This window comes from Oncorhynchus clarkii, chromosome 18 (genome assembly GCF_045791955.1).
Source record: "Oncorhynchus clarkii lewisi isolate Uvic-CL-2024 chromosome 18, UVic_Ocla_1.0, whole genome shotgun sequence".
Taxonomy (NCBI): domain Eukaryota; kingdom Metazoa; phylum Chordata; class Actinopteri; order Salmoniformes; family Salmonidae; genus Oncorhynchus; species Oncorhynchus clarkii.
Window position 1 is genome coordinate 43,862,064 of NC_092164.1, and position 72,089 is coordinate 43,934,152.

General features: G+C 40.8%; 4 protein-coding genes across 4 annotated transcripts in view; 3 read left to right on the forward strand and 1 right to left on the reverse strand.

Annotated features, from left to right (window-relative positions):
- Window positions 1–4,955: 4,955 nt before the first annotated feature.
- Window positions 4,956–8,405, reverse strand: LOC139373551 (type-4 ice-structuring protein-like). Its single transcript, XM_071114197.1, has 4 exons — window positions 8,307–8,405; window positions 6,769–6,835; window positions 5,778–5,889; window positions 4,956–5,521 (listed from the first exon to the last, which is right to left on the reverse strand). The coding sequence occupies exons 2-4, from the start codon at window positions 6,815–6,817 to the stop codon at window positions 5,320–5,322; spliced, it is 363 nt and encodes a 120-aa protein (XP_070970298.1). The 5' UTR covers window positions 6,818–6,835; window positions 8,307–8,405; the 3' UTR covers window positions 4,956–5,319.
- A 16,044-nt stretch (window positions 8,406–24,449) lies between these two features.
- Window positions 24,450–41,627, forward strand: LOC139372654 (LIX1-like protein). The gene is made up of 7 exons (XM_071112431.1): window positions 24,450–24,915; window positions 25,972–26,135; window positions 30,391–30,531; window positions 30,727–30,822; window positions 31,762–31,839; window positions 39,118–39,372; window positions 39,931–41,627. The coding sequence occupies exons 1-6, from the start codon at window positions 24,594–24,596 to the stop codon at window positions 39,370–39,372; spliced, it is 1,056 nt and encodes a 351-aa protein (XP_070968532.1). The 5' UTR covers window positions 24,450–24,593; the 3' UTR covers window positions 39,931–41,627.
- Window positions 41,628–48,417: 6,790 nt separating this feature from the next.
- LOC139373552 (splicing factor 3B subunit 4-like) lies at window positions 48,418–59,541 on the forward strand. Its single transcript, XM_071114198.1, has 6 exons — window positions 48,418–48,485; window positions 52,177–52,305; window positions 57,384–57,926; window positions 58,229–58,390; window positions 58,694–58,855; window positions 59,215–59,541. Exons 1-6 carry the CDS (start codon window positions 48,452–48,454, stop codon window positions 59,385–59,387), a joined length of 1,203 nt encoding a protein of 400 aa, XP_070970299.1. The 5' UTR covers window positions 48,418–48,451; the 3' UTR covers window positions 59,388–59,541.
- Window positions 59,542–62,075: 2,534 nt separating this feature from the next.
- Window positions 62,076–72,089, forward strand: part of LOC139372655 (synaptic vesicle glycoprotein 2A-like) — a 24,487-nt gene continuing 14,473 nt past the window's right edge. Inside the window, exons 1-2 of the mRNA XM_071112432.1 lie at window positions 62,076–62,162; window positions 71,810–72,089. The exon at window positions 71,810–72,089 is cut by the window's right edge and continues 494 nt beyond it. Coding sequence (XP_070968533.1) covers window positions 71,983–72,089 — 107 coding nt within the window. The 5' untranslated portion in view covers window positions 62,076–62,162; window positions 71,810–71,982. The remainder of the gene's footprint in view (window positions 62,163–71,809) is intronic.

Sequence of the window (72,089 nt, forward strand, 5' to 3'; positions counted from 1 at the left end):
CCTGATGGGGACGACTAGCACACAGATGATTTTCCTGATGTCTGACAGTTTGTGCAGAAATTCTTTGGTTGTGCAAACCCACAGTTTCATCAGCTGTCTGGGTGATTGGTTTTAGACAATCCCGCAGGTGAAAAAGCCGAATGTGGAGGTCCTGGGCTGGTGTGGTTACACGTGGTCTGCGGTTGTGAGGCCGGTTTGACATACTGCCAAATTCTCTAAAATGACTTTTGAGACAGCTTATGGTAGAGAAATGAAGATTAAATTTTCTGGCTACAGCTCTTGTGGACAGTCCTGCGGTCAGCATGCCAATTGCATGCTCCCTCAAAACTTGAGACATCTGTGGCATTGTGTTGTGTGTCATTTTATTTTCCCCAGCACAAGGTGCACCTGTGTAATGATCATGCCGTTTAATCAGCTTCTTGATATGCCACACCTGTCAGGTGGATGAATTATTTTGGCAAAGGAAAAATGCTCACTAACAGGGATGTAAACAAATTTGTACACAAACTTTGAGCAAAATAACCTTTTTGTGGGTATGGAACATTTCTGGGATATTTTATTTCAGCTCATGAAACATGGGACCAACACTTTACACTTCATCCATTTAAGAATGATGGAGGCCATTGTGTTCTTGGGACCTTCAATGCTGCAGAAGTGTTTTGCTACCCTTCCCCAGATCTGTGTCTCGATACAACCCTGTATCGGAGCTCTACGCACAATTCCTTCGACCTCATTGCTTGGTTTTTGCTCTGACATGTACTGTCAACTGTGGGACCTTATATAGATAGGTGTGTGCCTTTCCAAATCATGTCCAATCAGTAGACTTTTGAATTTACCAGTGGTCGACTCCAAGTTGTAGAAACATCTCAAGGATGATCAGTGGAAATAGGATGCACCTGAGCTTAATTTCGAGTCTCATAGCAAAGGGTCTGAATACTTATGTAAATAAGGAATTTCTGTTTTTCATTTTGAATACATTTACAGTCATTTCTAAAAACGTATTTCGCTTTATCATTATGGGTAGTGTGTAGATTTCTGAGGATTGTTGTTTATTTAATACTTCTCCCTGCTTCTTGGTCCTAGGCTTTGGGATAGTTAAAAGGCCAGTGCCAAAGGACCTGAAGGACCTACTGGAACATTAATAATTTAGCTGTTTGAAAACCAATTTCTCCAGAATAGAGTTGTGTAACATTATTATCCAACAGGTTTGTAGTCATAAGCTTGATGTCATCATTGCATGCTAGGAATATGGGACGAAATACTAAACATTTAACTTATTTCATACACTATAAGTACATTTGTTCAAATACTTAACTTCTTAAAATCGGGGCTAGATACATAAAGTGGGGAAGAACTGGGATGAAAGGTACACGATTTTCTTACATACTCATAGATTGATAGAGCTAGAGCCACCATATTTTACTCAACCATTAGCAACTGTAATTTCATTTCTAGGTTAAAGGAGTTCAAATGAAATAGACAGAGAACAGAACTACCACAATGTTACTTTTGTACCTACTGCGGGCCGAAATAACACAGGCTTTGTCAGAAGGGCTTGCGAGAAGTGCACAATATCTGTGTCATGACTGTCCACGAGAATCCAAATAGGTCAGATCAGGTCCCCTCTCACCCGTAGAGGGGGAAGAAAATACCTAGTGGGGATTAACAACTCACATACTGTTGTAAATCAAGGGAGAAGATCCAGGCCTGTGCTCTCCAAATCCACCAAAGGAATGTGCTTTGTCTCAACAAACATTTTTCCCGCTGAAACTCGTAACACTTTCAAAAGCAAATACTGGAACAACATTTCTAATGTAGAACATGGGGAACGGTCAGAGGCGATCTATAGAACACTAATGTCATTTTGTTTGTTATTTTGTGTTGTCATTAAAAATGTTATAAAGGAAATACTGTTACTTGGAAAGTATACCCACTACAGTACATATATGAAGTTTCCATACTATGCGTTGTGCATGTAGTATGAAAAATGATTAAAGTGTTTTTGTTAATAGAGGGATGTGAGAAGCTGTAAGAAATAATTGTTTTCTATAACTTTGCACTGTGACTAGTAACCGCCCTGAAGTGAGACCGGAAAAAGCGTGAAGCGGCAGCTGCACGTTTAAAATGTTTTGAACTTTGAATCTCAACACGAGGTGGACACAATAAACTTACCTCCCCAGGCAATATCTGGTACAGCTGATTAGCTGTTGTAAGTAAAGTATCTTCGAAAGCGAATTTAAGTAGGACCATCCTGTTACTCTGCTCAAACCATCATTACGCTACTCTCATCACCCCACTGGGGAACCATCGATATAGCTGGCTAGGATATCTTCAAAGAAGCCTCTTCAAGAGTGAATGTAAGGAAAGTCAACTCTGTAGTTCTTTTCAGGACTACACAGCAAGTCACAGGATACCGGACAACTACAAAGAAGGACAACAGTAGAAGACTTGTTGGAACCATTTCGGACAATCAGAGCCTTACAAGCGTGCCGCGAAAAGGCCCAATCCCTTTTCCAAGGCTGTCCTATTCACAGAGAGATCCCCGGTGAACCCAGGCATTTCACAAAAATACATTTATGATTTCTTACTTAAAGTGGGCACTCGGGGTGTGGTGTCAGGAAAACAAAGTCTTGCTCAACGTCAACAAAACAAAGGAGTTGATTGTGGACTTCAGGAAACAGTAGAGGGAGCACCCCCCTATCCACATCGAAGGGACAGCAGTAAGGACGGTGGAAAGTTTTAAGTTCCTGGGCGTACACATCACAGACAAACTGAAAAGTTTCACCCACACAGACAGTGTAGTGAAGTTGCGCCTCTTCAACCTCAGGAGGCTGAAGAAATTTGGCCTGTCTTCCAAATCCCTGACTAACTTTTACAGAACCACAATCGAGAGCATCCTGTCGGGCTGTATCACAGCCTGGTACGGCAACTGCACCGACCTCAACTGCAAGGCTCTCCAGAGGGTGGTGCGGTCTGCAAAATGCATCACCGGGTCCAAACTACCTGGCCTCCATGGCACCTACAACACCCGATGTCACAGGTCAAAAAGATCATCAAGGACAACAACCACCCGAGCCACTGCCTGTTCACACCGCTATCATCCAGAAGGTGAGGTCAGTACAGGTGCATCAAAGCTGGGACTGAGAGATTGAAAAACAGCTTCTATCTCAAAGCCATCAGACTGTTAAATAGCCATCACTAACTCAGAGAGGCTGCTGCCAACACTGAGACCCAATCACTGGACACTTTAATAAATGCATCACTAGTCACTTTAAACAATGCCACTTTAAATAATTCCACTTTAATAATGTTTACATGTCTTACTTTACTCATATCACATGTATATACTGTATTTTATACCATCTATTGCACCTTGACTATGCCACTTTGCCATCGCTCATCCATATATTCACCACTTTAGATTTGTGTGTATTAGGTAGCTGATTGGGAATTGTTAGATAACTTGTTAGATTTGTGTGTAGTAGGTAGTTTTTGGGAATTGTTAGATATTACTGCACTGTTGGAATTAGAAGCACAAGCATTTCGCTACACTCACATTAACATCTGCTAACCATGTGTATGTGACCAATAAAATTTGATTTGATGTCTGGAACCGTAAAAAAATAAAATAAACACAACTCTACACAACTCTTTTTTTTAACTTTCCCTCGCTCAAAACAACTTTTGTATATAACTGGTTGAAATGTTGTTGCAAGCGTACCGATTTTTTGCTGGGAGGTTGTCTTCCTCATTAGGTACATGCGTGTGTCATTACGTTATTCTGGCTTCTGTGTTATTTGAGAAAATGGGCGTGTTACTTCCACACCGTGTTACTTTCGTCATGGTTTTGCGGTGAGGACTAGATGGTATACCGCTACGAACAGAATTTACTTTTCATAGGTTAGGAGAACTTACACAGCAGGTTATGATAATTAACATAGCAGGTTAAAATAATTAGGTAAAGGTTAGGACACTGCTTAGGTTTATGCTTAATTAAAATGCAAATATTCTGCCCGAAACAACAACAAAAAAAGACGATTTATGCAATGTTGGTGTCACTTCCATCTGTAGTGTCACACACTTATCTGTTTCACCTGTGCTTGTCTCCACCCCCCTCCAGGTGTCGCCCCTCTTTCCAATTATCCCCTGTGTATTTATACCTGTGGTCCTTGTCTGTTTGTTGCCAGTTCGTCTTGTTCGTTCAAGCTAACCAGCGGTTTCCTGTCAGCGCCTATCGTTTCCCAGCCTCTCTTTCCTCATCTTCCTGGTTTTTGACCTCTGCATATCCTCACCCTGTACTGCCCGCCTGACCTCTCTGCCTGTCCCTGACCCTGAGTCTGCCTGCCGTCCTGTACCGTTGCTCCACCTTTGGATTACTAAACTCTGCCTGTCCCTGAGTCCGCCTGCCATCCTGTACCTTTGCTTTACCCTGGATCTTCGACCCCTGCCTGCCTTGATCTGTCTTTGCCCTCCCCTGTTGCAACAATAAACATTGTTACCTCGACAGTCTGCACCTGGGTCTTACCTTGATTCCTGATTATGTAGCTGTATACCATGTAGCGACAACCCGGTTCTCCACTGCTTTATTTCAAAGCGGTAAAAACGATATATATGAAAATTCCCTCAGATGAAAGGTGACATTTTGTACTGACACCTCATATTTAACATTTGCTCGAAAATACAAAATGCTGGAGAAGAGCCAAAAGTATACATTTTTGTTTCACTGTCCAAATAATTACGGAGGGAGTGTATTGATGTTTTAATCGAGGGAATGGGTTGGTAGTGTATGACCTGTGATGGAGTAAAATGGGTTATTGAAACTAGAATTCCTAAATTGAGGAATTAAAGAGATTTTCAATAATCGTACACCAAACAAATATGTGAATTGATGTATGACTGGAAACTAATTTCAGTGAAAATTAATATACTACAAATTACAATAGATACCACAGAACCAGTTTCCAAGTTTTAATGATGTTCTGGATTACTACTGTCTGTCTTTGCATGTCAACAACATTCGTCTTGGCACATTCTTCTTGGCACAAAAATACTTTCTAGGGAGTTTTTGCTAGCCACAATGCTTCTACACATGCATTGCTTGCTGTTTGGGGTTTTAGGCTGGGTTTCTGTACAGCACTTTGTGACATCAGCTGATGTTAGAGGGGCTTTACAAATACATTTGATTGATTGATTGATTGATTGACTTAAGCAGAGGGTTGGAAGCTTGTCGGGTTCTTGTTGGATTGGTTTTGACTGATTGTAAGCCCATGGAGCTGTTGATTCGGTCCGAGGTGATAAGGTTATTGAAAAATAACTGCTTTATTGGCCGAGGGACTTGGTCTGGTCCATCAGCTTGCGGAAGAGGTCTTCCATCTGAGCCTGGAAGTTGTCGACCAGAGGCTTAAGCTGGGCCTGCATGTTCTCAGCCAGGGGCTTCAGCTGGGCCTGCATATTGTCGGCCAGTGGTGCCAGCTGGGCCTGGATCTGCTGCAGCTGGGCCTTTCCATCCTCTACGAAGGTTCTGTTTGGAAGGAAGCTGGTGGTTAGTGGTCTGAATATTGACAAGCCAAAAAATATTATTTGAAAATAAGATCGAAACACATTTCCTGTTAAAGCTTTTGCAGGTCATTAGCATGTTTAATCTAATGTATATGATTGTTGCGAAGCATCCATTCTTTAGCATTATTTTTGACTGCTGTTTATTGTAAATTATGCAAAACAATGAAGATGAGTTGTGTTTTTTTTTCACAGATAATTGTTTAAAAAATGTCACTCACTCTGACTGGATCTTCTGCACTAGCTCCTGAGTGGTGGAGGTCAGCTGAGCTGACAGATCCTGGAAATACTGTGCCAGCTTCTCAACCTCGGGGGACTGTGCTGCTTGGCTTCCTATGGGTAGCCAGAGGATAAATTCATTAACATATTCCAACATTGTACTCACACCATTTATGCCCATACAGCATACAACAGCACATACAAGACTTTATCTACATACAGTCATTTAAAATACATGAGTTATAAATAAATCCACCAACTCTGCAATATAATATTCCTATGTGTTGCATATCTCTCAGTATTGTTGTATTATACACTGAGTATACCGAACATTAGGAACACCTTTTGCCCTCAGAACAGCCCAAATGTATCGGGCATGGACTCTACAAAGTGTCGAAAGCATTCCACAGGGATGCCGGCCCATGTTGACTCCAATGCTTCCCACAGTTGTGTCAAGTTGGCAGGATTTTCTTTGGGTGGTAGACCATTCTTGATACACACGGGAAACTGTTGAGCGTGAAAACCCAGCAGCATTGCAGTTCTTGACACAAACCGGTGCTCCTGGCCATATCCCGTTCAAATGGACTTAAATATTTGGTCACCCTCTGAATAGCACACATACACAATCCATGTCTTAATTGTCTCAAGGTTCAAACATCCTTATTTAACCTGTCTCCTCCCCTTCATCTACACTGATTGAAGTGGATTTAACAAGTGACATCAATAAGGGATCATAGCTTTCGCCTGGATTCACCTAGTCAGTCTATGTGAGGGAAAGAGCAGTTGTTCTTAATGTTTTGTACACTCAGTGCATCGTACACACATATGAAATATAGTTAGAGAACCACATAATCTCCATACAGAATGCAATCTATGAGACTGTGTGTGTACGTGTTTTTGTTTCAGCTATGATTGCGTATTTAATTCTGAGTGCCACCACAGGGGAGAAGCTAACGACAGTGTTCCTTTCACTTATGAAGATTTTTCACTTACCGTGTGCCAGAGCGAGCACGACAACTAGGGCGGCAAGGGAGAACTTCATGGCTGCTGAGTATGGCACCTGAGGAGAGAAGAAAGTGCTAGGATTAGCTTGACCCCATAGGTCTGTGGAGGCATGGTTTGATCACCGGATGGCTGTGGTGTAAAGTAACTAAGTAAAAATAATTTTAATTACTACTAAGTCGTTTTTTGGTGGTATGTTTACATTACTTTACTATTCATATTTTTTGACAACTTGTACTTTTACTCCACCACATTCTTAAGGAAAAGATGTACTTTTTAATCCCATACATTTCCCCTGACACATAAAAGTACTTGTTACATTTCAAATGCTCAGGCTGGAGAGAAATATGGTCCAATTCACACACAACGCATTGTCATCACGACTGCCTCTGATCTGGTGGATTGACTAAAAACAAATATTGCGTTTGTAAATGATGTCTGAGTGTTGGAGTTTGCCCCTGGTTATCCGTATATTTAAAACACAAGAACATTGTGTTGTCTGGTTTGTGTAATATAAGGAATTTTATGTAGACACATAGTATTTACTTTTTATATTTTTACTCAATTATGACAATTGAATACTTTTTCCACCACTGTACTTTAGTACATTTACTCAAGTAGTATTTTACTGTGGGACATTGACTTTTACTTGAGTCATTTTATATTAAGGTATCTTTATTTTTACTCATGTATGACAATTTAGTACTTTTCCCACCACTCCCGGGTGATAGGATTGCCACCCCTAAAGCATTTTGTGGTTTCAAGGAATTTCTCTTGGTATAACAAATAAGGGCACTCAGTGGCAGGTTTGGGATCAGATAAACTGAACTCAGTTAATTCAGGAAGATTTCAAATCATAATTAATTGGTTTAATAGTAATGGAATAATAGTAATAGTAATGGCTCCTGAGTGGCGCAGTGGTCTGAGGCACAGTATCTTAGTACTAGAGGTGTCACTACAGACCCTGTTTCGATTCTAGGCTGTATTACAACCGGCTGTGATTGGGAGTCCCATATGGCGGAACACAATTTGTCCAGCGTTGTTAGTGTTTGGCTGGGGTAGTCCGTCATTGTAAATAAGAAGTTGTTCTTAATTGACTTACCTCATTAAATAAAGGTTCAAATAAAGAAAATAAAAATACCCCTGACTCCCTAGTAAATTGCAACTTCTGCCTGTCTGAGCAAATTTGTAATGGAATTAAACATGGACTCTGTTTCATTTACATCTTTATTTGCCTTTCTGAATTCACTGAGAAGAATCATCTTGATTCATATTGACAGTTTACCTCTTAAAACACAGGAATAAAACATCTATCAAGCACTTTAAAGATCACCTTCTCAACTACTGCTGATAACAACACTGTTTAAATGAGCAGTTTACAATCTGGTTGGGAAGAAATGTCCCTCTTCAATTGAATGCACATCAGTTATTATGTTTTTACTACTAAACAACATATTGCAAGAAAATCAAATATTTTACCATATCAAACATAAGAGTTCCTTGGCAGAGAAAGAGAGAGGACCACTCACCTGAATTGCAGGACAGTTTAGGCCGGACGGTATCTTTCCTTGGGCCTCCCAAATGTCTTATAGTCCTTCAGGAACGATTGGGGCCACCCCAGATCAAGCCCCATGGCTGCGTAGGCTGAAGTACTGGACTATCATTGGATGTTTGTTCTAGCATGTGACTGCAGGCTGACCCTTGCTGCTCAGCTTGCCACTGGTGTGATCCACTCTAAAGTCCAAGAGTCCCCCTCTTGTGTAGGAGTGCTGATTGCTCAAACGCAGTAGGCGTCTTGTCAAAGCATCTGGTTAAAGAAAATGTACACAGGATATTTCCTCGTGAGAAATAACACAAAACAGAGAGAATGACAACCAAGTTGTTCAAACACAACAAGAATTGCGATGGTATAGAAACATGGCAGCCACAACACAGTCTAGATGGGTCAGCCTGAAAATGACTAAGTTAAGCAGTTTCTGACTGTCTGTGTGAATACCATGTTAGCTGTTTATGTTTTCTGTTCTATTTCATGTGTGTATACTGCTTTAAACCAGATCATCTACGAATATACAGATTAACTTTCCCAATTTTTCCAAATCGAATAGATAAAAGTAAATCGATTTAAATAGATTGGTAATAAAGATAAATTGGTAATAGTAAAATTACAATAAAAGTAATATGCTGTAAAAGAAAATTACTAAAATTACTTATCTTTGATGTTCCAAGCCATGGAATATGTTAGTCAGTTTCCATTACATAAAATTGTGTGACTTATGAGAGGAGATATAGAAAGTTTGTTATGTTCCATTGAATATGAACGATGATATTTAGGGATGATTGGGAGAAATGTTATTTACAAATGTTGCTGTGTGTGTAGAAATTGTTCCCTTGGTAAATAGAGACTTTGCAGGGTAAAATCTGACTCATTTATACCAACTGCAACATTAATTAAGAAAAGGCCCAGGACCGTGAGGTCAGTATTAATGTAGAATTTATACTTATACATAGTATTTAATACTCAATATTTGTCTCATTTTACACACTAAGAGGAGTGTTATAATTGGTTACAAATGTTGAGTATTACACCATCAGGAATTTCAAACTAAAGCTACATGTAGATTTTATGCTATATACAGTTGAAGTCGGAAGTTTTCATACACTTAGGTTGGAGTCATTAAAACTCGTTTTTCAACCACTCCACAAATTTCTTGTTAACAAACTATAATTTTGGCAAGTCGGTTAGTACATCTACTTTGTGCACGACACAAGTAATTTTTCCAACAATTGTTTACAGACAGATAATTTCACTTATAATTCACTGTATCACAATTCCAGTGGGTCAGAAGTTAACATACACTAAGTTGACTGTGCCTTTAAACAGCTTGGAAAATTCCAGAAAATGATGTCAAGAGTTTAGAAGCTTCTGATAGGCTAATTGACATAATTTGAGTCAATTGGAGGTGTACCTTTGGATGTATTTCAAGGCCTAACTTCAAACTCAGTGCCTCTTTGCTTGACATCATGGGAAAATCAAAAGAAATCAGTCAAGACCTCAGAAAAAATGGCAGATCTCCACAAGTCTGATTCATCCGGCAATTTCCAAACGCTTAAAGGTACCATGTCCATCTGTACAAACAATAGTACGCAAGTATAAACACCATGGGACCACGCAGCCGTCATACTGCTCAGGAAGGAGACGCATTCTGTCTCCTAGAGATGAATGTACTTTGGTGCGAAAAGTGCAAATCAATCCCAGAATAACAGCAAAGGACCTTGTGAAGATGCTGGAGGAAACAGACACAAAAGTATCTATATCCACAATAAAACGTGTCCTACATCGACATAACCTGAAAGGCCGCTCAGCAAGGAAGAAGCCACTGCTCCAAAACCGCCATAAAAAAGCCAGACTACAGTTCGCAACTGAACATGGGGACAAAGATCATACTTTTTGGAGAAATGTCCTCTGGTCTGATGAAACAAAACTAGAACTGTTTGGCCATGATGACCATCATTATGTTTGGAGGAAAAAGGTGGAGCTTTGCAAGCCGAAGAACACCATCCCAACCGTGAAGCACGGGGGTGGCAGCATCCTGTTGTGGGGGTGCTTTGCTGCAGTAGGGACTTGTGCACTTCACAATATAGATGGCATCATGAGGAAGGACAATTATGTGGATATATTGAAGCAACATCTCAAGACATCAGTCAGGAAGTTAAAGCTTGGTCACAAATGGGTCTTCCAAATGGACAATGACCCCAAGCATACTTTCAAAGTTGTGGCAAAATGCTTAAGGACAACAAAGTCAAGGTATTGGAGTGTCCCTGACCTCAATCCTATATGTATATACACGACCATTCAAAAGTTTTGGGTCACTTAGAAATGTCTTTGTTTTTGAAGGAAATGCAATTTTTTTGTCCATGAAAATAACATCAAATTGATCAGAAATACAGTGTAGACATTGTTAATGTTGTAAATTACTATTGTGCGGCTGATTTTTAATGGAATATCTACATAGGCGTGCAGAGGCCCATTATCAGCAACCATCACTCCTGTGTTCCAATGGCAAGTTGTGTTACCTAATCCAAGTTTATCATTTTAAAAGGCTAATTGATCGTTGGAAAACCCTTTTGCAATTATGTTAGCACAGCTGAAAACTTTGCCCCATAAAGAAGCAATGAAACTGGCCTTCTTTAGACTAGTTGAGTATCTGGAGCATCAGCATTTGTGGGCTCGATTACAGGCTCAAAATTGCCAGAAACAAAGGACTTTCTTCTGAAACTCGTCAGTCTATTGTTGTTCTGAGATAAGAAGGCTATTCCATGTGAGAAATTGTCAAGAAACTGAAGATCTCGTATAACGCTGTGTACTACTCCCTTCACAGAACAGGGCAAACTGGTTCTAACAGAATAGAAAGAGGAGTGGGAGGCCCAGGTGCACAACTGAGCAAGAGGACAAGTACATTAGAGTGTCTAGTTTGAGAAACAGACGCCTCACAAGTCCTCAACTGGCAGCTTCATTAAATAGTACCCCGCAAAACACAAGTCTCAACGTCAACAGTGAAGAGGCGACTCCGGGATGCTGGCATTCTAGGCAGAGTACTTCTGTCCAGTGTCTGTGTTCTTTTGCCCATCTTAAACTTTAATTTTTATTGGCCAGTTGGAGATGTGGCTTTTTCTTTGCAACTCTGCATAGAAGGCCAGCATCCAGGAGTTGCCTCTTCACTGTTGACTTTGAGACCGGTGTTTTTCGGGTACTATTTAATGGGGCTGCCATATGTGTTATTTCATAGTTTTGATGTCTTCACTATTATTCTACAATTAAGAAAATAGTCAAAATAAAGAAAAACCCTGGAATGAGTAGGTGTCCAAACTTTTGACTGGTTCTGTCTGTCTGTCTGTCTGTCTGTCTGTCTGTCTGTCTGTCTGTCTGTCTGTCTGTCTGTCTGTCTGTGTATAACTATACATTTTATATTAGTTTATACTGTTATGGCCTTTTATTCATAAATGTTGCAGTTGGTAATATTAGGTCAGAATTCTTTATTTATTAAGGGTGGAATTTCTCCACAAACATTTCTATGTGACGTTTGCATGTAACCTGTGGCCGTTTATTTCCGGGGTCTTAGAGAAGGAGTAATGATTTACCTTGGGTTAATCACAGACTGTGTTGATTCATACAATGCCCTTGTGCTCTTGTACTTTCCTTTCAGAAAAATATACAGAAGCTAGGCCTAAGTGTTCACTACTACGGCTTTGAATGCAAAGGGCACTCAATATCGTCTGTTATTTGCAGTGGTGACCCATCATTCAGGGCAGGCTGGGCAGAGCCCCACCTGTTTTGAGTCCCACAAACATAATGGATGGTCCAGAAATATATGAATTAGTGAAAAAAAGAATTACATTTATACAGTATATATATTTTTTATTTTATTTTTGGTTTCCTGTTTTGCATGTTATTTTGGCATTAATTCGTGTCACATATCAGTTTGCAAACAATGTAAAAAAAATAAAAAATCTTTGAGTTAATAAAGCCACATACAAACTCCAAAATGTAGGCGTTTCAGCATAGCTCAGTGCTTTCTGTGGTGGTGGGCAGCCAAAGGAAAATACGGAGCGTAGGGGTTGGTCAAGTTCTCAAGTTTCGCTGTGATTGGCTCAATGTTCTGTCAGTCATGGGGACACTACGTCACTAAAAAATCTATGGGGAGAGCTCAAAAATTCAAGCCCCTTGGGTGCTGCCATACAGTTACATTAGAAGTGCCCATCCAAGAAGGCTCAAGGTCATTGGCCACAGATAAAATGATGTCAAATCACGTTATATATACAGTAGCTTTGAATGGACTGATCATGTCAACATCATACTTTCAAAATCTTAGCTAGCAAGCTAGTCAAGCAGTCATAATCATGAATCAAGTCGACAATCTACTGGCAAATCCTTTACAATCCTTGTCATATGAAGAGAAATTATAGATAAAATGTATCGGTGCTCATTGGCCATTGGACATAAATATTACACAACAACTTGGAAATTGCAAATTCAACAATGAGTGGTTTGGAAAGAATCCGTGGCTAACTGCAAGTATTGCAAAACAATCATTAGCCTGCTTTTTCAGGGTGTGTGGTCCAAGTCTGGGTTTAAGGGTCTCTTTACCAAGCTTATAAAGAATAAACATTCAACACCACGGGCCAGTAAAGGTTGTATATATTGACCATGCTGTCAATCCAACATGACTTCTGCGGCGTTCAAAACAACTGGAAACTTGGTTCTGGGAAATCTCAGACTTCAGTGAGTTCAAGAAAACTGGGAACTCTGAAAAAAACTAGTTCCAATTGGGAAAATACGTAGTGAACGGTCATCTAACTCGGAATTCCAAGTCAGGAACACTGGCCTCTTTCTTGAGCTCCAACTTGAAGATCACTGACGTCATGATTCAACCCTGTTTTTTCCTGAGTTTGCAGTTGTCTTGAATGCACCTTAAATCCAGAGATTGCCAGACTTTGATGGCAATGTTTGATGATAAAATTTGCCCACATGAAGGACCGCCGCACAAGCTTCCTGTTCAAGTGAGCACAGCACAACAAGTTGAGTCCAAAAATGTATTGTATGCTGCTGCATATATGATGTAATATGCCAGGGAGATATGTATACTGAAGCTAAGAAAGTAATACTAAGTGTATGTTATGTAATACGCTGTTTTTTATTTATCTGTTATTTTACCAGGTAAATTGACTGAGAACACGTTCTCATTTGCAGCAACGACCTGGGGAATAGTTACAGGGGAGAGGGATGAATGAGCCAATTGTAAACTGGGGGATTGTTAGGTGACCGTGATGGTTTGAGGGCCAGATTGGGAATTTAGCCAGGACACCGGGGTTAACACCCCTACGATAAGTGCCATAGGATCTTTAATGACCTCAGAGAGTTAGGACACCCGTTTAACACCCCATCCTAAAGACGGCACCCTACGCAGGGCAGTGTCCCCAATCACTGCCCTGAGGCATTGGGATATATTTTTAGACCAGAGGAAAGAGTGCCTCCTACTGGCCCTCCAACACCACTTCCAGCAGCATCTGGTCTCCCATCCAGGAACTGACCAGGAACAACCCTGCTTAGCTTCAGAAGCAAGCCAGCAGTGGTATGCAGGGTGGTATGCTGTTAGTAGCCCATGTGCCTCACCCTAATAAGTTGGTCTCTTTCCCCCTCATAACTTAGCCTACTTAGCCTGTTTTAGAGAAATATAATCATTTAATATTGTAAGAGCCAGCAGTGGTATGCAGGGTGGTATGCTGTTAGTAGCCCATGTGCCTCACCCTAATAAGTTGGTCTCTTTCCCCCTCATAACTTAGCCTACTTAGCCTGTTTTAGAGAAATATAATCATTTAATATTGTAAGAGCTTTCATTGTCTGCATATCCGCCCCCTTTATTTATCCGACGGTTCTAACTTGGTGTACAGGGAGAATACTATAAGAACGGCCCATGTTCTGAATTCTGTCACTGTACATTTCAAAAGTGCTGAAAAAATTAACTATGTCCTTCCTCGCTCGGTCATAGATGTCTTAATTGAAATTACGGATTGCCTCTTATCCGCTCATCGTCCCCTTATGCCATAGTTTGTACATGTCAATTGTCAGTAGAAACCACATTTGTTTAAGCAAGTCAGCCATATCAGCTATGTTTTTTTGAAAGGCAGTAAATGAGGCTGAATGAACTGTTTCACTGCCAGACAAAGCTCTGCTGATCGCCAGGTGTAGCAGTGGGTAAGGATTCACTCCATGGTGCTGAAAAGAAAGCTCTGCTGTTGGGACAGCTTTATGTAGGCCCTAACAGTTTGTGAGCACTGTTTGTCGCCGTTATAGTGTAATTCATGTATTGGTTAGTGTTGTGTTGTGTAGGGGCTTTGCTTGCATGCATCTAAAAAAATGTGTTTGCCCCACCAAGATTTACATGCTAAAATCGCCACTGGTTATTTGGTGAAGATGCAAATCCAGGATGACAAACAGAAACAGGGGAAAATGCAGAGAAAGTAGTGACAATGTAGTAAAAGCTTGCGTTCTTGGGATCTGTTGTGATATTATGTCAAATACTTAAGAGATTTTGGTTGCTGTGGCAGCTAGTAACAAAATGGAAATTGTCTACGGAGCTAAAAAGGTATTTGAAAGGGCAATGTTGAATGAATCTAAAAAGTATTATTTTACTGTTTGGACCCCATCCTGACAATGCTATGAAAGCTCTCTTTGGACTACCTAAGTGTATCATCACCAGAAAAGAGTTATGTAACCTCATTTGATCTGAGCAGGATTCTTGCTAAGACAACGTGTTTGGTCAAAGGTCAGCTTTCTTCCTAATCTATTAGGTTATAGATACAGGTAACTGCCAAAATAAAGGAAACACCAACATAAAGCGTGTTAATAGGGCATTGGGCCACCACGAGCCAGAACAGCTTCAATGCACCTTGGCATAGATTCAACAAGTATCTGGAACTCTATTGGAGGGATGCGACACCATTCTTCCATGAGAAATTCAATCATTTGTGTTGGAAAACGTTGCCTCAGGCGCCGCTCCAGAATCTCCCATAAATGTTCAATTTGGTTGAGACCTAGTGACTGAGACCACTCGTGCCCTGTGGATGGGGGCATTGTTATTCTATTGGGGATAGACAAGACATGGTAGGCAAAATAATATACAAAATAATGGCCTGCCCAGCACTTTTATACATGACCCTAAGCATGATGGGATGTGAATTGCTTAATTAAATCAGAAACCACACCTGCTTTCATTAAACTTTGTATCCATCAATTACTCAAGTGTTTCCATTATTTTGGCAATTACCTTTATATCACCAACATGGAGCTGATATGGGCTGATATGCTAGATATCTCATGTATTCCACATGTGTTTTAAATAGACATGCTATGATCTGCTTCTGAAATTGTACAGAATCTTCAGGAACGTTAAAGGCACAATCATAGATTTTTCTTGATACTCCAATTAATGACATATACCCACCGATTATTGAAGAAAATAACCGTCTTTCCCCGTCATAACCCAAAATGTATGGTTGCTTTGCTCAATTGTTTGTAAATAACATTGATGTTAACAAAAATGTCCAGCTTCAAAATATGTTAAACATACAGTCTGGGATTGATTTTGTTTCTTCAAAATGAGTGGTTTGGGATATTTCAGCTATACCTGTTGCTAAAATCGAGCACACACCAATCCATTCTCCATAGACAAACATTGGCAGTAGAATGGCCCTACTAAAGAGCTTAGTGACTCTCAACGTGACACCGTTATAGGATGCCACCTTTCTAAAACAATTCAGTTCATCAAATGTCTGCCCTTCTACAGCTGCCCCTGTCAACAGTAAATGCTGTGATTGTGAAGTGGAAATGTCTAGGAGTAACAACTGCTCAGCCGCGAAGTGGTAGGCCACAAGCTCACAGAACCGGACCGCTGAGTGTACCAGGACCGCTGAGTGTATTGCCTCTCTTTGGACTAGCCAAGTGTATCATCACCAGAAGAGAGTCACATCATGTAACCTCATTACCTCATTTGTTCTGAACAGGATTCTTGTTATGCCAAAGTGTTTGGTCAAAGGTCAGCCTTTTTCCTAATCTACTAGGTTATAGATATACGGTGCCTTGCAAAAGTATTCAGACCACTTGGATTACTGAAAATGTGATTGTGTTACAAAGTGGGATTAACATGGATTTAATTGTAATTTTTCTGTCAATAATCTACAAAAAATACTCTAATGTCAAAGTGGTAGAAAAATTTTAACATTTTTCAAAGATTAATACAAAACAAATAAATAAATAAAATATAGTCGTTGCATAAGTATTCAGCTCCCTGATACCATAAATATGTTAGAAACACCGCAAAGCTTAGGCTTTGTGATGTAGGTTATTGTCCTGCTGAAAGGTGAATTCCTCTCCCAGTGTCTGGTGTAAAGCAGACGGAAACAGGTTTTGCTCTAGGATTCTGCCTTTGCTTAGCCCTATCCAGTTTCTTTTTATCCTGAAAAACTCCCCATTATTTGTCAATGTCATGCATACCCATACCATGAAGCAGCCACCATCATACTTGAAAAAAATAACTAAAACAGAGACATAAAAAAGGAACTAAGGTCAAGACGTGACAACCCGAGTGCCTTATCATACTTTATAACCATTATGTTAATCTCATCAGAACATAAGCCACCACTAGGTAATACATCAGGTGAGGAGAGTAGGGCCAATTGATATAGGCAGCAATGATGAGTATAATGCATTCTGGGAGAGATTTTGAAAATGATATTTGGTAAAACTTTAGGGTAGCCCCCCTTGTGTATGCATTCAAGCATACAACCATTATAACCTCTACATTATAACCACTACATAACCACTACATTATAACATCCATCATAGGAAGTCATAAACATTTGGAACAGTGCTGTAAGACATTATACATGCACTTATAATGGGCATTATAGATGAAAGGCAATTTTGTTGTCATGTGCTCTTATGTCAACACAGGCTACACTATAACAGTTCTGCTTTAACATGCTACTTCAGAGGCTACAATGCAATTCATAAAGCTTTGTGTCACATATCTCAAGGCACACTATAGTGAATGTCATATTCCCCATAATTCTCCTTTGTTGTTATAGCAAAACATTTCAACTCTATATCTGACATGGTACAGGGGTCTTGTTTTTTTTTATGAAGTCAACTGTGTCATGTGTCCTTATTGAGTGTACATTGCAGGCTTATGTAAAGTGACACCAGTTTGGTGTGACATAACAAGCTTATAAACCACATCACAAGCACAGGTTCAAATTACTTAGAAAAGTCCCTGACTGAGAGGATGTGGCAGGGGGCAGTTGAGTGGGGCTTTGGTTAGCTTCTGCTGGCAGCAGCATGGGATGAACATTCGGGGGGAACAGTCTGTAGCTGCACAGTGCCCTCTACTGATGCATTTCAGGGCTGCCTGACAAAAGCCTGGCCTGAGAGCCATACGAAACATACTTTACGTATTTCTGAGCACATCCAAGACATATACCAACTACTGGTCTAGTTCCTTTAGACATAAACGGAAGTAGAGAGGTTTTTTGAGAGGTTGGTCAGGGAAGATTGGTGGGCGTAATACGGGACTGTTTAATCATTTAAAAGTTGCATGTTCGTATCGCATTGGGGACAACTGTGGCATTTTACCTAACCCTTCCGCTAACCCTTATACTAAACATAAAACCATATACTGGAGTGGGCCGAATCAGGAGTGTTTCTTGTCGGTCTTAAACAAATGTACTTTGAAACAAAAGTATACACCTCACACACATGGTTATGGGCTTAACAAAAAGAAGACACATGTACGATGTCAGATATACAGTGAAAAGTATTCAGAACCCTTGACTTTTTCCACATTTTGTTACATTACAGCCTTATTCTAAAATGGATACAAAAATATATATATTTATTAATTGTCATACGTCAGTTGTGCAGAGGTGAGGATGGAGTCAAGCGCAGGACACAGAATGGAGTAAAATAATGCTCTGAAAATAAATCAGCCAAAATAATCCACGCAGGGAAAACAACCCTAACACGCACGACTAACACAAACCAGGAATAATCACGCACAAACCAGCAGCTCGCCGACACCGGCCTCGGGGACGACCCGGAGGACGAGGCACAGGGCAATCTGGGTGGAGACGATGAAATTCCTGCAGTAAGGAAGGGTCCAGGATGTCCTCCACCGGCACCCAGCATCTCTCCTCCAGACCGTACCCCTCCCACTCCACTAGGTACTGAAGGCCCCTCGCCAGACGCCTTGAGTCCATGATGGCTCGCACAGTATACGCGGGCCCCCTTGAAGTCCAGAGGGGGAGGAGGAACCTTCCGCACCTCACACTGCTGGAGCGGACCAGCCACCACCGGCCTGAGGAGAGACACATGGAAAGAGGGGTCAATACGATAATCAGGGGGAGCTGTAACCTATAACATACCTCGTTCAGTCTCCTCAGGACGTTAAATGGCCCCACAAACCACGGACCCAGCTTCCGGCAGGGCAGGCGAAGGGGCAGGTTTGTGGTCGAGAGCCAGACCCGGTCTCCCGGTGCATATACCGGAGCCTCACTGCGCTGGCGGTCGGCGCTCGCCTTCTGTCGCCTATTGGCCCGTTGCAGGCGTACATGGGCAGCGTCCCAGGTTTCCTCAGAGCACTGAAACCATTCATCCACCGCAGGTGCCTAGATCTGGCTCTGATGCCACGGTGCCAGAACCGGCTGATAACCTAGTACACACTGAGTGGCAGAGGGAGTTTTGGGCCATCTCTGCCCAGGGGATGAAAGTCGATCACTCCCCCAGCTGGTCCTGGCAGTAAGACCGCAGAAACCTGCCCACATCCTGGTTAACTCTCTCCACCTGCCCATTGCTTTCGGGGTGAAACCCTGAGGTCAGGCTGACCGAGACCCCCAGACGTTCCATGAACGCGCTCCAGACCCTTGATGTGAACTGTGAACCCTATATCATCAGTTGTTGGGGTTGTGGACAAACCCACTTTTTCGCTCCATGTTTAGCAGCACGCGATCCATGGCAGTTGACACGTTCCTCAACTGGTACCGGAGGACTGGATGCACCTGCTGACGCCATATTATGGTGCGTGATTCTGTCATATGTCAGTTGTGCAGAGGTGAGGACAGAGTCAAGCGCAGGACACAGAACTAAGTAAAATAGCGTACTTTAATCAACGCAGGGATAACAACCCTGACACACACGACTAACACAAAACAGGAATAATCACGCACAAAACATAATGGGAACCAGAGGGTTAAATAGGGAAATAATAACAACTTAATGGGAACCAGGTATGTACACTCAAGACATAACAAATGGAAAACAGAAACATGGATCGGTGGCAGCTAGAAAGCCGGTGTCACGCCCTGACCTTTTATATCTCTATTTTGGTTTGGTCAGGGAATGAGTTGGGGTGGGCATTCTATGTTTTGTGTTTCTATAATTTTCTATTTCTATGTTTTGGCCAGGAATGGTTCTCAATCGGGGATAGCTGTCTATCATTGTCTCTGATTGGGAACCATACTTAGGTACCCTTTTTCCCACCAGTGTTTGTGGGAAGTTAACTTTGCTTGATGGCACATAGCCTGAAGCTTCACGGTTTGTTTTGTATTGTTTATTGTTTTGTTGGCGTCATTTTAAATAAAAGAGAAAATGTATGCTTACCATGCTGCACCTTGGTCCAGCTCTTTCAACAGCCGTGATAGCCGGTGACGACGGAGGTCGTGACATCAATCTACACACAATACCCAATAATTAATTAAGAAGCAAAAAGGGTTTTATTCTAAAAATGGATTAACTTATTCTAAAATAAATTTAAAAAATAAAAATCCTCAGCAAACTACACACAATACCGCATAAAAAAAACAGAAATACCTTTTTAAATAAGTATTCAGACCCTTTGCTCTGAGACTCGAAATTGAGCTCAGGTGCATCCTGTTTGCATTGAGTATCCTTGAGATGTTTCTACAACTTGATTGGAGTCCACCCGTGGTAAAGGCAATTGATTGGACATCATTTGGAAGGCACACATCTGTCCATATAAGGTCCTACAGTTGACAGTGCATGTCAAAGCAAAAACCAAGCCATGAGGTCGAAGGAATTGTCCGTAGACAGAATTTTGTCGAGGCACAGATCTGAGGAAGGGTACCAGCGTTGAAGATCCCCAAGAGCACAGTGGTCTCCATCATTCTTAAATGGAAGACGTTTGGAACCACCAAGTCTCTTGTTGGAGCTGGCCGCCCCCGGCCAAACTGAGCAATCGGGGGAGAAGGGCCTTGTCAGGGAGGTGACAAAGAACCCGATGGTCACTCTGACAGAGCTCCAGAGCTCCTCTGTATAGATGGGAGAACCTTACAGAAGGACAACCATCTCTGCAGCACTCCACCATTCTGGCATTTACGGTAGTGGCCAGACAGAAGCCACTCCTCAGTAAAAGGCACATGACAGCCCACTTGGAGTTTGCCAAAATGCACCTGAAGCATACAACAAGTGCTCAGCATATGTGAGAACTCCTTCAAGACTGTTGGAAAAGCATTCTTCATGAAGCTGGTTGAGAGAATGCCAAGAGTGTGCAAAGCTGTCATCAAGGCAAAGGGTGGCTACTTTGAAGAATCTCAAATATAAATTATATTTTGTTTTTTTGTTTAACATTTTTTTGGTTGCTACAAGATTCCATGTGCGTTATTTCATAGTTTTGATGTCTTCACTATTACTCTACAATGTAGAACATTAGTAGGTGTGTCCAGACTTTTGACTGGTACTGTATATTTATACTCCGGACTCTGACATTGCTTGTCCTAATATTTGTATATTTCTGAATTCCATTATTTTACTATAGATTTGTGTGTATTTTTGTGAATTGTTAGATATTACTGAACTATTGGAGCTAGGGGAAAAAAGCATTTTGCCGGCAATAACATCTCCTAAATAGAGTCTAAATAGAGCCTGGTTACTCTCTAGGTTTCTTCCTAGGTTCCTGCCTTTCTATTGTGCTGCTACATCTGCATTGCTTGCTGTTTGGGGTTTTAGGCTGGGTTTCTGTATAAGCACTTTTTAACATCTGCTGATGTAAAAAGGTCTTTATAAATACATTTGATTTGATTTTGATTTGTGTATGCGACCAATAAACTTTTTTTCGATTTGAGTTACATCATCCAATTCGTATGATACTGTATGACAGCTATTCCATTCATAATGTAACCTAACATAACGTGCACTGATTGTACCCCTTTTGCCATCAGAACAGCCTCAATTTGTTGGGGAATGGACTCTACAAGGTGTTAAACACTTTCCACAGGGATGCTGGCCCATGTTGACTCCAATGATTTCCACAGTTGTGTCACATTGGACCTTTCTTGATACATATGGGAAACTGTTAAGTATGAACAACTTGACACACTCAATCCGGTGTGCCTGGCACCTACTACCATACCCAGGTCACATATTTACGTAGGTCACATAATACAAATTGCCCTGAGACCACGTTGCTGACAGAGAACTTGAAAAACTTGTTCACCTCTCTCACTTCTAACTCACTTCTACTCACTTCTCTTCTCGATTGGTTGTGGGACAGCATATGGGGCAGGTAAGAGTCATTGTAATGTGGATAGGTGGGTAGTATCTCGTGACAGATAATTAAATAGTTAAACCAGAAGACAGATTATGGGTTCTGGCAGGGCCGTTTCAACCTATTGGGCTATAGACCAGGCCTTATTAAATCATTATGTTCTCCAAGCACTAATATTTGAACTGCTTAGAAGGAAATGCTTGTTCACTCCGGCTTTAAATTATAGCATGATAGCCTACAAATAGAACTGAAAAATGTGAATGTCCCTTAAGAAAATGTAAGCTTACGTTAGTCATCTTTGATCTATGGTCTAGTTAGATGTATAATTGGTATAGCTGGTTTAGATCTAAAATCGAGTTAGTCTAAGTCTATCGTCTAGTTAGTAGAAGGTCTGTCTAGCGCTGGTCAAGCGTTATAATTTAGGGAGTGGTTAGTTGGTGTACTGTAGATCTAAATCTACAGTAGGAAGTTAGATGTTGTGTTGGTCTAGGGCAGGGTTCCCAACCATGGATGGCTTTATTTGGCACCCCAACTTCTGAGCCCCTCCCCCCGTACTGTAAAAACGCAAGGAAATTATTGTTCCCAAGTATTCCCACGCATAATAGAGAGATGTGATCGTATACAAATGCAAGCAAGGTTTGAAATGGTTATGTTTTAGTCAAATATTATATCTGTTTGGGCTTCTTGCAGTCAGTTTGCAGTCGAAATGTTCTTTGTAATTATGCTCCTGTTTTTAGTTGGTTAAAACTTCTTTGGGATCGGTGTCCCTTCCGCAGGACGGTTGAGCTAACGTAGGCTAATGTGATTAGCATGAGGTTGTAAGTAACAAGAAAACTTCCCAGGACATAGACATATCTGATATTGTCAGAAAGCATAAATTCTTGTTTATCTAACTACACTGTCCAATTTACAGTAGCTATTACAGTGAAATAATACTCTGCTATTGTTTAAGGAGAGTGCACAATTTTGAACATGAGAAGTTATTAATAAATAAATTAGGCACATTTGGGCAGTCTTGATAGAAAGTTTTGAACAGAAATGCAATGATTCATTGGATGAGTCTAAAACTTTGCGCATACACTGCTGCCATCTAGTGGCCAAAATCTAAATTGCACCTGGGACAGAATAATATATTACGGCCTTTCTCTTGCATTTCAAAGATGATGGTACAAAAATAATACTAAAGAATGCTTGATTTTTTCTTTGTATTATCTTTTACCAAATCTATTGTGTTATATTATCCTACATTCCTTTCACAATTCCACAAACTTCAAAGTCTTTCCTTTCAAATGGTACCAAGAATATGCATATCCTTGCTTCAGGTCCTGAGCTACAGGCAGTTAGATTTGGGTATGTAATTTTAGGCGAAAATTGAAAAAAAGGGGGGAATACTTAAGAGGTTTTGAAATTATGTAAAAAATTAAATCTGAGAGGTAGATCTCGGCTTGAATTTTGACTCAGAAAGTGATCTTGACTCAGAAAAGGTTGGGGACCACTGTTCTAGAGTTTTCCCTGTTAACATTATCAACCATGTTTCCCTTTTTTCTGTAGCAATTGTGATCTTATCTACGCAATATTAACCACTTTCAATGCAACATTCCGAAACAAAATTAAGTACGCAATATATTTTGTTGTAGGCAGAATGCGTTGGAGTAGGATTCTATTGCAATAACACCCATGACTCAGCCCATACTCCACACAGACCGGTGTGGCATGAACAATCAGAGCTGCAGTAGGCCTATATGCAAATAGACCATTGCCATATATGGATCTGTGCCATTTACTTATAACTGGACAGTGTTTACAGTATGAGTGGTCATAAGTAGATGCACTTGCTTTGTAATCAAAGTGGGAGCTGCACATTTTGCTCATATCCTTTGCTAGTTAGTTAGTTATTAGCCCAGTTATAGATAATTTGTAGTCAGCAGTAGGGGTGTGATTACTTCCCACAAGAGCACTACTTGGCCACAGGTAAAACTGTAACTTAAAGTGGGTACAGCCTCAGTGTTCACAGTAAACGTGTGCTGGAAGTTTTCACAACGTTTAAGTTTGCTATCAGCAGACCTGAAATTGAGTCAGTGGCAAAACAAATTAGAGGGAACATTACCCCCAACCATCCGCTCAATAAAAAAATAGTCCCACAGTTTGATCTGGACTGTGTTATATTTAGATGCCCAGTTGATCTAGATAGTGAAGATGACTAGTTAGGAAGATGGATGAATGGATGGATCGAGATTGATGGATGGGTGGGGAGTGTGGGTGGTTGGGGGTGGATGAATGGATGGATAGACAGTGTGTGTTGCTTTTATGGTTAAAGAATAGTGTGCTGTCACGGTCATTTACCAAAAACTTATGTAGCCACTATTTTTCCAATGTATAGCAATTTAAATCACACTAGCCACAGAATTCCTTTACAGTTTTGGTTACAGTAAATGGCCCATTCACAGCTCCCCATTTTCACGTCTCTGATGTCTCCGCCCCTACTCCAAGATTGACAGCCAAACAGCCTAAACCTAATCCTCACAAAGACTAAAGGGATTGGCAGGATACATTTTTCTCCGTGAGGAAAACAGTGATTTTATTTATCACTGTCTTTTTTTGTTGCGTTGTTTTCATTTTCTATTACAATATCAGCGGGGAAACCAGTATTTTCATCACGAAATTTCTCTATTACCCCATACTGTTGACGTTTACGCTTCAACAATGGAATCTATCCGCACTCAGCGACTTCAACCAGGGATAGGATTTGGAGCTGGATCGACTGGGACCCTACGGTCTTCTCTCCGGCCTGGGGTTACAATTCCAACCGCACCTCTACTGCCTCCCCCGGCCTCTTTATGTGCTTCCTCTGGGCCGCCTCCGCAGCTTCAACTGCACAGTCTTCACGGCACTATTGGGAGTGCGGGGCTCGGAACAGGGATGGCTGGATTCGGTCTATGTAATCCAGGGAACCCGGCGGTCTTGAAGGAGGCGGTGGAGGCTGTTGTTCGGAGTTTTGCGAAGCATACGCAGGGCTATGGCAGAGGTAACCTGGAAAAAATTAGTCGCAGAATGTATGTCCTCCGACTTTCCCTGGTCGTGATTGAAATGCAACTAGTCGTGGTTAAAATGTAACCCACTGTAACTGTGATTAAAATAAGAAATGGGATTAAAATAGCCTAGTAGTGCAACATGCAGATTGTGTCACCAAAACTGACCATTCAGTTTCTAACAGTAGGCAACATGAACATACCGAGTTTATTATAGCCTATATTTTTTTCATGTCTAGCCTAATGACTACAGGATACAGTTGACTACAGGATACAGTGTGTGCTCCATTTACATAGCATTTGGGCACTCCATCCGACATTTGACACTTCATGTCACCCACAATGCTTTAAACTAGGCCTAGCCAACATGTCATACTATCATCCAAAAACCCAATCAATTAAATGTGAGTAGAAAGACCTGTTAAATTTTCATTTACAGAAGTAGTATGATGTTACATACTCTTCATTCATTTTTAGTTTATGTGGACTATTATAACTGTGTTGAAAGTCAACACAATTCGGACAGCTTCATTCAGTTCAGTGTCTGTCAGTGGGTTGTTCCTTGTTGTTTACTTATAAAATAAACAGGATGTTTTTGGCTATATCCATATATGTACAAAAGTAGTGTTAATGCTCACTCGTATGTAATAACCCACTGTGCCACTTTTATCCTTTCTTAAATCCAAACCTGCATGCCAATTGAGAACACCAGACCATATTTAAAGGTAAACTCAGCAATTAGAACTTGAGATATTGACATGAGTGAGATGCAAGACTTCGCTTTCACAGTCACACACGGTATACGCCTGTGCATGGGTTCACTTCACGCCGTCACAGCGTGGTAGCCACAGGACCAAAACAGTGGTTGAGAAGTTGAGCCTCGCACTTCAACCGTCTTAGCTGTTGCGGAAATTAGCCCACTATGCCGTTTACTTTCTGCATCTGTCATATCGCTGAGTCAGCCTTTAAGACACCATGCAGAGGAACGTTAAACTATAATTTTATGTCTCCTCCAGTGAACGTTAAGCTGTGTCATTTTATGTCTCCTCCAGTGAATGTGGTGGAAGCCTTGCAAGAGTTCTGGCAGATGAAGCAGTCAAGAGGGGCAGACCTCAGGAATGGGGCGCTGGTGGTGTACGAGATGGTCCCATCAAACAACCCACCCTATGTTTGTTACGTCAGTCTTCCAGGGGGAAGCTGCTTTGGAAGTTTCCAGGTGAGCTAACCTGTGGCCGTAGGTGTTCTCAATATAGTTGTTGGCACTAAAACGTTGGTTTGCGCCTCAGGTGGCCTCACGATCACTGATTTAGAGAAAGTGCTTGAAAATTGTCTTTATTTTTACCACAACAGTACAATATAATGGTTTGACATTGCGTTGGTGTAGCTGCATGAATTTAGCCTTACTTCCTTATACGGCCATGACATTAGTGATTTATCCGGCCATACAACTCTACTCATGCACTAAAGCTCCCACCCAAATCAATTCTGCCAATCTGACCTCATTTCCTTTAGTACATTGCCCTGGATTTTCAGATCAAATGTCAATCACTGGGAGCCTCTTCTGGACTGTCATGAGAAATGTCAAGTGAGAGCAAGAGAAAAATTTGGCCTGGGTCATGTTTATTGGGGCACACTGTAGCAAAACGTTGTGCAATTGAAAACAATGTTTATGTAGGGTCAATGTTTGCAAACTTCTAACTGTGCACCCATATTCTGCTGGAAGCATATGACACTTAGAGCAGCAGACACTTTTATCCAAAGGGACTTAGTGTACAGTGAGTGCATACATTTTTTGTATGGGATTCCTCTGAATCACGAAAATGTGCGTTTCTTATTAGAGAAGTCCATGTAGTCCCTCCGAGTTTCAGTCCGTTTGGTGCCTTATGAACATGACCCGGATGTTGCCGGGACTTACGGCTCACACTCTTGATAAATCTGGCCTAAGTAACTAATCAAGTTAAAAGGCATCGTTGCATGTTTTACATACAGTGGGGAGAACAAGTATTTGATACACTGCCGATTTAGCAGGTTTTCCTACTTACAAAGCATGTAGAGGTCTAATTTTTATCATAGGTACACTTCAACTGTGAGAGACAGTTGCCAGACAAAATCCAGAAAATCACATTGTATGATTAAGTAATTCATTTGAATTTTATTGCATGACAAAAGTATTTGATACATCAGAAAAGCAGAACTTAATATTTGGTACAGAAACCTTTGTTTGCAATTAGAGATCATATGTTTCCTGTAGTTCTTGACCAGGTTTGCACACACTGCGGCAGGGATTTTGGCCCACTCCTCCATACAGACCTTCTCCAGATCCTTCAGGTTTCGGGGCTGTCGCTGGGCAATACAGACTTTCAGCTCCCTCCAAAGATTTTCTATTGGGTTCAGGTCTGGAGACTGGCTAGGCCACTCCAGGACCTTGAGATGCTTCTTACGGAGCCACTCCTTAGTTGCCCTGGCTGTGTGTTTCGGGTCGTTGTCATGCTGGAAGACCCAGCCACGACCCATCTTCAATGCTCTTACTGAGGGAAGGAGGTTGTTGGCCAAGATCTTGCGATACATGGCCCCATCCATCCTCCCCCCAATACGGTGCAGTCGTCCTGTCCCCTTTGCAGAAAAGCATCCCCAAAGAATGATGTTTCCACCTCCATTCTTCACGGTTGGGATGGTGTTCTTGGGGTTGTATTAATCCTTCTTCCTCCAAACACGGTGAGTGGAGTTTAGACCAAAAAGCTCTATTTTTGTCTCATCAGACCACATGACCTTCTCCCATTCCTCCTCTGGATCATCCAGATGGTCATTGGCAAACTTCAGACGGGCCTGGACATGCGCTGGCTTGAGCAAGGGGACTTTGCTTGTGCTGCAGGATTTTCATCCATGACGGCGTAGTTTGTTACTAATGGTTTTCTTTGAGACTGTGGTCCCAGCTCTCTTCAGGTCCTGCCGTGTAGTTCTGGGCTGATCCCTCACCTTCCTCATGATCATTGATGCCCAACGAGGTGAGATCTTGCATGGAGCCCCAGACCGAGGGTGGTTGACCGTCATTTGAACTTCTTCCATTTTCTAATAATTGCTGCAACAGTTGTTGCCTTCTAACCAAGCTGCTTGCCTATTGTCCTGTAGCTCATCCCAGCCTTGTGCAGGTCTACAATTTATCCCTGATGTCCTTACACAGCTCTCTGGTCTTAGCCATTGTGGAGAGATTGGAGTCTGTTTGATTGTGTGGACAGGTGTTTTTTATATGGGTAACGAGTTCAAACGGGTGCAGTTAATACAGGTAATGAGTGGAGAACAGGAGGGTTTCTTAAAGAAAAACTAACAGGTCTGTGAGAGCTGGAATTCTTACTGGTTGGTAGGTGATCAAATACTTATGTCATAACATGCAAATGAATTACTTAAATCCAGAAAATCACATTGTATGATTTTTTTGTTTTAGATTCCACCTCTCACGGTTGAAGTGTACCTATGATAAATTACAGCCCTCTACATGCGTTGTAAGTAGGAAAACCTGCAAAATCAAATACTTGTTCTCCCCACTGTAGTTTATAACTTGAGCAGAACAGTTGAAGTGTGTGTATATGTGTGTATATACAGTACCAGTCAAAAGTTTGGACACACCTACCCATTCAAAGGTTTTTATTTATTTTTACTATTTTCTACATTGTAGAATAATAGTGAAGACATCAACACTATGAAGTATCACCTATGGAATCAAGTAGTAACAAAAAAAGTGTTAAACAAATCAAAATATGTTTTATATTTGAGATTCTTCAAAGTAACAACCCTTTGCCTTGATGACAGCTTTGTACACGCTTGACATTCTCTCAACCAGCTTCACCTGGAATGCTTTTCCAACAGTCTTTTTTGATTACAACATGATTCCATATGTGTTATTTCATAGTGATGATGTTTTCACTATTATTCTACAATGTAGAAAATAGTAAAAATAAAGAAAAACCCTTGAATGAGTAGGTGCGTCCAAACTTTTGACTGGTACTGTATACATCAAGTTTTTATTATTATTGGTTGGGGGGCTTGAACACACTCACAGCTAATGGCTGAATTGCAGTATACAGAAAAAAAGAGAACTGTTAGCTGAAGAGAAAATAAATGGAGAGTGATAAGTCTCCAGCTTCAGGCTGCTCTTGGTGAATGGTATAGTATGTATACTGTGAATCCCAGATTAAAGCAGTTTGCTGCCTCCCATCAGGATTACAAACCAAGATTAAATTCAATAGCTAACCATTGGCAAATCTAAAATAATAATCCCTGGATCTGAACCTTTGCTGAGGTAAAACACACTGCCACATCAATAACTCTAGGCAGTTGGGTCCATCAAAAACATGTTAGCAAGGTGTAGGACAGCTTTCTCCAACTGATTTTCATTGGTGGACATAAGACTGTAAAAACACCAGGAAATCAACTCCAAGTTATTTTAATTTAAGAAATCTGTTCCCAAGTATTCCCACACATAATAGAGAGACGTGACCGTATGCAAATGTAAACCAGGTTTGAAATGGTTATGTTTTAGTCAAACATTATATCTGTTTAGGCTTCTTGCGGTCAATTTGCAGTCTACAAATTATTTGTAATTATGTTTCGGCCCCCCAACCATCCGCTCAAGAAGAAATCGGCCCACGGCTGAGTCTAGTTGATGATCCCTGGTGTAGGACCCTACTTGTCTTCAGGCTTAGCATTTTAAAAAAAACTTTATAAGGAAATTCAAGTTTAACTGAATTCATGATGTAGGAAACCACATTTGGCTGTTGACAAGTTCATTATCTATCTATGAATTTGTATACATAATTGCATACAGTACAAGCCATATTCCTATCTTTGCTAAATAATCCACCTTTAATGTACATTCTTATTTTTTTCAAATGTTATTTTAAATTCTAAATCATACAGTAAATATTAGACAACTTGAGCATTGTGCCTAACAGAATGTTCCATGGGAGAATGACATGTTTTGCCATTTCTTCCTCTCTTCGAATTGCCTGGCTACAATGCATACTTGGATGGGAAACTCATCTGGTGGGTGGCTCATCTGGTTGTTATTAGAGCCAAACATTGAGCTTAGAAGGAGCTGTGAAACCCCTCCCCACATTCTCCCACTCATCCCTTTTGCACAGAGCCTCTCTTACCCCTATCCTTCCTAACTCTCTTTCTTTCTTTGAGATAATAGCAATGAAGTGGAAGCATCGATATTACTTCAATGTAATTATGAAATATAAATAAGAAAAGATTAACATTTTCAAATGCATAATCTTTCAACAACAAAAAATGTCACTATTAAAATGCACTTTTAAATGACTTCCAGAAGATCCATACAATAATTTGACCTAACCATCTTCCAGATATGATATTGCATGTATCCATGTCTCACATAATGCTTTGTTCCATAGGCTACATATATTTTTTGGGGACCATTCAGAAAAGTACTAAATATGCTTTACTTTCGGCAGTTTTGTCCAACCAAGGCTGAGGCAAGACGTAGTGCTGCCAAAATCGCTCTGATGAACTCGGTTTTCAACGAGCATCCTTCTCGCCGTATCACAGATGACTTCATTGAGAAGAGTGTATGTGAGGCGCTGGCCTCCTTTAATGTGAGTGTCATTGAATGTGTTTTTCAGATAAAATGACTGACATTAACAGTAGCAGTGAGCACTGGTATTTAATATAGTCTTTACTGTAGCTCTTATTAATTAAAAGGTCACGTCCTTATGAGGGTAAGATTTTAATCTGATTGGGCTCTTAAGGAGAATAAGACTGGATGATTGGACTCTACTTGTCTTTTACAGGGAAACCGAGAAGAGGCAGACAACCCCAGAACAGGTATCGGGGCGTTTCGCTTCATGCTGGAGTCCAACAAAGGAAAGTCAATGCTGGAGTTTCAGGTAAATAGAGGATGAAGGAACGCAAAGTTGGATTACTTGTAATGATACAGTGGATGTTACTGCAATGATACTTAAGATAATGAATAGGTTGGACTGTATATGAGGCTAGTTTAGGAATGTTGCTGCCACTAACTATGGGTAATTACACAAAGCAGACCGATAACTATATTCTCATTTAGCTCTGTATTTACAGTTCATAAAGAAAACTACAAGTTATTTCTGAGTGTTTATCAAAGTTGTTTGGCTTAATCACCTCTGCTTCATGACCTATTAATCTGGTTTCCCAGGTTGAATGAAAAAACTATACAGTAGAACTTGATAAATGCAATGGTATAAAACTCATGACCACATGAACTAAAGCAGAGCATGCCAGTTTCAGAAGCAAATAGAACAATGTACAGCCATTGAACTGGGACTTGAGAACTGCAGCTCACTTAGAGTTTGTACTCCAAAGTGCACTTATCAGGAATCAACTGTAGATTTCAAGGACTAGAATATTAGACCCACTACATGAATGTGAGGGATGACCACACATGAGGGACCATCATGCGTGGAGAAGAGAATAGTAGCAGAAACCATGTATTCTCTGTGGTTCTAGGAATTGCGTATGAGAGCTTGTGGGTCCGCCAAACAAATCTGGACTGTATTGCTGGCCTCCACTCTTTCATTGTTTGTCATCCATATCCACTGATCTAATGCATGGATTGGTCTTTGCTAAACCACAGCTCATGATTTAGGGTTCTATACGTGCAAACAAATGAATGTTAGCTATAGACCTTTCTCCCTGTTAGCTTCCCCTAAAAACATCAACAAATCTTGTGACTTTGACAATAAAAACGTGCTTTCTTGCGATGACAATCAAACTTGATATTGTCCTCTCCATCAGCACAGGCACACAAAAATGCTTCTTGTCGATGCTGAACTGTGTTTTCCTTTCAGGAATTGATGACAGTCTTTCAGCTGCTGCACTGGAATGGAAGCCTGAAGGCCATGAGAGAGAGACAATGCTCTCGTCAAGTAAGAACTCATTTGGATAAGAGTACTGTTTAAAGGTCCAATGCAGTTGTTTTTATCTCAATATCAAATCATTTCTGGGTAACAATTAAGTACCTTACTCTGATTGTTTATTTTCGACCATTTTAATGTAAAGCAAAAATAGCTGTCTATATAGCTGTGGTCTGAGTGGAGAGGGGAAAACTGAAAATTAGGTTTGGAACATTCTTATTTGTCTTAACTAATTTACCGCATGGTGATGTTACCATGGAAGGCCACAATTCCCTCCCACCAAAACAGGCTGAAATGTCATGCAGTCTTTTCAAACAGCTCTTACACTTAAAGTGCATTATCCTCATTATCACAATTTTACAGTATTCCTCATAGTGTGGAAATATACACTGTGGCCCGTTTATTAGGTACACCACCCCGTTCACAAAAATGGTTCGCTCCTACAGACAGTGAGTCACGTGGCCGTGGCTTGCTATATAAAGCAGGCAGACAGGCTTTGAGCGTAGTATAATCATCGGTGCCAGGCGCGAAAGTTCCACTATCTCAGAAACGTCCTGCCTCTTGGACTTTTCACACATGACAGTGTTTAGGGTTAACCAAAAAATGTCCAGTCAGCGGCAGTTCTGTGGGCGAAAACATATCATTGATGAGAGTTCTAAGAGAATGGCAAGAATCGAACAGGCAAATAACGGCGCAGTACAAAGGTGGTCATCTCGGAACGCATCTCAGACCCCCCTTTGACTCCAAAACAGCCTGAATTCTTCAGAGCATGGAAACGTTGCTCAATTGGTATTAAGAGACCTAACATGTGCCAGGAAAACATTCCCCACACCATTACACCACCGCCACCAGCCTGTACTGTTGACACCAGGCAAGATGGGTCCATAGACTGCTTACGCCAAATCCTGACTCTGCCATTCGCATTTACGCAACAGGAACTGAGATTCATCGGACCAAGCTATGTTTTTCCACTCCTCAGTGTTGGTGATCGTGTGCTCACTGGAGCTGCTTCATTTTGTTTTTAGCTGATAGGAATGGAACATGGTGTGGTTGTCTGCTGCAATAGACCATCTGTGACAAGGACCAACGAGTTGTGAGTTCTGAGATGCCGTTCTGCACACCGCTGTTCTAATGTGCCGTTATTTTCCTGTGTGTGGCCCACCTGTTACCTTGCACTATTCTTGCCATCCTCCTTCGACCTCTGATCAACGAGCTGTTTTCACCCACAGGACTGCCGCTGACTGGATGTTTTTGTTTGTCGCAAAATTCTCAGTAAAACCTAGACACTGTCGTGCGTGAAAAGCCCAGGAGGCCGGACGTTTCAGAGATACTGTCTGCCTGCTTCATATAGCAAGCCACAGCCACGTGACTCACTGTCTGTAGAAGCTAACAATTTTGGTGAACGGGGTGGTGTACCTAGTAAACTCGCCACTGACTGTACATCATCAGTCACAGGCTTCATTAAGAAATGTGTTGATGAGGATGTACCCACAATAACAATCCGGACATACCACAACCAAAAACCCTAGATGAACAGAGATATCCGTTAAGTGCTAACAGCCCGTACTGCAGCATTCAATGTCCGCAGAATGAACCACAATGACTTGGTGATGCGCAATGTGGACAAGGCAAGTAGGTACGAGCTCCGCAAATCCATTAGGGACGATAAAAGACAGTAGAGATGCAAACTTGAATTTATGTTTGACAACTGAGATTCATGTCGCATGTGGCAAGGACTACAGAATATCACAGACTACAAAGGAAAATCCAGCTGTAGTGCCCATCGAAGCCTCCATCCCAGACAAGCTTAACACATTCTATGCTCACTTCGAGGCAGACAATACTGAGCCATCCAGGAAGACTCTCGCACATGGTCGTCCGGAGCAGCTTTCGCTCTCCAAGGCTGATGTGAGGAAAACTCTTGAGTGAATACTCACAAATTCGCTGGACCAGATAGCTTCCCTGGCCGCATCCTCAGATGTGTGCTGACCAGTTGCCGGGCATCTTCTCAGACATATTTAACCTGACTCTGTCCCAGGCTGTAGTCCACCACCACCGTCCCAGTGCCCAAGGAGACCACCACCGTCCCAGTGCCCAAGGTGACATGCCCAAATGAGAAACGCCACGTACCGCTCACCTCGGGCATTATAAAGTGCTTCAAGAATCTGGTCATGGCCCACACATCCTCTGCAGCTGGATCGTGGCAGGCCACAGGCTGTGAGGATGGGCAACAACATCTCCTCCACACTGACTCTTAACTCAAATGGTACAGCCAACATTGTATCTCAGTTCAACATACAGAAAGTACAGAATGGGGGTGAAACTCACTAAAGATAATGAGTAACATGGTCTGATTTACACTCTGGCTTGAGTTAGGATGGAATGTCATGCTGAAGGATCTCTAAACCACATTGTGTGGGCTGAATAAATGCCTATGGAGGTATTCCGTTCCAGGCAGAGTCGTGTGACCTCAACGTTTGTGTGCAGACCTCATTATCTCATGCATCTTACTGAACATACAGAAACAACTTTTAAAGTGTCAACTACAGTACGAGCCTTGATCAGTTTGACAAAAGTTTGCATTTTTCTTTCTGATCTCAAAAATAAAAAATATTCACACAACTTTTTATTTATTTAACCTTTTATTTAACTAGGCAAGTCAGTTAAGAGCAAATTCTTATTTACAGACAATAATTAATAATCCCTCACCCTTCATGTTTGCTAATATAAAAATGGCAGCTTTCTGACATCGTATTTGCAGTATGAGGGTCAATTCAGGCAACTTCCAATATATTAATTAGAGGTCGACCGATTAATCGGAATTGCCGTTTTAATTAGTTTTGATAACAATCGGAAATCGGTATTTTTGGACATATATATATTTTACACCTTTATTTAATAGTTATTTAACTAGGCAAGTCCGTTAAGAACACATTCTTATTTCCAATGACAGCCTAGGAACGGTGGGTTAACTGCCTCGTTCAGGGGCAGAACGACAGATCTTCACCTTGTCAGCTCGGGGGATCCAATCTTGCAACCGTACAGTTAACTAGTCCAACGCTCTAACCACCTGCCTCTCATTGCACTCCACGAGGAGACTACCTGTTACGCAAATGCAGTAAGGTAAGTTGCTAGCTAGCATTAAACTTATCTTATAAAAAACAATCAATCAATCATAATCACTAGTTAACTACACATGGTTGATGATATTACTAGTTTATCTAGCGTGTCCTGCGTTGCAAATAATCTGACTGTGCATACAAGCATACAAGTATCTGACTGAGCGGTGGTAGGCAGCAGCAGGCTCGTAAGCATTCATTCAAACAGCACTTTCGTGCGTTTGTCAGCAGCTCTTCGCAATGCTTCAAGCGTTAGGCTTGAAGTCATAAACAGCTCATCAACTCCCGAGATGAGGCTGGTGTAACCGATGTGAAATGGCTAGCTAGTTAGTGGGGTGCACGCTAATAGCATTTCAAACATCACTCGCTCTGAGTCTTGGAGTAGTTGTTCCCCTTGCTCTGCATGGGTAACGTTGCTTCGAGGGTGGCGTTGTCATTGTGTTCCTGGTTCGAGCCCAGGGAGGAGCGAGGAGAGGGATGGAAGCTATACTGTTACACTGGCAATACTAAAGTGCCTATAAGAACATCCAATAGTCAAAGGTTAATGACATACAAATGGTATAGAGGGAAATAGTCCTATAATAACTACAATCTAAAACCTCTTACCTGGGAATATTGAAGACTCATGTTAAAAGGAACCACCAGCTTTCATATGTTATGTTCTGAGCAAGGAACTGAAACGTGAGCTTTCTTACATGGCACATATTGCACTTTTACTTTCTTTTCCAACACTTTGTTTTTGCATTATTTAAACCAAATTGAACATGTTTCATTATTTACGAAATTGATTTTTATGTATTATATTAAGTTCAAATACGTGTTAATTCAGTATTGTTGTAATTGTCATTATTACAAATAAAAAATAAAAATTGTCCGATTAATCGGTATCGGCTTTTTTGGTCCTCCCATAATCGGTATTGGCATTGAAAATTCATAATCGGTCGACCTCTAGTATTAATTCACCTAAATAATCACATTTGTGCCTCAACCCTGGCTTTTGCAAATCTACTCCATTCAGATCTGAAGTCTAAGAGGAAGAGCAGCCAGCAACTCCATGATTTGGATAGATACGTCTCAGTTGTATTGTGTTTTTCTAGGGTTACAGAGTGCTCTCGCCTTGTGTGTCCCTTGACTGATTAGGTATTCTCTTTGGTCTGGTCTTATGCCTTTCATCTCAGTGGTTAAGGAGAGGAGCTGAGCCACTGGAGTAATTAGCGCTTCCAGATGTCTCACATTCCTCATGTGAATTGATGTTATTGCTGGCCATGCAGCTTGCTTATTGTGCACAAAATTTGTGATTCCAGGTCATTTCATGTCCAGGCATTTCTGGATCATTTAACATCATCTGGAACTAAATCAAACCTGCACTGCTAGGAAACCAGTACTGTTGAAAAATAATGATTTAATGGAGCACTTCCTACCCAGCTAGCCTGAATTTCTAATGATCTAGGCCACATATGTCAGAGTCAAGGCCCGCGGGCCACATCCGGCCCGCAAGAAGGTTTTTTACGGCCCCTGGGATGATCTTGATTTATTATTAGAACCGGCCCGCAGCAAGCCGGCAGCCCGCAGATCTTTTACACGCACCAATACTACATTTCCCACAATGCAAAGGTGACGCACCGAGCAGTAGGCTGCTTCATTTCAATATTTATTGGCACAGCAGTCGTCAGCATCACAGTAAAATTAACTTTCAGATACCCATCAAAAATGGCAAAACGGAAGGTGGATACTGAGAACCGGGGGTTTCAAACAAGGTGGGAGTCGGAGTATATGTTCACGAAGGTAGCTGGAAAACCTGTGTGTCTTCTGTGTGGAGAAAGTGTGGCGGTACTGAAAGAGTATAATCTGAGACGACATTATGAAACGAAACACGCGGACAAAAACAAGAATATGGACATGGAACAAAGGCTACAAAAGGCAGAGGAATTAAAACGAGGCCTCAAATCTCGACAGGCTCTGTTCAAAAAAGCCAAATCACAAGGCCAGGCTGCTGTCAAGGCCAGTTTTATTTTGGCAGAAGAGATCGCTAAATCAGCCCGGCCATTTACGGAGGGGGATTTCATCAAAAACTGCATGATTAAAGTTTGTGACGAAGTTTGCCCAGAAAAAAGGCAACTCTTTTTAAATGTGAGTCTGAGCAGAAACACCATTGCCGAGAGAGTAGACCAGTTGTCCATCAATCTAAAAGAGCAGCTTGTGAAAAAGGGAAAAGATTTTATTGCATATTCCTTGGCTGTGGATGAGAGCACCGACATTTCTGACATTGCCCAGTTGTCAATTTTCATCCGCGGAGTGGACTCCAACCTAAGCGTGACAGAGGAGTTTTTGGCTTTACGTCCTATGCATGGCACAACTACGGGGCATGATTTGTATGAAGAGGTGTCAAGATGTGTAAATGAGATGGAGCTGCCTTGGGAAAAACTCGTGGGTTTGACAACCGACGGAGCACCTGCGATGTGTGGACACAGGAGCGGACTGGTGGCGAAGATACGGGAAAAGATGCAAGAGGAAAACGCGACAGGTGAGCTGACAGCTTATCATTGTATCATACACCAGGAAGCGTTGTGCGGTAAAGCCTTGAAAATGGAGCATGTAATGAGCATCATCACGCGCACAGTTAACTTTATCAGAGCCAAAGGTTTGAATCACCGCCAGTTCAAGGCATTTCTGACGGAGTTAGAAACGGAGCATGGTGATTTGCCTTATCACACAGAGGTGCGATGGCTAAGCCAGGGAAAGGTGCTTCAAAGATGTTTCGAGCTTCGTGAGGAGATTTGTCTGTTCTTGGACAGCAAAGGGAAAGACACAACACAACTCCGAGACGAAATGTTTCTGTGTGAAATGGCTTTTCTGTGTGACATTACGAGTCATCTGAATGCAATAAACTTGCAGCTGCAGGGTCGGGATCGTGTCATCTCTGATATGTACAGTACAGTGAAGGCATTTAAAACCAAACTGACTCTGTGGGAGACGCAGATGCGGAAAGAAAATTTGAGCCACTTTCCCAGCTGCCAGACCATGAAAGAGAAGCTCTCTACCAGTGCGTTCCCGAGCACACAGTTGGCTGATAAAATAGGTATGCTTGCCGCTGACTTTCGACGCCGATTTGCTGACTTTGAAGCACAAAAAAGCAGGTTGGAACTGCTCGGTAACCCATTTGCTGTTGACGTGGAAAGCTCACCACCAAACCTCCAAATGGAGTTGATTGACCTCCAATGCAATGATGCACTGAGGGCAAAATATGCGGCAGTGGGTGCTGCGGAGTTCGCCCGTTTCCTCCCCGGCACAATGCCCCAGCTGCGCATCCAGGCTGCTCAAACGTTGTCTATGTTTGGCAGCACATACCTGTGTGAACAACTGTTTTCTTTGATGAACCTGAACAAAACATCACACAGAAGTCGACTTACTGCTGAACACCTCCACTCAATTCTGAGGATTTCTTCAGCTCAGAGCCTTACCCCGAACATTGATGAACTTGTGGAAAAGATGGGACACCACCAAGTATCACCCTCAACCTCAAACAAGTGAACATTACTGTGCAATCACATATTTAGAGTTTTTACTCAGTTCAAGTTTAAAAGTTAAAATTTAATATTTGTTTTCACTGCATGTTACTTCTCCTTAAACAAAGTGTTGTTTTTGATTAATAGATTTTTGCACTTTATTTTTTTGTATTTCAATCCAATTATATTTTAAAAATATTTCAGTTGAGTGGATGATAGAAAATTGCTATTATTGTTTTTTCTTTGAAGTAAATTTAGCCCACTTTTGCTAAAATAGAAAATATAGTCTACTGATGGTGCCTTGAATACCGGTTTCTTTCATTTAATGTTCATGTTATGGGGATATTTATATAAAGGAAATTTGTCTTTTGTGTCTGTTGAAAATTAAAGATTACTGACAGAGCCATAAGAAAATATTGCTTTATTTATCTGATCATATTGTAATATATTTGTTAGGTTTTCAGTAGGTTCAATTAGGTTCACTAGACTATATGCGTCATTTAAAAATTTTTCAATGAACATTCGAACAGTCCGGCCCTCGTCTTGTAGCTGATTTTTTTATTTGGCCCTCCGTCCATTTGACTTTGACACCCCTGATCTAGGCCGTGGTGTGAAGAAGGTCCATTTCAGCCAAACAAATGTTTGATTTTGCTTTCCCCTAACAGGAAGTGCTGGCTCACTACTCCCATCGGGCGCTGGATGATGACATGCGTACCCAAATGGCTGCTGATTGGGTGAACCGGGAGCAAGGCTTGGCTAGCACCATCGCCCAGGAGGTGGCGGCAACAGATCAAGAACTTGAGGAGGCCAGGCTGGCCGGTCAGGAGCTGCGCTTCCACAAGGAAAAGAAGGACATCCTGATGCTGGCTGTTGGCCAACTGGGTGCAGCCAACAATGCCACCCTGCCTTCAACCTGCTAGGTATACGCTGGATTACAACCCCATAACTAGATTCATTTCTATCTTCCCACATTGACTTCCCCCTCGTGATTCTCAAAAGTCTCCATAAGTGTGGAAAAAGTTCTAGTAACTCTGCATAGCTACCACTATATGGCTTTTACTTATTCAGTCCGACAGATCTGCCCGTTCGGAGTCAAGGGCAGATGGAAGGAAGTTGGTTTGGAATCTGGCTTTAGATGGAACAGTGGCCAATACCATTGATTTGATAGAGGCTAACAAGGCAGCCATTTAGGAGCTTTGAATTATAAACAGTAAGTGTTTTTCCAGCCAGTGCTAACACACCTGATTCAGCTAATGAAAGTCTTGACAATAAGTTGATTAGTTGAATCAGAAATGTTAGCGCTGGTTTAGACACAAGTCTTGCACATGCTATGGGTCTTCGAGACCACGACTGAAGAATTGTTACATAAAAGTTTAAGTAATTGAGGTCATTTTGTGCTGCCAAATTGTTCAGTTTGTGAAATTCACATGGAATAATGAACTGTTACCATTCTTCTCATTCCCTTTCTATACTTGTAGACAACTCTACCACATGGGTGGAATTAAATCCCAGGACCTGCCTTTGCTAATGATTGTACATGGCATCATCTCAAGGATATTGTCACAGAAATATCTTACACACCAAAATAGACCAATGTCTGTCACGTAAATCTAGCTCACTAGATTTTCTGAAAGTTATTTGAATATTACAGAATTTACGCACATACAGTTGAAGTCGGAAGTTTACATACACCTTAGCCAAATACATTTAAACTCAGTTTTTCACAATTCCTCACATTTAATCCTAGTAAAAATTCCCTGTCTTAGGTCAGTTAGGATCACCACTTTATTTTAAGAATGTGAAATGTCAGAATAATAGTAGAGAGAATGATTTATTTCAGCTTTTATTTCTTTCTTCACATTCCCAGTGGGTCAGAAGTTTACATACACTCAATTAGTATTTGGTAGCATTGCCTTTAATTGTTTAACTTGGGTCAAACATTTGTAGTAGCCTTCCACAAGCTACCCACAATAATATGGGTGAATGTTGGCCCATTTCTCCTGACAGAGCTGGTGTAACTGAGTCAGGTTTGTAGGCCTCCTTGCTCGCACACAATTTTTCAGTTCTGTCCACAAATGTTCTATAGGATTGAGGTCAGGGCTTTGTGATGGCCACTCCAATATTTGACTTTGTTGTCCTTAAGCCATTTTTTCACAACTTTGGAAGTATGCGTGGGGTCATTGTCGATTTGGAAGATCCATTTGCGATCAAGCTTTAACTTCCTGGCTGATGTCTTGAGATGTTGCTCCATTATATCCACATAATTGTCCATCCTCATGAAGCCATCTATTTTGTGAATTGCACCAGTTCCTTCTGCAGCAAAGCACCCCCACAACATGATGCTGCCACCCCCGTGCTTCACGGTTGGGATGGTGTTCTTCGGCTTGCAAGCCTCCCCCTTTTTCTTCCAAACATAATGATGTTCATTATGGCCAAACAGTTCTATTTTTGTTTCATCAGACATCAGAGGACATTTCTCCAAAAAGTACGATCTTTGTCCCCATGTGCAGTTGCAAACCGTAGTCTGGCTTTTTTAATGGCAGTTTTGGAGCAGTGGCTTCTTCCTTGCTGAGCGGCCTTTCAGGTTATGTCGATATAGCACTCGTTTTACTGTGGATATAGATACTTTTGTGTCCGTTTCCTCCAGCATCTTCCCAAGGTCCTTTGCTGTTGTTCTGGGATTGATTTGCATTTTCCTCACCAAAGTACGTTCATTTCTAGGAGACAACGCATCTCCTTCCTGACTGGAATGACGGCTACGTGGTCCCATGGTGTTTATACTTGCGTTCTATTGTTTGTACAGATGAACGTGGTACTTTCAGGCATTTCGAAATTGCTCCCAAGGATGCTGCAGACTTGTGGAGGTCTCCAATTGTCAATTAGCCTATCAGAAGCTTCTAAACCCTTGAAATCATTTTCTGGAATTTTCCAAGCTGTTTAAAGGCACAGTCAACTTAGTGTATGTAAACATCTGACCAACTGGAATTGTGATACAGTGAATTATATGTGACATCGTCTGTCTGTAAAGAATTGTTGGAAAAATGACTTATGTCGTGCACAAAGTCCTAACCGACTTGCCAAAACTATAGTATGTTAACAAGAAATTTGTTGGAGTGGTTGTAAAATGACTCCATTTTAATGACTCCAAACTAAGTGTTTGTAAACTTCTGACTTCAACTGTGTATATATATATATATATATATATATATATATATAATTTTTTTTTTTAAAACAGTTTCATAATATATATATATATATATATATATATATATATATATATATATATATATATATATATATATATATATATATATATATATATATATATATATATATTTAAAACAGTTTCATAATATATATATATATATATATATATATATATATATTTAAAACAGTTTCATAATATATATTATATGTGTATATATATATATATATTATATGTATATATTATATGTGTATATATATATATATATATATATATATATATATATATATATATATATATATATATATATATATATATATATATATATATATATTATATGTGTGTGTATGAATAGCTATTACATTACTGATCTTATATACAGATTTTGGATCTTACTTTGATCACTCTTTTGTTGCTAAGAATTTCCCTGCATTGCAAAAAATGCAGATGAGCTTTGTGATTTATATAAATTCAAACTAACACACGGTTATATTAATAGCATTGCACTTTTCATACTTTTGGCCAGATAATAGCCGAACCACTGATCAAGAATATTATGGACAAAATGTTAATATCTTGTTGCTGCAGGATTGTTTTGCTGTGAACATACAGGTCAAATTAAGATCCTATATCTGTAGAGTATCTTAAGTGATAGCCAGCCTTATTTGCAAAGAAAGAACCGCTTCACAGATTCAAACTGAATTGCCTTGTTTTACTTTGTTAGAATGGATCATTCACAAGAATGTCAGTTATCCAGCAGTGTTGGAAAAACTGCTCTTAATGCAGCTTAATCGTTCAGCGTTATCATTCATTTTAAACTCTATTATTTGGCTAACACTTAAAGTAATTTAGACGATACTGATATGCGGATTGACCAGTGCATTGACATTAACAACTCTAATGTGAGAATTGTGTGCAAAACAAAAACCTAGCATACACAGTGAACAGATAAGTAAGTGTTTGTAGGAATATATGGATTACACTTTCCCCCGAACTACAAATTACTCTCAAGGTAAAAAATAAATAAAATATTGAGGCATTTTGGCAGTAATACCCTTCCATAGATAAATAAAAAGGACAAAAAAATAAATGTACATTTTAAAGAAATGTATGGTGAGTTACCCATGGTTGTTATGGCAATTGTCTGGCTACCATTGACATATACATTGTCAAAAAAAACGTTGTACTTAAGGAATTAAGTTGTTTAATGTTTGGTTCCCACTTTTATATAAAGTATAACTAAAACTACCAATCTTACCTGGTTGTAATTACATTGGCAGGTACATTGTTCACATTATTGTAAGAGTACTGTTGTCTGTTTTAACCCAATCAATTTCAGTTTGTTGCAAAATTTTTACACATGGAATTTGTATCCAGATTGATAAAATGTACCTACACTGAACCTGTCTGTGTAATTACATATATTTTTTAGACATTTAGCAGACACTCTAATCAAGAGTGATTTTTGGTAGTGAGTGCATACATTTTCCGACTTTTTTTTCATACTGGTCCCCTGTGGGAAACAAACCCACAACCCTGGCGTTGCAAGCACCATGCTCTACTAACTGAGTTATTAAGCGACGCTTAATAATGTGGGACTAACGTTTGAGTGTAATTCCTTTTAACACAGGCGGCAATCTTTTTGTTATTACCCTGCCTTCTAGCTTATCAAGATGTGCATGATTCATAAATCCATTATAGCAAAATGTTATCTATATAAACTTTTATTTGTTTTATACTGTTCTTATGTATTTTATATGACCCATTTTAAATTGTTACTTTTTTTTACTCCGTGTAGGTTTGTATTTCGATTTATATACATAAAATGCAATAAAGCAGTCAAAAACAACTCTCACTGCTTCCAATGCCTTCCATTATGAATTAATGAAAATGTAGTTTGCTGGAACACACTTCCTCATGACAAAATCAGCTCTGCTAAAGAAAAACAATCTCAGATTAAGTCTGTTTTTCCACATAAACAGACTCCGAAGTGCCTTTCTCCTGTCCTACGTCAAGTCCCAGAGGAGGGGGTCGTTGAAGTCCACAGACACAGTGGGAGGGCTATTACTGCAGATCCGTGGTTCAGGCACTGTGCCTCCTAACTGACAGAGTTGCACATACTGTAGGACAGGGGTAGCTCGAGAGGCCCTCGATGTCCTTGAAAGCCTGGTTAACAATGCGTCCCCTGCACTGGTCACAGTTGAAGTGTCCGCAGACCAGCTGAGTCTCAGAGGAGATGCAGCTCTGGCAGTGCGGTGGGTCGAGGCTCAGGGAAAGCCTACAGGTCTGAGGGCTAATCTCCTTGCTGGCAACATGTACCACTGTCGCCTCCGCTGGCAAGCTGTTTCAGGAGGATGAAGGAAACAAATGTCCATTACCTCTTAAAGTGTACAGTGAAAAAAAAAATGAATAAACTGCCATTCATTTCAGTGTTATAGTACACACTATACACTCACCTATGTATTTATTTTGACAGTGAAGCTTAAACTTTTAATTTGGCTCTATACTCCAGCATTTTGGAAGTGAGATCAAATGTTTTATATGATGCGACAGTACAAAATGTCACCTTTACTTTCAGGATATTTTCATATTTAACTATTTTCCCGTTTTAGAAATGAAAGCACTTTAAAATTTGACAACTCTAGTTCAACAAAGTGTCGAGTGAGTTAGAAAAAGAAAATGGTCAGGTCACCTCCATTCTAAAGCACTACATTTTAACCCAGGGTCCATACATTCAGTTAGTTTTGGTTGTGTGTCACCAGCTATAACTCAATGCATGTTTAAGGATTTTAGTCAGTTAAAGTTATGATAACCCAAAAGAAAGTTAACCATTAGAATATAGAGGAATATAAATTCCATGTACTTTTTACTACAACTCTCTTGTCTGAGCATTATACAGTTGAAGTCGGAAGTTTACATTCACTTAGGTTGGAGTCATTAAAACTAGTTTTTCAACCACTCCACAAATTTCTTGTAAACAAAATATAGTTTTGGCAAGTCAGTTAGGACATCTACTTTGTGCACGACACAAGTAATTTTTCCAACAATTGTTTACAGACAGATTATTTCACATATAGTTCACTGTATCACAATTCCAGTGGGTCAGAAGTTTACATACACTAAGTTGACTGTGCCTTTAAACAGCTTGGAAAATTCCAGAAAATTATGTCAAGGGTTTATAAGCTTCTGATAGGCTAATTGACATCATTTGAATCAATTGGTGGTGTACCTGTGGATGTATTTCAAGGAGCAATTTCCAAATGCCTGAAGGTACCACGTTCATCTGTACAAACAATAGTACTCAAGTATAAACACCATGGGACCACGCAGCTGTCATACCGCTCAGAAAGGAGACACCTTCTGTCTCCTGGAGATGAATGTACTTTGGTGTGAAAAGTGCAAATCAATCCCAACACAACAGCAAAGGACCTTGTGAAGATGCTGGAGGAAATGGACACAAAGGTATCTATATCCACAATAAAACGAGTCCTATATCAACATAACCTGAAAGGCCGCTCAGCAAGGAAGAAGCCACTGCTCCAAAACTGCCATAAAATAGCCAGACTACGGTTTGCAGCTGCTCATGGGGTCAAAGATCATACTTTTTGGAGAAATGTCCTCTGGTCTGATGAAACAAAAATAGAACTGTTTGGCCATAATGACAATCGTTATGTTTGGAGGAAAAAGAGGGACGCTTGCCAGCCGAAGAACACCATCCCAACCGTGAAGCACTGGGGTGGCAGCATCATATTGTGGGGGTGCTTTGCTGCAGGAGGGACTGGTGCAATCCACAAAATAGATGGCATCACGAGTAAGGACAATTATGTGGATATATTGGAGTTTGGTTGCAAATGGGTATTCCAAATGGACAATGACCTCAAGCATACTTCCAAAGTTGTGGCAAAATGGGTTAAGGACAACAAAGTCAAGGTATTGGAGTGGCCATCACAAAGCCCTGACCTCAATTCTGTAGATAATTTGTGGGCAGAACTGAAAAAGCATGTGCAAGCAAGGAGGCCTACAAACCTGACTCAGTTACACCAGCTCTGTCAGGAGGAATGGGCCAAAATTCACCTAACTTATTGTGGGAAGCTTGTGGAAGGCTACTCTAAACGTTTTACCCAAGTTAAACATTTTAAAGCCAATGCTACCAAATACTAATTGATTGTATGTAAACTTCTGATCTACTGGGAATGTGATGAAAGAAATAAACGCTGAAATTAATCATTCTCTCTACTATTATTCTGACATTTCACATTCTTAAAATAAAGTAGTGACTCTATCTGACCTAAGACAGGGACGTTTTACTCGTGATTAAATGTGAGGAATTGTGAAAAACTGAGTTTAAATGTATTTGGTTAAGGTGTATGTAAACTTCCAACTTCAACTGTGTATTTCGCAAAGTGGCAACCACTCACCCTTGAGCAGTTGCTTTTGCCCAAAGTAGAGGCAAATTGATGTCCAATGTGTTAACAACATTCATTTCTCAGAAGAAATGTTAAACTCTCTTTTTTCTGGAGGTAAAGTCATTGTCTTGTTTGTTGTCCGTGTTTTTCACTGAACCAATAAGCAGGGCAATAGGACGACACCAAGCCACATGTGCTGACATCCAATGTACATTTAACTCAAGTTGTTAATTATTCCTGTAACATTGACTTGAAACAACTAGTTAAGGTTCCAGTTAAGTGAACAATCTTGTTCTGAAACCAGAACAGCAAGATATGTGGCCACTTTATCTTATCCAGGATGTCACGTTCAAGTGAGAGGTAAACTTGAGGAGCAAGTTTTACTGTTGCAGGTGTTTCCATTAAAATGCAGTCACTGCTCGACCGCTATTGAACAACAGTTACACAGAAGTGCATAGCCTGAACCCAGAAAAGTCAGACATAATAAGAGATACAATTATAATACATTATGTCAAATAGGCAGAGACAAATGTATAGGCCTATGAAAAATGTTCCAATGTAGTTTACTTTTTTTATCCGGACCATATGGTATTTATTGAATGCTATGTTAAAGCCAAGATTTGCATATACATGTGACCCCTCTCAAATTCATGCACTGTGCTATAGATTCAAGAACATCCTCATCCACATGACAGTTGTAAGGTTCTGTATTTATTTTCTTAGTCAACCTTGTGTTCTGTTTCGTTGTATTCTTGAACGTAGCCCTGTTTCTTTGTCTTTCATTTTTGTTCATTGTTTTCACCTGTGTTAGTTACTCACCTGGTCTCATCAGCTCCTTATTTAGTTCAGTTCATTCTGTTTGTGCCTTTGAGGTATTGTTCATTTTGACTCTACTAATCCTTTTCTTAGCTTGTTTGTGAGAACCATTTATAGCCTTCAGTCCTATTCACCTGCCTGTTTACCTACCTGTGTATGACCATTGCCTGCCTGTGACCATGTTTCTTGCCTTCTGCAAAGGTGAAATAAACACCTGCCACGCTCTGCGCGTGAATCTACACTTTTTTCTCAATGAGTATTCTTTACAACAGTTTTGACCCTTTTATCTGTTTAGGCAAGTTATTATTGTTTGTAAACAATATAGTAATATAATAAAACATTATTTGGAATTATGATATGATAGGGTAAAACAGTTGAGCTCAATTTGTCAAAAATAAATATAGGCCTAAATCCTAGATTCCTAGACTGTACATACAGAGCCTTCAGAAAATATTCACACCCCTTGACCTTTTACACATTCTGTTTTACAGCCTGAATTTAAAATTGATTAAATTGAGATTGTGTGTCACTGATCTACACACAATATCTCATAATGTCAAAGCTGAATATTTTTTTTTAGAAATGTTTATAAATTAATTAAAAAATGAATAGCTGGAATGTCTTGAGTCAATAAGTATTCAACCCCTTTATTATAGCAAGCCTAAATAACTTCATGAGTAAAGATTTGCTTAACATGTCAGATACGTTGCATGGACCAACTCTGTGTGCAATAATGACGCTTAACATGATTTTGGAATGAAATGTTAAATGGCTAAGAAAACCGAGGATGGATCATCATTGTAGTCACTCCACAATACTTACCAAAGAAGAAAGCCTGTACAGAATACAAATATTCCAAAACATGCATCCTGTTTGCAATAATCTACTTAAGTAATGCTGCAAAAAAAGGTGGCAAAGAAATTAAATAAACTTTTTGTCCCGAATACAAAGCATTATGTTTGGGGAAAATCCAACACAACACATCACTGAGTGCCAGTCTAAAATATATTTTTTAAGCATGGTTGTGGCTGCATCATGTTAAGGGTATGCTGGGTAATTGGTAAGCCCTATGGAGTTTTTTTTGTGATAAAAAGAAAAGTAATGGAGCTAAGCATAGGCAAAATCCTAGAGGAAAACCTGGTTCAGTCTGCTTTCCAACAGACACTGGGAGAAAATCCACCTTTCAGCAGGACAATACCCTAAAACGCAAGGCCAAATGTACACAAGTTACTTGCCAAGACAACATTGAATGTTCCTGAGTGGACTAGTTACAGATTTGACTAAAATCATCTTGAAAGTCTATGGCAAGACTTGAAAATGGCTGTCTAGCAATGATCAACAACCAATTTGAAAGAGCTTTAAGAATTTTTGTAAAGAATAATGGGCAAATATTGCACAATCCAGGTTTGCAAATCTATGATATCCATGATATCAGCTGCATCTTGAACGAGCTCACCGTTGCAGACAGCCCGCCACCAGAGGGCGACTTTATCTAATCGCGTTCTTTGGTTTTGTCGGCTTGGTACCTTGCCCAGCAGATGAACATAACGCTGCCCTCACGCCGGATTTAACATGGCGGCGGGACCAATTTCGGAACGAAACCAAGGTAGATAAATCTTTATAACATACAATGAATTTCATCAAATGTAGCCATACGGGTAGTTTCAATCACATTTGAACGCATGGCTTGAACACTAGCTAAATTAAGTAGTTAGCCATATCCCCTTGCGTGTGTGACTGCATTCCATTGCCAAACGAAGCTAGCGAGCTTCATTCTCGTTTACTAGACAACGTTTGCCATATCTAACAAGCTAGCTATTTAGATACATAGACATGACATAAAAATAGAGATACAGGACATTACATGGAAATATCGCTAGCCATGTATTTGTATGTCCTGACGGACTCGTCAGATTTGTCTAGGTGTCTGCCGGGCTATGAATGGGTAGCTAGCTGGGTCATTCCTAGTATACGGTTTATTTTTAGGTCCCCAGGAATTTTTTGTTCATATTTAGTGTAAAATGTGTATTCCGAAAGGCATTAACTATAAGGCCAGATGTCCTTTACCTTAAAAATACAAAAATATGGATCCTGAAAAAGAATTATATGCATTTTAAACGCTTTGCCTGTGGCTGTAGCACATTATTTTGCCATGTCCAAAGTTGTCATTTACCAACTTCCACAATAAATATAAGTCGAATAGCAGAATACGCAAGATGCAATTTTGAAATGTGGTTGTGCATCAAGTTTCTCTTATGTAAATCACTGATAGTCACTCAATTAGCCTATGTCAGTATATATATATTTTTTAGATAGGTAACTTCGTTTAGCATCCAGCTATCTAAAGCTGTAACGTAAACTCACCCCATTCCGTACAAATGTGTGCAACCGCAACATTCAAACGAGGCTACAAAGAAAACTAATGGGACTGTGTTGACTTCAAAATCTGGGGTGTGAACTAGGTTTCTATTCATGCGTTGATCGACATGGTAATGGCTCTATAGTATTGGAGGACCGATAGGACCAACTCTCTTCTCTGTATACATCAATGAGGTCGCTCTTGCTGCTGGTGAGTCTCTGATCCACCTCTACGCAGACGACACCATTCTGTATACTTCTGGCCCTTCTTTGGCCACTGTGTTAACCCTCCAGGCAAGCTTCAATGCCATACAACTCTCCTTCTGTGGCCTCCAATTGCTCTTAAATACAAGTAAAACTAAATGCATGCTCTTCAACCGATCTCTACCTGCACCTACCCGCCTGTCCAACATCACTACTCTGGACGGCTCTGACTTAGAATACGTGGACAACTACAAATACTTAGGTGTCTGGTTAGACTGTAAACTCTCCTTCCAGACCCATATCAAACATCTCCAATCCAAAGTTAAATCTAGAATTGGCTTCCTATTTCGCAACAAAGCATCCTTCACTCGTGCTGCCAAACATACCCTTGTAAAACTGACCATCCTACCAATCGTCGACTTTGGCGATGTCATTTACAAAATAGCCTCCAATAAATTGGATGCAGTCTATCACAGTGCAATCCGTTTTGTCACCAAAGCCCCATATACTACCCACCATTGCGACCTGTACGCTCTCGTTGGCTGGCCCTTGCTTCGTACTCGTCGCCAAACCCACTGGCTCCATGTCATCTACAAGACCCTGCTAGGTAAAGTCCCCCCTTATCTCAGCTCGCTGGTCACCATAGCATCTCCCACCTGTAGCACACACTCCAGCAGGTATATCTCTCTAGTCACCCCCAAAACCAATTCTTTCTTTGGCCGCCTCTCCTTCCTGTTCTCTGCTGCCAATGACTGGAACGAACTACAAAAATCTCTGAGACTGGAAACACTTATCTCCCTCACTAGCTTTAAGCACCAACTGTCAGAGCAGCTCACAGATTACTGCACCTGTACATAGCCCACCTATAATTTAGCCCAAACAACTACCTCTTTCCCTACTGTATTTAATTAATTAATTTTTTTTGCTCCTTTGCACCCCATTATTCTTATTTCTACTTTGCACATTCTTCCATTGCAAATCTACCATTCCAGTGTTTTACTTGCTATATTGTATTTACTTTGCCACCATGGCCTTTTTTTTGCCTTTACCTCCCTTCTCACCTCATTTGCTCACATCATATATAGACTTGTTTATACTGTATAATTGACTGTATGTTTGTTTTACTCCATGTGTAACTCTGTCGTTGTATCTGTCGAACTGCTTTGCTTTATCTTGGCCAGGTCGCAATTGTAAATGAGAACTTGTTCTCAACTTGCCTACCTGGTTAAATAAAGGTGAAATAAATAAATTGGAGAAAAGTTTAAAAAACGGACCCTCCGTCACATCTTGATGTGTCATGTCGTAACGTACAGCACGCATAAAGCAACTATTTCTGTCTTACAATCTCTCTCCACCAGGTGTAGCACTTCTATCATTCTTTAAAAACATGAAATGGACAGTGATGGGTTAAGGGGGGATACCTAGTAATTTTTTCCGTCATCATTGCATGCGATCATCATTCTCAAAGCCGCTGTTTACTTCTAAGATCACTTTAGCACCGCCCCAAAAGCCCGATTCAAATTCGACACAAACCTTCAAATAGGTATGCAATGACACATTATATAAACTCTTTATATTGTTTTATTTACATTTTAGAGGCGATAAGTTGGACAGATCGAATGAAAAAAAGCAATTTTCCCACACAACATCTCTCCTTCTAGCTATCATGCATTAGTTTCGCTTCCCCACCCGCCATTTTTAAAAAGACCCGACGGGGCTCATTGCCTGCTTGAATTATGCAGAAACGGGCAGCGTTTAGGTCACGTAATTGACTCTGTTGGGAAGGGGAGAAATTGTGCTTTACAATAGTATTGACATTACAGTTGATCTGGAAGTATTATGTTTTTGGGGCGCTAAAATAAGGGCAATTCTACGGACCAAGGCGATGTACGAGTTTACGTTAGTAATCAAGGTCGAATCAGAGCCTGGGGGGCCCCCATTGACTTTGTTAGTCAGTCTCACTCAGATATCATATAAAAAAAACGGTAAACATTTTTCTCCACCCTATGGCAAAATCTGTAGAATTTCAGGAAATTATATGTTAAACGGTGTTGATTTACAGGGTAAGCCATAGCAGTAAAGTGCCCCTGGAGTAATTAGGGTCAAGTGCCTTGTTCAAGGGCATATTGACAGATTTTTCACCTAGTCGGCTTTGGGATTAGAATCAGCAAACTTTCAGGTACTGGCCCAACACTCTTAACACTGGGCTGCCTGCCACTTCTATTCCCTGTCTTTGGCAACACTGCCCATTTTGCAGGGTTTGTTCTAGTGAACCACCACAGACGGGATGTAAAAATAGTAGATTTACAGCTTTCTTGTGCATTGCTCGGTTATGTAATAGGAACTGATTATGTACATGGGTAAGGTGTTGCTAAAAACAGGTAACGTTAGTCATTTCAGGGCAACTTGAAATATCTCGTATGGCAAGGTCTTCTGTTTGGGTTTATACACATCCACTTAACAACCATGTTGTTATGTTATTGCTACCATGCTGTGTTGTCATGTGTTGTTGCCTTGCAATGTTGTTGTTTTTAGGTCTGTCTTTAGTGTCTGTAGTGTTGTGATGTGTGTTTTGTTCTATATTTATATTGTATTTATTTTTTAAATGTTTAATCCCAGGCCCCTGTCCCCGCTGGAGGCCTTTTGGTAGGCCGTCATTGTAAATAAGAATTTGTTCTTAACTAACTTACCTAGTTAAATAAATAAAACTGTGGTTTTGCTCTCGATCACTTTAGATGCCACCGTTTATGTGGGGGGTCTGGATGAGAAAGTGGCAGAGCCACTGCTGTGGGAGCTCTTCCTACAGGCTGGGCCTGTGGTCAACACACACATGCCCAAAGACAGAGTCACGGGACAACACCAAGGTAAGTAACACACTCATAAACCACACATTGGAAACAAAACTGACACATTCTACCATCGGTAAGACCAATAAAATGTGGTGAGGTGGCACACATGTTTGCAAATAGGAACTGTGTAGAAATAGCCTATACAAAAAAGACAGATCATTGTAGATTATAAACACTGACAGAAATTGCTCCTGGTAGTATTCAGGGGTTGTGTTAGAATTCAGAGATCTACATTTTCAATACGCAGACCATACAAAAATCTGCATATTAAACCTTTTCACCTGCGTTTTATATTAAAAGTTGTATTTCAGATAACACATTAGTGCAACACATTTGGAAGAAAATGGCTTAATTTTCATCATATGACAACAGAAGTGCAACGCTGTTTGGCTAGCAGCCATACAAGTAAATGAGCTTACAATGAAAAAGCAAGGTATTTTTTTGCTTAAACGATGCATGGCCGTCCTATTTATGTTAATCATCGAAAGATTGCATCCCAGCTACATTTCCTAATGTTTTGCTTGAAGTTAATCTTGCATTTTATCAGAGAAAATTAGGTCACGCTGCGAAAAGTACCAGAAAAAAGTAGCTACACATAAGTCAGAGCGCTGCCTGCTGATAGAATGCCCTTTGGTGAATTCTCATCCAATTAGAGAAGTGCAACTGAAGCACAAAATATGTCTGATGCCGAGCAGAAATTACAATAGGAACATTTTGTGGTCTGCGTTTACAATACACAGCACGATATTTGTTATGTTTTATCTTTTGTGAAAAACGCAGAATTCTGCTTAATTACACTGAACAAAAATATAAACACAACATGCAACCATTTCAAAGATTTTACTGAGTTACAGTTCATATAAGACAATCAGACCATTTTAAATAAATTCATTAGGCCCTAATCTATTGATTTCATGACTGGGAACACAGATATGCAGAAGCTAAGGTAACTGAACTAAGTGACTATCACCCCGTAGCACTCACTTCTGTCATCATGAAGTGCTTTGAGAGACTAGTCAAGGATCATATCACCTCCACCCTACCTGATACCCCAGACCCACTCCAATTTGCTTACTGCCCTAATAGGTCCACAGACGACGCAATCGCCATCACACTGCACACTGCCCTATCCCATCTGGACAAGAGGAATACCTATGTAGGAATGTTTAACACCATAGTTCCCTCCAAACCCGTCAGTAAGCTCGAGACCCACCCCGCTTTGTTTAACTGGGTCCTGAACATTCTGACGGGTCCCCCCAGATGGTGAAAGTAGGAAACATCTCCACCACGCTGATCCTCAATACTGGGGCCCCACAAGGGTGCGTTCTCAGCCCTCTCCTGTATTCCCTGTTCACCCATGACTGTGTGGCCATGCATGTCTCCAACTCAATCAAGTTTGCAGACAACACTACAGTGGTAGGGTTGATTACCAACAATGATGAGATGGCCTACAGGGAGGAGGTGAGGTCCCTCGGAGTGTGATGTCAGTAGAATAATCTCTCACTCATTGTCAACAAAACAAAGGAGATGATCGTGGACTTCAGGAAACAGCAGAGGGAGCACCCCATCCACATCGATGGGACAGCAGTGGAGAAGGTGGAAAGTCTTTAGTTCCTACACATCACGGACAAACTGAAATGGTCCACTCACACAGACAGCGTGGTGAAGAAGGCGCAACAGCGCCTCTTCAACCTCAGGAGGCTGAAGAAATTTGACTTCACTTAAAACACTCGCAAACTATTACAGATGCTCAATCGAGAGCATCCTGTCAGGCTGTATCGCCACCTGGTACGACAACTGCACTGCCCTCAACCCCAAGGCTCTCCAGAGGGTACTGCGGTCTGCACAACACATCACCGGGAGCAAATTACCTACTCTCCAGGACACCTACAGAACCCGATGTCACAGGAAGGCCAAAAAGATCATCAAGGACAACAACCACCCGAACCACTGCCTGTTCACCCCACTATCATCCATAAGGTGAGGTCAGTACAGGTGCATTAAAGCTGGGACCGAGAGACTGAAAAACAGCTTTTATCTCAAGGCCATCAGACTGTAAAACAGCCATCACTAACATAGAGAGGCTGCTGCCAACATACACACTCAAATCTCTGGCCACTTTATTAAATTGATTTAATAAAGGTGTCACTAGTCACTTTAAATAACGCCACTTTAATAATGTTTACATATCCTACATTACTAATCTCATATGTACATACACCATAGCCAAATACATTTAAACTCAATTTTTCACAATTCCTAACATTTAATCATAGTAAAAATTTGCTGTCTTAGGTCAGTTAGGATCAAAACATTATTTTAAGAATGTGAAATTTCAGAATAATAGTAGAGCGATTTATTTCAGCTTTTATTTCTTTCATCACATTGCCAGTGGGTCATAAGTTTACATACACTTAATTAGTATTTGGTAGCATTGCCTTTTTAAATTGTTTAACTTGGGTCAAATGTTTCGGGTAGCCTTCCACAAGCTTCCCACAATAAGTTGGGTGGATTTTGGCCCATTCCTCCTGACAGAGCTGGTGTAACTGAGTCAGGTTTGTGGGCCTCCTTGCTAACACATGATTTTTCAGTTCTGCCCAGAAATGTTCTATAGGATTGAGGTCAGGGCTTTGTGATGGCCACTCCAATACCTTGACTTTGTTGTCCTTAAGCTATTTTGCCACAACTTTGGAAGTATGCTTGGGGTCATTGTCCATTTGGATGAACCATTTGCAACCAAACTTTAACTTCCTTGCTGAGTGGCCTTTCAGGTTATGTCGATATAGGACTCGTTTTTACTGTGGATATAGATACTTTTGTCTCTGTTTCCTCCAGCATGTTCACAAGGTCCTTTGCTGCTGTTTTGGGATTGATTTGCACTTTTCGCACCAAAGTACATTCATCTCCAGGAGACAGAAAGCTTCTCCTTCCTGAGCGGTATGATGACTGCGTGGTCCTATGGTGTTTATACTTGCGTACTGTAGTTTGTGCAGATTAACGTGGTACCTTCAGGCGTTTGGAAATTGCTCCCAAGAATGAACCAGACTTGTGGTGGTCTACAATTTGTTTTCTGAGGTCTTGGCTATTTTATTTAAATTTTCCCATGATGTCAAGCGAAGAGGAACTGAATTTATAGGTAGGCCTTGAAATACATCCACAGGGACACCTCCAATTGACTCAAATTATGTCAATTAGCCTATCAGGAGCTTCTAAAATGACAATCTTCAGGAATTTTCCAAGCTGTTTAAAGGCACAGTCAACTTAGTGTATGTAAACTTCTAACCCACTAGAATTGTGATACAGTGAATTATAAGTGAAATAATCTGTCTGTAAAACAATTGTTGGAAAAATGACTTATGTCATGCACAAAGTCCTAACCGACTTGCCAAAACTATAGTTTGTTAACAAGAAATTTGTGGAGTGGTTGAAAAACAAGTTTTTTTGACTCCGACCTAAGTGTATGTAAACTTCCGACTTCAACTGTATATACTGTATTCTATACCATCTACTGCGTCTTGCCTATGCCGCACGGCCATCGCTCATCCGTATATTTATATGTACGTAGTCTTATTCATCCTTTACATTTGTGTGTATGTATACAAGTTAGTTGTTTTGAATTTGTTAAGATTACTTGTTAGATATTACTGCACTGTCGGAACTAGAAGCACAAGCATGTCGCTACACTCACATTAACATCTCCTAACCATGTGTATGTGACCAATACATTTTGACATGATTTGGTCACAGATATTATTATTTATTTTTTTGCATGGATAAGAACCAGTCAGTATGTGGTGTGACCACCATTTGCCTCATGCAACGCGACACATCTCCTTTACATAGAATTGATCAGGCTGTTGATTGTGACCTGTGGAATGTTTTCCCGCCCCTCTTCAATGGCTGTGCGAAGTTGCTGGATATTGGCTTGAACTGGAACACACTGTCGCACAGGTCAATCCAGAGCGTCCCAAACATGCTCAATGGAGCATTGGACATGGAGATAAAGTATCTTGTCACAGTATCTCTGTGCATTGAAATGCCATCGATAAAATGCAATTGTGTTCATTGTCTGTGGTTTATGCCTGCCCATACCATAACCACACATCCATCATGGGGGCACTCTGTCCATCAGCAAACCGCTCGACCCACACAACATCATATACACTGTTTTCTAGTTGCCCGGTACAGTTGAAACCGGAATTCATCTATGAAGAGCGCACTCCTCCAACGTGCCAGTGGCCATCAAAGGTGAGCTTTTGCCCACTGAAGTCGGGTACGACGCCAAACTGCAGTCAGGTCAAGACCCTGGTGAGGATGACGAGCACATAGATGAGCTATCATGAGACTGTTTCTGACAGTTTGTGCAGAAATTCTTTGGTTGTGCAAACCCACAGTTTCCTCAGCTGTCCCGGTGAGTGGTCTCAGATGGTACCGCAGGTGAAGAGGAGGAGGTTGAGGTCCTGGGCTGGCATGGTTACACGTGGTATGAGGCCAGTTGGACTTTCTGCCAAATTCTCTAAAACAACAAAGGCGGCTTATGGTAGCGAAATGAACATTAAATGATTTGGCAACAGCTCTGGTTGATATTCCTGCAGTCAGCATGCCAATTGCGCGCTCCCTCAACTTGAAACATCTGTGGCACTGTGTTGTGTGACAACACTGCAAAGTTTAGAGTGGCCTTTTATTGTCCCCAGCACAAGATGCACTTGTGTAATGATAATACTGTTTAATCAGCTTCTTGAAATTCCAGACCTGTCGGGTGGATGGATTATCTTGGTAAAGGAGAAATGCTCACTAACAGGGATGCACAAAATGTAAGAAATAAGCTTTTTGGCTTTTGGAACATATCTGGTATCTTTTATTTCAGCTCATAAAACATGGGACCAACACTTTATATTTGTGTTCAGTGTATGAAGGGTATTGAATTGAATAGGTCTATGCTATGAATGCAAACCCCACACTTGATGTCACGTGGTATTTGGAGACTCTTTTAGCGACAAATAGCCTGTCAATAGTGCTGATCAGAAAATACTTTAACAGTTATACTTGCATGTTATTTGCTCTGTCCCCCCCCCCCCCCCCTGCTCCATAAGGCTATGGCTTTGTTGAGTTCCTCAGTGAAGAGGATGCGGACTATGCTATCAAGATTATGAACATGATTAAACTATACGGAAAGCCCATCCGTGTCAACAAGGCCTCAGCACACAACAAAAACCTGGATGTGGGCGCAAACATCTTCATTGGTAACCTAGACCCGGAGATTGACGAGAAACTCCTCTATGACACGTTCAGTGCCTTTGGGGTCATACTCCAGACGCCCAAGATCATGCGCGACCCGGACACTGGCAACTCCAAGGGCTACGCCTTCATCAACTTTGCCAGTTTCGACGCCTCTGACGCAGCCATCGAGGCCATGAACGGCCAGTACCTGTGCAACCGCCCCATTACAGTGTCATATGCCTTCAAGAAGGACTCCAAGGGCGAGCGGCACGGCTCAGCCGCTGAACGCCTCCTAGCAGCTCAAAACCCGCTTTCGCAGGCCGATCGGCCGCATCAGCTATTTGCAGATGCACCGCCTCCCCCCTCTGCCTCGACCCCTGTCCTCACCACCCTGGGAGCCGGGATGCCCATGCCTGGTAAGTGTGCGTGCAAGTGGGTGCACCAGGGTAGAAGAATTTCAGCTTCCAAAATCCTTTGTGTATTTTGTGGGTGTACTTAGATAGGATCACTATTTGCCTTGTATAGCTTAGCCAAATATTGTGCTCTGTAGATTTGTAAGAATGTCAAAAACTTGATTTTCCTCACAATTTGAAAGTTTTTTATGTTGGCTTCACAATAACTTGACTAATAACTTCAGTAACACATCTACATCAGTTCATTTAAATTCAACTTTACAAAATGTGCAATTTCTCTCTCTTTCTCGGATCTTAATTTCCAGGCATGCCCCCTCCTGGTGCCTTCCCTCCTGTGCCACCCCCCGGATCCATGCCTCCTGGTATGCCCCCTGGCATGCCCCCCGCCCCAGGGACACCAGGACCCCAGGGAGGGGGCTCAGGCCCCCCACCTGGCCCACCACCCTTCCACCAGGGCATGCACCCGGGTAAGTCACTCACCATGACCATATCATTGTAATGAGTACAACTGTCAGGAAGGTTTTCCCAGATTGTAGTGTGTGGAATTGTAAGTTAGTGCTACTTCTGCTACTTCTGGTTAAAGAAAGAGAGCTTATTGTGTGTGATGATTTAGCTGACTATTTTATCCAAAGCAACTTAGTCATGCATGCATACATTTTGCATATGGGTGTTCCCGGGAATCAAACTCACTATCCTGGTGTTGCAAGCGCCATGCTCTACCAATTAAGCTACTGAGGCCCACCACCAATGATATTGTTCATATCCAACAGGAATGCCCCAGATGCCCATGCATCCTCATGGCCATCCCCCGGGTATGGTGCCTCCACCGGGCCCCCCAGGATCCAACCAGCACCGGGCACCTCCACCCCCCGGCATGCCCCCTCATCCACACATGGGCATGCCACCGAGAGGGCCCTATGGGCATCCCATGGGTGAGTGATGTGCCTTCACAAGGCTAGGGATAAGCTGATAGGAGATTTCAACTCCTATCAGTTGAAATCTCCTATCAGTTGAATAATTGCCTTTTAGTTGACTCCTGATTCATGCAAAACATGTCATTACTTTTGGTTATGTTACTATTCTGTTTCTTAGAGTCAGCATTTGGTACTTCCATTTTGGACTTTTACAAAATGTATGTAGTTGTAAACAAACACTGTTTAGCTTCAAAACATTTTGACAAATGTATCTAAAGGGAAACAATAAATAAATACATTAATTTGATATCCTTGTTGAAATGTTCTGCTTGCTCTGAGATGATATATCATTGTGTGAATTCTCCCCATCCACACAGGTCACCCCATGCATCCAGGCATGAGAGGACCCCCTCCTCCCATGCCCCCACCAGGCTACGGTGGGGGTCCCCCTCGTCCACCTCCGTTTGGTTTCCAGAGGGGGCCTCCAATGCCACCGAGGCCCCCCGGCGGCCCACCTCGAGGTCCCATGAGAGGACCAATGCCCCCATAGACTACGGAAAACCACTGCAAGGCGCATGACCATGCTTTTTTTTAGTTCTATTCCAGATTACAATTTAGATACATGGTGTTCAATTTTTTTGTATGTTTTTTTCTTCACTGTACAGATGCCAAACCTGCAAGGAATAAAGGTTTTAATACAACAACTTGGGTCTTTCAATTGATGTCCTTTCACTTCTCTCAGATGAGATTTAATTCAGAACATGCATCATATCAATCAACTTCTGCTTTCCTGGTACAAACATAAGACACAAAATGTAGTTGGTCCCCTGAATAGGTTAGAAACTACAAATGTGATCAAAAGGCCAGTTGTTTGAGACCATTGGTAGCCAGGAGAGAAGGTGAGGCATGTCCATAATGACAAGATGAATGGGATGGTTATGTTTTGACAAGACAAAGCACACGTAAGTTGATAGGTTCTAGACCTAATAGAAACTAAAACTGAAACCTCTTATAAACCCCCTGAAGTAACTACAAACCCACAAAATACAATGTTAGGCAGTGCCTTGAGAGAAAGCTATGGGTAGAGTACAAATACTAATTCTGCACTTGCTTCCAAACTACAAAACAATGTGTGCTGCGTCCATGTTGAATGAGGCACTCACTCGGTCTGTTGCCATGGTTATGGCAGATGCCACTTTTCTGAAGTAGTGGGTTATGGAGGAGGATGTATAGGGCTGCATAATCACGCTGATATTTTAAGCCATTTTTGATCATTTAAATTATTGATATAGATTCTTAAAGATATAGTAAAAATTGGTTGATGCCACTGAGCGCCAGCTGAAAATGGATTTTGAGCATTAGTTAATTGTGGCTGGACCCAACCTAGCTTGACCATGGAGACAGAATATTGAGTGTGTCAGCCCAGACCTATGTCAACAACACGAAAACAAGGCAGTCATGTAAAATGTCTCTGGGCTGTGAAAATCTTCTAGGGGTCACTTCCGGTTCCGTGGTATCTAGGTCTCTTTTCATGTCACTTCGATACAGCGATGACCGGAAGTGATTTTCTTAAGTAGCAGGTAAGGAGAGCATTTTCGCTAAGCCTTAACCTCAGTCTCCTAACCTTCTGCGTTAATTCTAACCTGCTGTGTAAGTTCTCCTAACCTGGTACGAAAAAGTAAATTCCGGTTATAGCTATATCGAAGTGGTGTTAAGTGTTTCTTTTTTTAGGTGGATAATGTTTCCTTACATTGTGAAGGGTACTTATTTTAATAATTGTTATTAAGCAGGTCTTAATGAGCAGTGGTGGAAAAAGTGAAGACCCAAGTGAAAGTCACCCAGTAAAATACTACTCGAGTAAAAGTCTTAAAGTATTTGATTTTAAATATACTTAAGTATCAAAAGTGAATGTAATTGCTAAAATATACTTAAGTATCAAAAATAAAAGTATAAATCATTTTTTTCTTTATATAGAGCAAACCAGATGGCATAATTTCCCCCCCAAATCAGAGGCAGTAGGGATGACCAGGGATGTTCTCTTGATAAGTGTGTGAATTAGACAATTTTCCTGTTCTACTAAGCATTCAAAATGTAACAAGTGCTTTTGGGTGTCAGGGAGAATGTATGCAGTAAAAAGTACATCATTTGATTTAGGAATGTAGTGAAGTCAAAAATATAAATAGAAAAGTAAAGTACAGATACCCCAAAAAACGACTTTAGTACTTTCAAGTATTTTTACTTAAGTACTTTACACCACTAATAATGAGTGATTAATGAGTGCAAACAAAGAGGCTTAAAACCCTATATTAGATTGGTTTATTAAACCCTCCTTTAAAATAGTTAGCAATTTTCATAGAGCTAGAATAACTGATATTTTCTGCATAACTGAGCTGGGCAGGAAAGTCATGGGTTGTCAATTAAGCTCACTTGTTTCCTCATCATCTGGTCCTGTGATGTCACTAGGTGGGATGGGCCAGTGGTTGGCATAGAAACAGGGGCAGGTGTATGTGAGAGAAATATGGGGTTGGCATTTTGATTATTCAGCTCAGGGAGAAGTCCATTTACATGGAAAATATTGTTTCAGAAACCTCTTATGCCTGTTGATTAAGGGCTACTATTAGTCTTATTCCAACGATTAAAAAAACACACAACTCATATTTAAGCTGTTCTATTAGAACATTGAATTGGAGCAGAGTAATACATTTGGCAACTTAAGTGTATCACTAAAAGGGAGGCGATTCTCATTATAGGCTGTAGGCCTACATGTTTGCGTGAGTGGTAAAGATACATATTTTCATTCAGGGTATGTAAGCCTAATACATACAGCTAAAGCTTAGGATACATTCATCAATTTGAAACATAAACATACCAACACCTTGATAAATATCAATAGGCTACACATCATAGTTGCTTGCTTTCACATGTAGGCCTACACATGATTCAAATAGTATTGTGTGTGTGTGATGATGAGAGGGCGTGGTGGACAACATTTAATGCGAAAGCGAAATGGATGTTTAATACTTAAAAAATAGTTTGAAAAACGGGTTAAGATAAATGAATAACTTGAGAACCAATAAGAGAGCCATTAAGATAGACCGTGGCAAGGTGCGTGAAAGGTATATTTCTGCCGGGGGGGGCGAATCTTCGATGCTACTTGTGGTACCCACTGAGGTGGTACCTCTAGGTTCCAGCATCACGCTTCCTCTTCAGTCAGTTGGGTTACGGGGAGCCTATCCACGTTTGAGCAGCAGCAGCATCAACGCACTGTCATCCTGTTGACAAAATTCAAGCTGGGGATATAGTGATATCCATGTCCATAATTACGGTGAGATGATGTTGTTACCTTTACTAAAATGAAACTCGGCAAATTGGTTATAATTAGACTACATAGGCCGACTCCGTTGTTATACGAATGTGGATGTGCGTGCTTCCCAAAATATCTTACCCACTGGCCATGATTTTGGATGTGAAAATCATATAGTGTTTTATTGAAATGTAGCCTATCTATTTATGCGACTATGCAGGTCGATGCAGACTCCATACAGACTAAAATTATTGATGTTATTGATATTTCTTGTAGCCTATTTAACATGACAGCAGGCCTATCTATCTAACATGATACCCAAGTCTTCCCTGCGTAAAAACGCAGTCACGACAATTCAATGTCTCTTCAAATGAAGAGATTGGAACTGCGTTTGAGTTTAAATCGTTTATATTACCGAAAATATGTTGAATATTGCATTTAGATAATTCATTGAACAATTGAGCTAATTGCTTTAGGTCAGTTGTAAAAGTCGCGCTGGTCTTGTTGCACTACGTTAAATATTTATAGGCTAATCCGAAATAAAATTATATTACTGGTAGCATACTATCATGATTTCGCAGTCGTATCGCGCCTGAATGGAGAAATGTGTTAGAATTTTGCCATCGTCCTTCACGTAGGCGATTCATCATGATTGTGTTGGCGAGGGGGATGGTAAACTAGGCAATGTGTCATCCTCAGGTTTTTAAAGGGGGATTCCGTGTCGACTGAATGCCAACCATCCGTAATGCATGTTATTGGCAGACCATTTCTGAAATAATAAACGGACACTTGTGACCTTGCAAAGATCTCACAACGGTTGACCATCATCTTGAAGCCGTGCTACTTTTGGCAAGACAAGAAATGTGCACGCTTTGCCTCCATCTATAACGACCTTGTCTCAGACTGGCGCCATTTGTTGCTGATGCTCAACGGGTTTACTATTTCCCTTAACAAATAGCCTACATATTGCCTTGACCGTTAAAATAAACAAGCCTGCAAAACATAATCAGGTGAATTTTTTTGAGAACATTGTTATGGAATGCAGACGTTCCTAGGGGCACATGCCCTCTCAGATTTGTCCTGTTTAAAATGAATACATTTAAAAAAAAATATATATATATAAGGGGTTTTCTTTATTTTTACTATTATCTACATTGTAAAATAATAGTGAAGACATCAAAACTATGAAATAACACATTTGGAATCATGTAGTAACCAAAGAATTGATAAACAAATCAAAATATATTTCAGATTTGAGATTCTTCAAAGTAACCACCCTTTGCCTTGACAGTTTAGCGCACTCTTGGCATTCTCCTAGTCACCTGGAATGCATTTCAATTAAAAGGTGTGTCTTCTTAAAAGTTGATTTGTAGAATTTCTTTCCATCTTAATGCGTTTGAGCCAATCAGTTGTGTTGTGACAAGGTATTTTATTTATTTATTTTTATTTCGCCTTTATTTAACCAGGTAGGCTAGTTGAGAACAAGTTCTCATTTGCAACTGTGACCTGGCCAAGATAGAGTGTAGCAATTCGACACATACAACAACACAGAGTTACACATGGAATAAACAAAACATACAGTCAATAATACAGTAGAACAAAAGAAAACAAAACGTCTATATACAGTGAGTGCAAATGAGGTAAGTTAAGGAAATAAATAGGCCATGGTGGCAAAGTAATTACAATATAGCAATTAAACACTGGAATGGTAGATCGGCAGAAGATGAATGTGCAGATAGAGATACTGGGGTGCAAAGGAGCAAAATAAAGAAATAAATACCAGTATGGGGATAAGGTAGGTAGATAGATGGGCTGTTTACAGATGGGCTATGTACAGGTGCAGTGATCTGTAAGCTGCTCTGACAGCTGGTGCTTAAAGCTAGTGAGGGAGATGTGAGTCTCCAGCTTCAGAGATTTTTGCAATTCGTTGCAGTCATGGGCAGCAGAGAACTGGAAGGAAAGACGACCAAAGAAGGAATTGGCTTTTGGGGTGACCAGTGAGATATACCTGCTGGAGCGTGTGCTACGGTGACCAGTGAGCTGAGATAAGGTGGGGCTTTACTTAGCAGAAACTTGTAGATAACCTGTAGCCAGTGGGTTTGGCGAAGAGTATGAAGCGAGGGCCAACCAACGAGAGTGTACAGGTCGCAATGGTGGGTAGTGTATGGGGCTTTGGTGACAAAACGGATGGCACTGTGGTAGACTGCATCCAGTTTGTTGAGTAGAGTGTTGGAGACTATTTTATAGATGACATCACCGAAGTCGAGGATCGGTAGGATGGTCAGTTTTACGAGGGTATGTTTGGCAACATGAGTGAAGGATGCTTTGTTGCGATATAGGAAGCCGATTCTAGATTTAATTTTGGATTGGAGATGCTTAATGTGAGTCTGGAAGGAGAGTTTACAGTCTAACCAGACACCCAGGTATTTGTAATTGTCCACGTATTCTAAGTCAGAGCCGTCCAGAGTAGTGATGCTGGACGGGCGAGCAGGTGTGGGCAGTGATGGATTGAATAGCATGCATTTAGTTTTACTTGCGTTTAAGAGCAGTTGGAGGCCACGGAAGGAGAGTTGTATGGCATTGAAGCTCGTGCGGAGGTTAGTTAACACTGTGTCCAAGGAGGTAGGGGTGGTATACAAAATATAGTCCTATTTGGTAAGAGACCAAGTCCATATTATGGCAAAAACAGCTCAAATAAGCAAAGAGAAATGACAGTCCATCATTACATTAAGACGTGAAGGTCAGTCAATTCGGAAAATTTCAAGAACTTTGAAAGTTTCTTCAAGTTCAGTCGCAAAAACCATCAAGTGCTATGATTAAACTGGCTGCTGCAACCTCTGTGTCTTTGTGAGACGCAGTGTAGGTGAACGGATGATTTCCGCATGTTCCCACCATGAAGCATGGAGTAGGAGGTGTGATGGTGTAGAGATGCTTTGCTGGTGACATTTTTGGGGATTTATTTGGAATTCAAGGCACATTTAACCAACATGGCTACCACAGCATTCTGCAGCAATACGCCATCCCTTCTGGTTTACGCTTGTTTTTCAACAGGACAATGACCCAACACACCTCCAGGCTGTGTAAGGGCTATTTGACCAAGAAGGAGAGAGTGGAGTGCGGCATCAGATGACATGGCCTCTACAATCACCCGACCTCAACCCAATTGAGATGATTTTGGATGATTTGGACCGCAGAGTGAAGGATGGTTGGAAAAACATTCCAAGTGAAGCTGGTTGAGAGAATGCCAAGGGTGTGCAAAGCTGTCATCAAGGCAAAGGGTTGCTAATATATTTTGATTTGTTTAAAACAAAAAAAATGGGTTACTACATGATTCCATGTGTTATTTCATAGTGTTAATGTCTTCACTATTATTCTACTATTTATAAAATAGTAAAAATAAAGAAAAACCCGTGAATGAGTAGGTGTGTCCAAACTTTTGACCGGTATATATTTTTACAAAGAAAATGTATCTCTAATACTACTTGCCACTTAGCAATTGTATGAAGTCACCTTTAGCTAGCCCAGATATGTTCCCAATCTCCCAACCTCATAACTAGCAACCAAGAAGCCATTGCAGGCTATGAATCAAGTTAGAGTAGCTAGCTTGTCTAACTATCTTAGCTGGTATGCCTGCTGGCTAGGTTGGTAGACGTTAGAAAAGCAAGCAGTAACTAAATGTACTGAATAAAACTCACATTGCTTTCAATATTTTACTCATATTCTGGCAGAGGTGCAGAGAAGCATATATAACCAATAAGACCAATAATAACCAATGAGACAAAACCAACAGAAAAGGAAAAGGGGATTGGTGGCAGCTAGTAGACCGGTGACGACAACCGCCAAGCGCCGCCCGAACAGGAAGAGGAAGAGGAAGAGTCGTGACAATTATTTATTGTATTTTTTAAAGAACCACTAGTCAGGAGGATACAGACTCAAGATGTATGCTTAGATATGCAGAAAAATATACATATATTTTTTTACATAGAATTAATCATAATGATCATGACTCTAAATTGCAGGAAAGAGCTGTTTCAGGTGTTTGAAAAATGCAGAATTCTCCAACTTATGGATGGGCCGTAGCCCCCCTCTGGGTCACGCCCCAGTCATCCTCACTTACTTTGTGCCACCACAGATTTTTGGGGTTCCAAACACCCCTGATGGCTTGCCTGCCAATTCCCAATTAACACACACTAATGGTAATAAGGATAACCTTGCATCAGTGTCTGTCTGCACACCAATGCTGTGAAATTAAATGGGTTTAATATCACACCAAGCCCTCTACTGCTCAGAGTAGCTATTGCCTCAACACCATCTTATAGCCTAGGCTATCCAGTGACCTTGTCAACAGGTTGTTGGACTGATAGTCCCAGGGCCTCTGGTTCAGGTCCTGGTCAGGGCTGCCACCCTGAAGTGGGATGGCACCGAAGTTTGTCCATTGAGTGTGTTCTATGGTGTAAGGGAATTGCTAGAGTAAAGTACTGGGACGCCAGGAGGGCGAGTTTTGCATTTTAGGACCAATATGTGTTAAAGTGAGTCTCATCCCTTTCTTTGACCCCACATGTGTAACCGTGTGGGCGTGTTACTGACCAAAATATAGCATATCTGGTGTGTGTATTTACTGCTCAGAATGTGTGACGGTGTTTTTTTTAAATAGATGGATGTGTTGCATTACTGTTCCCAATTTAGTCCTCACTCTTGCAGCTTTTGGTGGGGGCACCTTTTTGTCTAATATGTGACCCAGTGGCCCTTTAATCATTTTGTATGCCACCCTGTTGTCAGGAAGGAATCCCCTGAAGAATGCTCTCTCCCTCTCCCTCTCTCTCTCAATTTATATCTCTCCTTTTCTCAATTTCTCTATTCCATTCTCTGTGCATTGTATCTTATCCTTTCTCCCTTCCCCTCACTATCTCTCTCTATGTTTCTCTCCCCCCTCCCATCTGTTCACAATCGCGGCCTCCCAAAAGTTCATCCTCACTCCTATACTGTTGTTTTCCCTTCGTATAATCCCAACACATGGCATGAGAGGATTAATAATCCTCATTAGCCAGTTAAAGCAGTCACTGCTTTCAATACCCTACATTGGCAAGATAAGTAAAGAAGAGCATTAGAGCTTATCTCCAGCTCCTGTCGAAGATTAGGTCGACAGCTGTTTCAACAAAATGCATATCGTTTGTAGGTTTCAGCCTTCTTCAATGGGTTTTTGGTATTTTGCTGTCGAGGAACATGTGGCCACATCCATAGACTGAGGCAATAAAGAATTGTGAAAAGCAGGAAAGATTGAATGTCAAGGACAGACAGCCCATCCCTCTGGGCAGTCAGTTCGAAACATTGAATTGAAGCTCAGTTACATTTTGACCTACCCATTTGATCATGTTAAATATAGAGATTCTTCTATCAACACATCTCTTCATCACTGTCTTACAAAATCCAATTCTCTACTAATACAGTTGAAGTCGGAAGTTTACATACAAATACATTTAAACTCAGTTTTTCACAATTCCTGACATTTAATCCTAGTAAAAATTCCCTGTCTTAGTTCAGTTAGGATCACCACTTTATTTTAAGTATGTGAAATGTCAGAATAATAGTAGAGAGAATGATTTCAGTTTTTATTTCTTTCATCACATTCCCAGTGGGTCAGAAGTTTACATACACTCAATTAGTATTTGGTAGCCTTGCCTTTCAATTGTTTAACTTGGGTCAAACGTTTCGGGTAGCCTTCCACAAGCTTCCCACAATAAATTGGGTGAATTTTGGCCCATTCCTCCTGACAGAGTTCGTGTAACTGAGTCAGGTTTGTAGGCCTCCTTTCTCGCACACACTTTTTCAGTTCTGCCCACACATCTTCTATAGGATTGAGGTCAGGGCTTTGTGATGGCCACTCCAATATTTGACTTTGTTGTCCTTAAGCCATTTTTCTACAACTTTGGAAGTATGCTTGGGGTCCTTGGCCATTTGGAAGACCCATTTGTGACCAAGTTTTAACTTCCTGACTGATGTCTTGAGATGTTGCTTCAATATATCCACATAATGTTCCTCCTCATGAAGCCATCTATTTTGTGAAGTGCACCAGTCCCTCCTGCAGCAAAGCACCCCCACACCATGATGCTGCCACCCCCGTGCTTCACGGTTGGGGTGGTGTTCTTCGGCTTGCAAGCCTCCCCCTTTTTCCTCCAAACATAATGATGGTCATTATGGCCAAACAGTTCTATTTTTGTTTCATCAGACTAGAGGACATTTCTCCAAAAAGCTTTTTTTATGGCGGTTTTGGAGCTGTGGCTTCCTCCTTGCTGAGCGTCCTTTCAGGTTATGTCGACATAGGATTCGTGTTAGTGTGGATATAGATACCTTTGTACCCGCTTCCTCTAGCATCTTCACAAGGTCCTTTGCTGTTGTTCTCTGATTGATCTGCACTTTTCGCACCAAAGTACGTTCATCTCTATGAGACAGAAGTCTCCTTCTTGAGCAGTATGATGGCTGCGAGGTCCCGTGGTCTTTATACTTGCGTACTATTGTTTGCACAGATGAACGTGGTACCTTCAGGGGTTTGGAAATTGCACCCAAGGATGAACCAGACTTGTGGAGGTCTCCAATTTGTTTTCTGAGATCTTGGCTGATTTCTTTTGATTTTCCCATGATGTGAAGTAAAAAGGCAAATCCACAGGTACACCTCCAATTGACTCAAATGAGGTCAATTAGCCTATCAGAAGCTTCTAAAGCCATCACATAATTTTCTGGAATTTTCCAAGCTGTTTAAAGGCACAGTCAACTTAGTGTATGTAAACTTCTGACCAACTGGAATTGTGATACAGTGAATTATAAGTGAAATAATCTGAGAAAAATTACTTGTGTCATGCACAAAGTAGATGTCCTAACCGACTTGCCAAAACGATAGTTTGTTAACAAGATATTTGTGGAGTGGTTGAAAAACTAGTTTTAATGACTCCAACATAAGTGTATATAAACTTCCGACTTCAACTGTATATGCTATAGTTATTTGTTTCACACTGCAGAAAGAGACCATTGCATGTTTACCTCTGTGATAGGCAGACATACAGTGCCTTCATAAAGTATTCACACCCCTTGACTTTTCCTCATTTTGGTGTGTTACAGACAGAATTTAAAATTGTTTACATGGAGATGTTGTGTCACTGGCCTACACGCGATACCCTATAATGTCAACGTGGAGGTACAGTTTTTGTCTTATTTATTTATTCTAACTAATACAAAATGAAAAGTTGAAATGTCTTGAATCAAGTATTCAGCCCCTTTGTTATGGCAAGCGTAAATAAGTTCAAGAGTAAAAATGTGCTTTACAATCGCATAATAAGTTGCATGGATTCACTCGGTGTGCAATAATATTGTTTAAAATGATTTTTGAATGACTACCTCATCTCTGTACCCCACACATACAATTATCTGTAAAGTCCCTCAGCAGTGAATTTCAAACACAGTTTCAACAACAAAGACCAATAGAGGTTTTCCAATGCCTCGCAAAGAAGGGCACCTATTGGTAGATGGATTTTTAAAAAAGCATGGTGAATTTAATAATTCAACTTTGGATCACTAAAAAGTCACTACAAAGACAGTTACAGAGTTTAATGGCTGTGATAGTAGAAAACCGAGTATAGATCAACAACATTGAACATGTGGTAAAGAAATGAACTGTATGTCCTGAATACAAAGCATTATGTTTGGGGCAAATCCAACACAACACATCACTGAGTACCACTCTTCATATTTTCAAGCATGGTGGTGGCTGCATCGTGTCATCGGCAAGGGAGTTTTTGGGGGGGATATAAGAAACGGAATTGAGCTTGGCACAGGAGAAATCCTAGAGGGAAACCTGGTTCAGTCTGCTTTCCAAGAGACACTGGGGGACAAATTCACCTTTCAGCAGGACAATAACCTAAAACACAAGGCCAAATATACACTGGAGTTGCTTACCTAGATGACATTGAAGGTTCCTGAGTGGCCTAGTTACAGTTTTGACTTGAAAATCTACGGCAAGACTTGAAAATGGGTGTCTAGCAATGATCAGCAACCAACTTGAAAGAGCTTGAAGAATTAAACAAATAATAATGTGCAAATATTGTACAATCTAGGTGTGCAAAGCTCATAGCTGTAAATGTTGCCAAAAGCGATTCTGCCAAAGGTGATTCTAACACGTATTGTCTCAAAGGGCTGAATATGTATGTAATCAAGATATATTAGTGTTTTATTTTTCATAGTTTTTTTCACAAATGTTAAATTTTTTTGTGTAGATCGATGACAACCTATGGCAAGTTAATCAATTTTAATCCTACTTTGTAACATAAGAAAATATGTAAAAAGTCAACAGGTGTGAATACTTTCTGAAGGCACTGTAGATAAAAGGCTACCAAACAATGTTGTTATCCGTGATGTTGATTGTATCAAAGTATTCCCACCTTCTTTAATGGTGGCCACCATTTTAAATCTGACTTTGCTGTAGTCAGGTGTTTGGGGGACAGGAATCTGTCTATCAGTGCATATAGTATATGGCTTAAAAATGTTAACTAATGGGCCTCCTGAGTGTCGTAGCGGTCTAAGGCACTGCATTGCTGTGCTAGAGGCATAACTACAGACCCGGGTTCATTCGCTGGCAGTGCCACAATTGGCCCAGCGTCGTCCGGGTTAGGTGAGGGTTTGGCCGGGGGGGGGGCTTTACTTGGCTCATTGCGCCCTAGCGACTCCTTGTGGCGGGCCGGGTGCCTGCAGGCTGACTCCAGTCATCAGTTGAACAGCGTTTCATCTGACACATTGGTGTGGCTGGCATCTGGGTTAAGCTGGCGGGTGTTAAAAAGCACATTTAGGTATGTCTTGTTTTGGTGGAAGCATGACTCCACCTTTGCCTCTCCCGAGCCCTTTGGGAAGTTGCAGTGATGAGACAAGATCAAACAAAAAACGAGAACTAATGTGATGTGTTGTGGTCCCTAAATACTAAGTGTTATCTACATTTTACAGGCCTTTTACTTCCAGTATGGTCAGTTCTGCATCTTAACATGCGAGAGGCCATTTCCAAATAAAGCAGTGTAAGTCAAAAGCAACATTATTTGTGCACAGCAATAATGCACACTTGGACTCATACTCTTACTATATATTATTTAAAATATATTTTCCATTTGCTTGTGAAGAATATTGTTTTTGACTTCTCCATGAATCCACAGTCCACAAGGAAGAGTTGCTACCCTTCTCAATTTGCCCCTGCTTTACTTTCCCTGGTGTTGAGTTGTTATCAGATGGACACAAGACACAATATGTCAACATCGAACAGTAAGCCATACCTAATCAGTTTACAGAGAATGCAAATTGAGATAAGATGCTCCTTGGTATCTGCTTAGAAATATGCTTCCCCTAGCAAAAGTAACAGGATCTGGGCTTACTCATATTGAGCATTATAGAGATAGAACGTTACTTAAAGGGGCAATCGGGGGATTCTAAAAACCACTAATTGGCCACCCCACCACTTGTTTTGATAAACAGCTGAGGGATGAAGCTATGGATGCAAGGACTGCATTAGACCACAATTGTGGTTTTAAACATGTTTTGAAGCTATACATTATTTATTTAAAATTATATTGACCCAAACCCTGATTCAAAAGTTTGGTCCATGTGACTAACAATGTGTTTGCGCTTTCCCTCTGTAGAGGAGCAGTTTATCGCAGAGCGGGCCCTGTGATCCAATCCAGCTCAACTCTCCACCACCCTATTGAGTCTAAACTGGAACACTGCCTGACAAACACTCCCCAGAGAATCCTGAGCTCCATCCTGCTTTTCAGGTGATAAACCTCTGCCTTTGAGATTCCTCTACCCTTCAATAATGGAGGACGGCTATCAGAACAAGACAGCCTTTATAAAGGGCGCCAAAGACATTGCCAAGGAGGTCAAGCGCCAGGCGGCCAAGAAAGTGGGCCGCGGTGTGGACAA

What these genes read in the sequence shown, in the direction of transcription:
- LOC139373551 (XM_071114197.1), bottom strand. Translation starts at nt 6,817, where the DNA reads ATGAAGTTCTCCCTTGCCGCCCTAGTTGTCGTGCTCGCTCTGGCACAC. An exon ending in CGTGCTCGCTCTGGCACACG is followed by an intron (nt 5,890 to 6,768) that starts GTAAGTGAAAAA and finishes GGCTACCCATAG; the next exon opens with GAAGCCAAGCAGCACAGTCC. An exon ending in GTGCAGAAGATCCAGTCAGA is followed by an intron (nt 5,522 to 5,777) that starts GTGAGTGACATT and finishes CCTTCCAAACAG; the next exon opens with AACCTTCGTAGAGGATGGAA.
- LOC139372654 (XM_071112431.1), top strand. Translation starts at nt 24,594, where the DNA reads ATGGAATCTATCCGCACTCAGCGACTTCAACCAGGGATAGGATTTGGA. An exon ending in AGTCAATGCTGGAGTTTCAG is followed by an intron (nt 30,823 to 31,761) that starts GTAAATAGAGGA and finishes TTTTCCTTTCAG; the next exon opens with GAATTGATGACAGTCTTTCA. An exon ending in AGAGACAATGCTCTCGTCAA is followed by an intron (nt 31,840 to 39,117) that starts GTAAGAACTCAT and finishes TTCCCCTAACAG; the next exon opens with GAAGTGCTGGCTCACTACTC.
- LOC139373552 (XM_071114198.1), top strand. Translation starts at nt 48,452, where the DNA reads ATGGCGGCGGGACCAATTTCGGAACGAAACCAAG. An exon ending in AGCCGGGATGCCCATGCCTG is followed by an intron (nt 57,927 to 58,228) that starts GTAAGTGTGCGT and finishes CTTAATTTCCAG; the next exon opens with GCATGCCCCCTCCTGGTGCC. An exon ending in GCCCTATGGGCATCCCATGG is followed by an intron (nt 58,856 to 59,214) that starts GTGAGTGATGTG and finishes CCATCCACACAG; the next exon opens with GTCACCCCATGCATCCAGGC.